Source organism: Nannospalax galili, unplaced genomic scaffold (assembly GCF_000622305.1).
Source record: "Nannospalax galili isolate Female #2095 unplaced genomic scaffold, S.galili_v1.0 scaffold667, whole genome shotgun sequence".
Classification (NCBI taxonomy): Eukaryota; Metazoa; Chordata; class Mammalia; order Rodentia; family Spalacidae; genus Nannospalax; species Nannospalax galili.
Window position 1 is genome coordinate 1,252,236 of NW_008358387.1, and position 70,277 is coordinate 1,322,512.

The 70,277-nt window shown below is 41.1% G+C and overlaps 1 protein-coding gene and 1 non-coding gene across 3 annotated transcripts; both read left to right on the top strand.

Moving 5' to 3' along the window:
• The first annotated feature begins 35,634 nt into the window (after positions 1-35,634).
• Ublcp1 (ubiquitin like domain containing CTD phosphatase 1) lies at positions 35,635-54,422 on the top strand. Of its 2 annotated transcripts, XM_017795232.2 has the most exons (12): positions 35,717-35,776; positions 36,637-36,717; positions 38,031-38,228; positions 39,212-39,303; positions 39,641-39,726; positions 39,804-39,919; positions 40,962-41,060; positions 43,442-43,479; positions 43,960-44,058; positions 46,684-46,800; positions 50,322-50,449; positions 53,193-54,422. In XM_017795232.2, exons 3-12 carry the CDS (start codon positions 38,075-38,077, stop codon positions 53,218-53,220), a joined length of 957 nt encoding a protein of 318 aa, XP_017650721.1. In that variant the 5' UTR covers positions 35,717-35,776; positions 36,637-36,717; positions 38,031-38,074; the 3' UTR covers positions 53,221-54,422. The 2 variants fall into 2 exon arrangements, with proteins under 2 accessions (XP_008819878.1, XP_017650721.1); XM_008821656.2 differs by lacking the exon at positions 36,637-36,717 and having other exon boundaries at positions 35,635-35,776.
• On the top strand, positions 46,946-47,069 carry LOC115068184. The gene has a single exon (XR_003847564.1). It is a non-coding gene; the product is annotated as a small nucleolar RNA SNORA63 (small nucleolar RNA).
• Positions 54,423-70,277: the final 15,855 nt, after the last annotated feature.

Sequence of the window (70,277 nt, forward strand, 5' to 3'; positions counted from 1 at the left end):
TCTCCCACAGTCCTCACCTACCCCGCCTTGCTGTGGAGCCTCTCATTCACAAATGTACCTTTTCAAATCTTTTTCTCTTAGAACACACACTGATATTTTGCTTTCTAATTTTTTTCATCTTTTTATCCTATCTCCTTTAAAGATCAGATTAATTTTCCTTTCTTCCTCTCATGCCCTCTTTCCTCCTACTTCCCAAGATAGGGAAACATCGTGAACCTAATTAGGCAATATTCCTGAGGGGGGCAAAGAGAGGGAGAAAGCAAAGGAACACTCCATAGGTTAATTTGTTTTGTTTTGTTTTGGTCTTTTTGAGACAGGGTCTCCCTGTAGCCCCAGCTGTCCTGGAACTCACTGTGTAGACCAGGCTGGCCTTGAACTCACAGAGATTCGCCTGCCTCTGCCTCCCAAGTGCTGGGATTAAAGGCGTGCGCCACCACGCCCGGCTATAGGTTAATTTTTATTACAATTCTTGATAAAATATGGGGGCCTAGAGAGATGGCTCAGAGGTTCAGAGTGCTTGCTGCCCTTCCAGAGGACCTGAGATTAGCTCCCAGCTAATGCTTGGCAGCTCACAACTCTAAGTAGCTCCAAGGGATGTGATGGCCTCTGACACAAACACACATGCCATACATTTGTACAGACATACAGATAAATAAAAATAATTTAGAAATAAATCTTTAAGAAAATATGGATAAGCAAAAAAGGATAAAAGGTAAATTACCTGAAATTCTACCATTGAATATTGATATACTTTCAGATTTTTCCTATACATTTAAGATACACCAAAACATGAATTTCAAAAATGGCCTGTTGGGGCTGGAGAGATGGCTTAGCAGTTAAGAGCTCACATTGCTCTTTCAGGGGACCTGCATTTAGTTTCCAGCACCCATATTGGGTGGCACACAACTGTCTGTTAATTCCACCTCCGGGGGATCTGATGCCTCTGGCCTCTTAGAGTACCTTCAGTCACACACACACACACACACACACACACACACACACACACACACCACACACACACGCACGCATACACAGTTAACGTCAAATCTTAAAAATGGCTTGCTAATATATATTCTTTTGTAGTTCCCGTTAAATAATTTTTTAGCATTGTTAAGTTTTTAGGATGTATTTTTAAGAGAGAGAGTCCTTTCCGTTGAAAGGACTTTTGTGATTATAATTGGGAAGGCTTAGAAGTAAAATAATCCTGGTCATGGGTAACTAGGTAGACTAACTTCTGGGAGGAAGAGCTGTAAAGTGATGAGTTAAGTGTTCTACATGCTGAGTCTAAAGCACTGTGGATCACACTGTCAGAAATATCTGATCAGGAGCTATGTATGTGAACCTGGAGTTAGGGAAACACACAGATTGGTGAGTCATCACCACTTACGCAAAAGTTGAGAATCATGGGGATAGATGAAATCACCCTGTAACATGAGATACAAAGGACAGCAGGGATGGGAGCCTAGGAATCCCAATACTTACAGGGAGCCAGAGGGCATGAGCACACAAATGGGCCATGACTGGGCTGGGATTCAGGAAGACAGCTCTGGCAGCAATGTTACTGAACACCTGGAGCTAGAAAGGAGTGACATGTACCACCTCCCCCTGAAGAAAGAGATCATCACTCTGACATGGTTGAGGTCTGTCCTCATGCCTCCCTTATTCCCGATGGTGGTCGCTTCTCAGAACTTCCTCTTTTAAAGTAGAGGGTGATCCCCAGATGCCCATCAGCTGGTGAAAGAATAATGAAAATGTGGTACACATACAGAATGGAATTGTATTCTGCTATCAGGAAAAATGAAATCATGAAATTTGCAGGTAAATGGATGGAACTAGAAAGCATTATGCTGAGTGACATAACCCAAACCCAGAAAGAACAATGCTGCATGTTTGCTATTTGTGATGTAGTTTTTTTTTAAAAAAATAGATAAATGCAAATGATATGTAGTTTGAAGCTACCTACATGTGTGGTGGGTACCATAGAAAATAGGGCAGCCTTAACACTGAGTTTGGGATAATGGTTACCTCTGGGTGAAGACAAGCTGTGATTACTGACTCTAATGAGTCTTTGAAAGAAAGAACTAGGCTTCCCTGTGGGTCATAATTAAAGACCGGACCTGAGATGCTTCAAGGAAGGGGCACTTTGTCTGATGTCTGAAACATGAGACAGGATGAATCAGGACCATGCTTTTCAAAGTTTAGCATAGATATAGATGCCCCAGCAAATATTGTGGACACAATGGTATGTTCCAGCATACTGAGGCATCTGCTGATCCAAAAACACAGAAGACTGGCTCTTGAAGTTTCTGCCTTCCTTGAAGGAAAAAAAAAAATCTTTTTTTTCTTTTTTTACAAACTTAGCCTCATCCAAATAAAATTTGAAAGATTTCAGTCTTTCAAATGGTGTGTGTATGTGTGTGTGTGCGTGTGTGTGTGTGTGTGTGTGTGTGTGTGTGTGTGTGTGTATAGGTCAGAGAAGGGTATTGGGTGTTCTAGTCAGCTTTCTACTGCTGTGACAAAACACTGACCTAAACAACTGGGGTGGGGAGGGAAAGGTGTATTTGGCTTACATGCTGTGATCACAGTTCATCATTGAGGGAAGCCAGGGCAGGAACTCAAGCAAGGAACCTGGAGGCAGAAACTGTTTACCGGCTTGTTCCCCTGACCCATTTTCTTATACAACCACCTGCCAGGGGTGGTACCACCCACTGGGTCCTCCCATATCACTCAATAATCAAGAAAATGCCTCACAGACATGGCCACAAGCCAGTCCAACAGAAGAAATCACCCAGTTGAGGCTCCCTCATCCCAGGTGCGTCCAGTTGACAACTGAGGCTGTCTAGCACTGGTGTCCCGCTCTATCACGCTCTGTCTTGTTCCCTTGAGACGAGGTCTCCCATTGAACCTGGAGCGACTTGCTTTTTGGCTACGCGGTTCCCCCCAGTGATCTTCCAGGTATGCCTGGCCACACTCGGCTTTTACATGGGTGCTAGGCATCCAAACTCAAGTCCTCAGGCTTCTACAGCAAGCACTTGTACCAATGATCTGTCTCCCAACCCTGATTTTAGTTTTTCAGGTTTTTTTTTTTGGTCTTTTTGAGACAGGTTCTTCCTGTAACCCCAGCTGGCCTGGAAGTCACTCTGTAGACCACAGAGATCCACCTGTCTCTGACTCTCAAGTGCTGGGATTAAAGGCATGTGCCACCATGCCCAGCATGATTTTAGTCTTCTTTAATGGAAGCCAGCCTAAGATCAAATGGTCATAAATTAAAAACCAGTGATTATAACAATAGTTAGGAAATATCCTATTCTTTACCAAGAGTTAAAAGATTTTTAAAAGTAATCTAAGCATTTGGAACAAGTTGATCTGATAATTGACAGAACAAGAGAAAAATCCAAGTGCAAAGAATTGCGACTAAAATAGCCTTAAAATAGATAAATGAAACAAACCTTAAGATGGTAACAAAAGATGGTTTGGTGAAAGCTTATGTTCATGGAAGTCCAAGTCTGCCTTCACAAGGCTAAAGGGAAGAAAGAGGAGGTAAACTAAACAAGCAGTTAAAAACTTCCAGGAAATTCAACATTAGCCTGCTGTTCTTGGCTAACAGAACGCGAATAGGATCTGGAAATTGGATATGATGTACACATTAGACAGGGGAGATTGTGCAGCAAACTAATAAAACTGAGGTGAAATTCAAGTAACACAAAATGCATCCTTTTAACCATCTTGAAATGTATGAACCAATGCCTTTAAGTACATTCACAATGTCACACAACTATCATGACTCTGATTTGGGAACATTTTTATCAACTCAAACACCATTCCTGGAGAACTCCATTATTGTCTCTCTGTTCCAGACCACCAAACAGTCACCTGCCAGATAAGTTCTTCCAGAGTGCCAAAGGTATCTGCATGGGGGTTCGCTAAACCAAGGAAAGACATTGACCTGACCTCCTGCTTCCTATTCCCTCAGTTCTGGTCTCCCGGGGTCCTTCCCCTTTGTTTCCCAAACAGCGGGAAGAGCATGAGTGTGGTAAGACCCCCAAGGGGCTGGCAGGTTCTTAGACAAGTGACCCCTGGGGCTTCCTGTGCATGCAGCCTATAAAGTAGAGGAAGGAGATGATCCTGACATTTTCTTGAACCATGTTGACTTCGGTAGAAGTTGTTAGGAGTTGAGGCAGGGTGAGGGACTCTCTCAAGGGGTGCAGCTACTGAAGGCCCAGTTGTCACTTTGGTCCTGGAGTTTGGGGGCCAGTGTGGTGGCACTGGGCACCAAGGTTTTGGTCAAGACTGAGCAGAGGCCAAGAAATGGCCTTGGGGTGGCGGCTCCTGCCCTGTGAGAGTGTGCACTGTGAAAGAAAGTTCCCAGAAAAAATCCTGCACTGTTCTTTGTTCCGTTACTATAAAACTTAATGAAATAGTTATCACATTCGAACATGGAATTTGGGGTAACCTGAATCTGTGTTCCCAGGCCATAGTCACTCATATTTGGCTCCAGAATAAACTCTCTTATCCCCTTTGAGGTGAGAGTTATGGTTTTGCATCAACAACACAATGTTCCAACTCTGACTGGACTTCCTTAGCAACCAACCACTGCTCTCTCAGCACCTGGAGGAAGTGGGGTGTAGGTACAACAGAAAACGTGAATGCAACGTATAGAATTGTTGCCTTCCTACTCTACAGTGTATTAAACAAGAAAGGTGTCTGTGTACCGTTGGCAAAGGAATTAACAAGAAGAAAAAGTGAACAGGAAAGATCGGCATCTCCTTGTTTGGGCCAATTTCCCTACCTGTTCTTGCCTTCTGTTCCCCTCTCCTACTTCATCAGTGCTGTCCCCAGGGGTTGGTGTTGGTGGCAGCACTCCACGGAGTGCTGGACCACTGAAAGTGAAGTAAATTTTCAAGTTTTTATCAGTATCCACAGGATTTATATTTTTTGAATTGAAAACACTGTTTTCTGGGTTTGGGGAGGCTTGGCTGAACTTCCTGCATTACTGCCTGGAAACATGCAGTGAAGGTCACTGACCAAGACTACTCCATGGGACAGAAGTTTATTGGGAGACAAACTGCTGAACTGCCTCCCGGGATCAGAGACAGCAGCCGTTAGCATAGGAAGTCACATATATTTTATAGGCAGTTAGGTGCTTAGGTAACTTTCCATGACATAGGCTGGGCAGTTTAGCCCAGGATTGGTTTGCCTCTCATTAAGCAGAGAGACTTTCCCAGGCTAAGTTCAGACCCGCCATTTTAGACTACTGGGAGCTGTGCTGCCATTTTAGGAGTCTGCTGGCAACCTAACAATTACCTTTTGGAGAACTGGAGTTTTACCACGTTCTTAAGCAGATTTGAAATAAATTCTTTTGACATCTCAACATAAAATCACAACTCTCACCTCAATGGGGAAAAGAGTTTATTCTGAGAGATGGCTCAGAGGTTAAGAGCACTGACTGTTCTTGCAGAAGACCAGGGTTCAAATCCCAGCACCCACATGGAGGCCAACAACAATCTGTAACTCTAGATCTAGGGGATCTTCTGCCCTCTTCTGACCTCTGTGGGTATTGTATGACATGGGTGTATTGTATAGCACTCCTATACATAAAATAAAAAATAAATAAATAAAAGATATAGTTTATTCTGGAGCCAAAATGAGTGACCATGGTCCAGCAACAGAGATTCAGATTATTTCAAATTCCATTTTCATGAAGATTCTATAGTAATAGGAAAAAGAAACCATCGAGTGACACTTTTTGAATACACTGGTGGAGACATCAGAGAGGTAAATTCCAGCAAAGAGGGGAGATTGGCTGCAGGCCTTTGATGCTGTCTCACAGACTTTTTTGCCCTGGGGTTGGTGGAAGCTTGGTGGTCTGCTAAGTTAATGCATTCCAAAAGGTTTTCATCTGTTCATCACAGGATGTCAAGTCAAACAGAGATGGGCAAGGAATGGCTATTTAGGGGGCTAAAGATGGTCCAATACAAATTATAACTAGGCTCTGGACCTGAAACATTCCAAACTCTTCACAGTCACTGCAGTGCTAATCAGCTGATAAGTCTTGCAGGGAGTTCAGTCCAAGATGCAGTGTTTTTGTTTGTTTGTTTCTGGGAACTTTCATTCACAGACACAACCAAAAAAGGAAAGAAAAGAAAAATAACTCCACGCATAGTAAGCACCTGTCACATAGTCATTCGCTGTTTCTGCCCCCACCCCTTGCCCCATTTAACCACTGTGTTTTGTCTTTATGTATTTGTCTATTGTAAATGTAAATGGAGTGCACATGATGCTGAGGCAGGAGCTAGCTCCCTTCAGGTAGTATGGAAAGGGGTCCCATGGGGAAAGCTGCAAGTTGCTCACATAGGCTGCAGTGAAAATGAATTTTGGAGTTAAATAGAAGATTAAAGGTTAAAATGGCAGTCAGGAGCACTGAGGAAGGTGAATAAGAGGGTTTGTAGCTGGTTATATATGAGATAGCCAAGCTAGATAGAAAAGAGGAAGAACGGGGCTCTTGGCCAATGACAACAGGATAGCTCCCCCACCCCTGGAAGCCCTTGAGGATCATATGTAAGGCATCATCGTCCTTTCCTATGTCCTTGCTTCTATTGTAGCTAGTTGTAACAAACTTCATTGTAGGTAAGGTTGACTTCTAAAGAAACTTCCTCCTAGGAGACCCTCTAGGAGACAAGGACCTAAGCATGAGGTAATCAGTAAAGACTATAGCTAATCTTGGTGGCTGTGATAGAATTAATTCAATGTCATGGTAAAGCTACAAGCTTGACCCTGTAAATGTGAAAAACACTGAGAGCTTAGTATAAACAACAGTACGGTAACCAAAGTCTAGGTGGCAGTCATGATCAAGACTAGCAAAGGTAGAGTCAGATGAGTAAAGAGGGCTTCAACCATCCCTAACTTGGTGGGCAGCACATACAGCACAGGATTATCCCCCTGGTTGGGCCAGGGGACAGGCACATAGTGTGCAGGTGCTCTACAGGCTCTGACAACAATAGCGCAAAGAACTAACCTGTCTCAACAAGATGATCTCAGTCTTTGTCTAGTTATATAGCCATTGCTGTATAAAAACTCTAGACAAAGGAAATTCGACAGCTTTTTCCTCCCTTGAAATGAAACGGCAAAACGCACTCCATGTTTGTCTAGCTGACTTTTGCTTTGCCCTGTGTTTTTGCCAAGCCATTCCCACTGCAGTCAGCCAGGTAGAACATCTCATGAAAGTGGTTTCAGGGAGTACATTGTTTCTACAGTACTGGGAAACTTACACATAGCCAGGCAGCATATCCAGATAGCGCGTCCCCCCTCCCAGCTATGCCTGCATCTCCATGGAGTCCATTGTTTCTACAATTCTGAGAAACTTGTGCTTTTTTTTTTTTAACTGAAAATTTTGGTTAATTGAAAATCTCTTTGTTAACTGACCTAGCCCTGCTCTGGCATAACCATGGTGATCTGCTGTAACTACAGTGATTGACTTTACCCATCATGATCTAATTGTGATTTTAAGTTTTATAGACCCTGCACTGCATCTTCTCAGGGTTGAGAGAGTTCTCTTGGGCATGAGCCCCCTCTCTAAACACCAACTTGCTAGAAAGCTAATAAAGGACTCCTAATTCAACTATCACTCTGTGGTATTCCTCTGTGCATCTCACTCAGTATTACAGAAAACTCTTAGAAGTTTCTCTTACTTTTCCTTAATTTTTCACTTTTCTTTGAGTTCTTTGTAAAATAATATTTTTTATTTATTTATTTTTATGTGTATGTGTTTTTTCTTCATGTAAGTGCACCTGTGTCATGCAATGCCAGTGGAGGCCTGAAGAGGGCATTGGATCCCCTGGAACTGGAGTTACAGACGTTGTTAGCTGCCACATGGGTGCTGGGTATCCAATCTGGGTCCTCTGCAAGTTCAGCCAGTGCCTTTAACCACTGAGCCTTCTCTCCAGTTCCATTTTTCCTCAATTTCTCATTGTTCTGTAAAAATTCTTAATAAAGCCTGCTCCCACTTTGCATACTCCCATGAGAGTCTGTGGCATTAATCTCTTTGGTTGACAAGGGACTTATAGTCACTGTCTTTGGGCAATCTTTGATGACCATGAGTGACCTGCATCTTGGGTCCTTAGGTCATGCATACCTGGTCTATGAAAGGTCCTGCTACACTCAGAAACCCCGCCCATCAATGTGGTCTTTGTGTTTTAAGGTTCACCCATATTGTAGCAGGTATCGGTATTCCTTTGTTTTATGGCTAAATAACATTGCATTGTGCAACATCTACCACATTTTTTTTCTTCCACGGTCCTCCATTCATACATATTTGTCTTGTTTCCACGTTTTACCAATTATAAGCAACGCCATTATTAACCTTCGTGTGTACGTTTTTCTCAAATACGTTTTCAGTTTTCTTGGGTATAACCCTGAGTGTAATTGCTGAGTCATATGGTAACTCTGTCCTCAACATTTTGAGGAACCCATTTTCAATGATGACTGCACTATTTAACATTCCTACCAGTAGGCTCTGAAGGCTCTGTTTCTCCACATCCTTGTCAGTATTTATACATTCTGTTGTTTAAAATACTGATTGTGTAGTCATCACTGTGGATATGAGACAGTCTTATTGTGTTTTTAAAAAGATTTATTTAGGGGCTGGAGAGATAGCTCAGTGGTTAAGAGCACCGATTGCACTTACAGAAGACCTGGGTTTGAATCCTAGCACCCACATGGAAGCTAACAACTATCCGTAGCTCCAGTTCCAGGGAATCTGATGCCCTCTTCTGACCTCTACAGGCATTATATGATAAGGGTGCACTGACATATACACAGGCAATACACTCATACACATAAAATAAAAATAAATTTTAAAAAAAGATTTATTATTTATATGCACCTGTATATGTCTTTGTGTGTGTGTATGTGTATGTGCTTGCATATGCCTATAGAGGCTAGAAGGGCATATCAAATTCCCTGGAGCTGAGGCCAGGTGTGTTAGTACACACCTTTAATCCCAGTATTTGGAGTCAGAGGCAGGCAGATCTCTATGAGACTGAGGCCAGCCTGACATGCATGTTGTTACCTCAAAGCCCAAAAGAGGGGATCAGAGTCCCCTGAAGTTGGAATTACAGTTGGTTGTGAGCCACCAACATGAGTGCTGAAATGGAACTCCAATCCTCTACAAGAGCAGCAAGTGCTCTTAACCACCAATCCATCTCTCCAGCCCCTTCTTGTGGTTTTGGTTTGCATTTCTGTAATAACTTTTGATGTTGAGACTCTTTTTACATCTTAATTTGCATACTTTATTTGGAGAAATGTATAATTATCGTCTTTGTTCACTGCTTTAGTTTCAATCCATTGCTGTGACAAATACCATAACCAAAAGTAATTTATGGCTGAAAGAGTTTATTTAGCTTACATTTCCAAGTCACAGTCCATCACTGAAGCAAGTGAGGGCAGGAAGCTGACAGGAACTTGAAGCAGAAACCATGGAGGAACACTGCTTGCTGGCTCCCTCCCTGGATCAGTCACAGGTTCATGCTTAGCTAGCTTTCTTATATAGCCCAGGACCACCTGCCCAGAGGGTTAGAACACCTGCATTAATTAAGACAATCAAAACAATCCTCACAGTCCTGTCCACAGACTAACCTGATAAAGACAATTATTCAACTGAGCTATTTTCCAAGTAATCCTAGGATGTTTCAAGTTGAGAGCTGATGCTCATGAGTATATTCATCTTGACGGGTCATCTTTGCTCTGTGAAGCTATAACAGTTCTTTACATTCTTTACAGGCTTTGGCAAACAGACCATCATTAGATTTATGGTGATTTGCAAGTGTTTTCTCCCATTTGGTAGGGGAGGTTATCTTTTCATTTTACTGACGGTATCCTTCAAAGTACAAAAGTTTTTACTTTTAATGGAAACCAATTTACCATTTTTTTCTTTTTTTGCTTATGACCCCTCTAGTGTCACACGTAAGAAAGTAGCCCCAAATCCAAGGCCATGAAGATTTACATCTATGTTATTAGAATGGAATTCAAATAAAACTGAATTAATGACTGAGATAACTGTGTCTTCAAAAAACCTCTTGAAGGAAAAGGCAATAAAATACACACTAAATTATTGAAGAACTCATGGATAAGTGAACTTATGGATAACACTAAAAGCCTCAAGAATATACTAGCTTCATTGTAGTCAGGAAATCCCAGTTGGAAATATTCTTCTCTTTCCATTGTAAATCATTTAAGTACGATCACCATTTGTTTAAAGGTTTTATTTATTTATTTTAGTTTTTAAATTTATTTATTTTATGTGTATGAGTGTTTTGCCTGTGTGTAAGTGCATCCATACAAGCAATGCCTACATCAGATCTCCTGGATCTGGAGTTATGGGCAGTTGTTAGCTGCCATACAGGTGCTGGGAACTGAACTGGAGTTCTCTGCAAGAACAGTCAGCATGCTTAACCACTGAGCCATCCAACCCAAGTATGATCACTGTCTTATTGATGTAGTTAACCCTGTAATGGCAGTTTTAGATAATACAAGTCATTAAAAGAACTAATTGATTTTCGGGGGGGGAGTCTAGTTTTATCCAGTTTTACCCCACATTTGCTTGGTGGGGGGGGTCTAGCTTGCTCCAGTTTCTTATGAGGCAAGTCAGTGAGGAACCTGCTTCTGTCCCCATTTGTGAAACAAAACAGAAATTCTGTGAGATCTGTGGAGGGTACGTAATCCTTTTATTGTCTTCCAGTCTAATATCTGGAGAGAGGGCTCCAGTTTCTGATGGTAGCAGTCATTGTGACCCAATTGCTCCATGGGGAGCATTCCTGAGACTGGAACTGAATCACTCTATCCATACCTGGGGGTGGAGGGGGTCCCAGTCTCTGACTGTTTCCCTTGTTTTTGTTGGCTCCATTTCTGAAAATACATTAATTCCTTTTTTAGAATGGCGTTATGTAAATTGACCTCCTCATGCAGAGAGGGGGACTCCAGAGCATCTCAAACAACATCCTAAATAGGTGATTAATTAACAAGAATGTATTGACCTCCCAGTCAGATAAGTGTTTAGAAAGTTCTCAGTTAGCCAAGGGAGATAGAGGAGATGTATGATGCCCAAGATGAAATTCCTTTAATTTTGAGCCACTCCGTTTTTTAGTTCATTTTTTAAACCTGCTAGTCCATATTGCCTGAATCAGAAAGCTGCATTATAATTTATCACATGTAATCCTGGATTAAGCACTTGCAATGCAGAGAATAAAGGACATAGAAAACAACGCACCTAAAAGAACTTGGAGAGAGAGGGGATCCAAATGCTGAAAGGAGTCCTGAGGAGGGAAAGGACCCTCTTTGCCTCTGGAGCTGCCGCTGTGCTGCCCATTTGGCAGCTGTTGGTGGCTCTCTAGCACCTGGAAATCTATCTGTTGGGTCAGGGCTGGGATACAGAAAGCAGAGGTTTTCCCAGATTTGACCCTGAGCTACTGCAAATTGACATGAGATTCCTAGATTTAGTCATCTCAAAGTGTTAGCTCCCTGTGCTAAGCTGGCTACTGTTAGAGGCACAGGGCTGGGAAAACTCTGAGCTTCCTTTAGTAAAATCCAAATCAAAATACCAGAGAGGACTCACATGACTTTCTTGGTCTGGCATAAAAAGGCATTGATCTTATAACATGGTAACAGAGCCCATGTTGGAGTTCCCTCTGAGTCTCTCATTTCTATGATCTCGATAAGAATCCGAGTGTAGAACCCTGAGACCCTCTTCATTCACCCGCTACCCCCCAATCCCTCCAGACCCCCACTAATTGCTCTTTTAGCTTCTGTAAAATGCTTGGCTGCTGCTTTAGACATGCCTAGACATACCCTGGCATGCCCTGACCCCCTCCTGCCATTCCCTACCCCCCTTCCAGGAAACTATAGATTAAGCAAGGCCGGGCATAAAAACTGCCCTATAAGGTAAATATGGAGACTCCTGGCCCCACAGGTAACAGTCAGCACATTCCACAGCCCTGAGAATAGCACCTACCAATAAGAAACTTCCAGGGCTGCATCTTATACATCCAATCGGTTTAAAATTATGTTGGCGCGCGCGGGCTCCTTGAACCAACCAAAGTGTATCTTCGGTATCCCCCCCTTCTTTGTCTAAAACCTATAAAAGGCTCCACTCTCCCTTACTCTGGGCTCTCAGCACAGATCCGTTGAGTTGGTGAGGTCTGAGAGCCCGAGCTTAAGCCCGAATAAACCATAAACCTTTGCTTTTGCATTTTGTATGTTGGGTCCTCGGTGGTCTTTTTGGGGTCCAGTGGATGGGGTACAACACGAGAAGGTGAAAACCAAAAAGGAAAATTTGGGAGAAGAGGATTGGGACATATGACTAAATGTCTATGGGGTAGGGAATTCCGGGGACCGTGATCCCCTGAAGGTTCAGTGGTAATGGGAGGTTTATATGTGTTACCATTTTGATGATGTCATTAACCAAAATGCCTACCAATTTACATGGCTTTTCCCATATTAATGATGTTATTAGCCAAGCCACATGATAAAATGAGTCTTTCGTCCATCAGGGCATAAGTCCCTATGTGATTCACGTATTTTACATATTAATGTGGAGAGCCACTCCTTTTTTAAAAAAAGCATCCAGTTAGAGTTAAACTAATCAAGCAGGAGAAAATACCCTCAGACCCAAAATAGCAAAGTAAAGAAACAGAGAGAGGGACTCTATGGTCTCAATCTAAGGAAGGAGAGTCCATGACTTATCACTAATTGAAATTGTGAATCATAGTTTGATTCCATCTGAAAACACATGTCCTATTTGGGAATGGTGTGTGACTGTCTATATTGGCTGGAGTTTAATTTCCTTTTAAAAAACACTTTTTGAAAATAGTTAATCCTGATTTAACACCTTAGCAGTCTTGTGTATGGTGTTATTTAGTTAGAACAACCGACCACTGTAATGCCCACCGCTATGTCTGGGGGGTCCTAGGCCCCTTCATCTGTTCTTTTCACTTCTCCCAAACCTAATCCAAAGACTCCCAAGGCTTCCTAAGGGAAGCCCAGTAAAGAGGGAAAAGAAGGGTAAATCTTGTGCCCAGAAAGAGAAAACAAAAGACTTTTTTTGTACGGTACAATTGAAGTTACTTTTGGGTATAGACTGTCTTTTAAACAATTGGACTCAAAAGCTTAGAAGCCAAGAAGCTCAGCAATGATGGGGCTTTTGATGTGCCAACCTTCCCCAAGGCCTTTTGGGTTGCTCTAGGCCAGAGTAGTAGGAAAGATAATGTATCTGCAGCAAGGTGAAAGTACTAGTTTGTCTGCTCTGGGTTATTTTTGTTCTTTTCCCAGTTTTTTCAAATTTAGTTTATAGAAGAGCTAGCTAATTTCTACTCACAAATCTAAAAAATTTCTCAAGTGTTTTTCACATTCCTATGTTTTTTGTTCTCTTTTGGTCTTTTTGAGACAGGGTCTCCCTGCAGCCCCAGCTGGCCTGGAACTCACTGTGTAGACCAGGCTGGCTTTGAACTCACAGAGATTCGCCTCTTCCTCCCGAGTGCTGGGATTAAAGATGTGCACCACCAGGCCTACCTCGTAGTTGTTTTTTTAATGGTCTCTTTTATTTTGAGAGAGAGAGAGAGAGAGAGAGAGAGAGAGAGAGAGAGCACTGAGATGACTGATTACAAAGAAAAATAGCAAAACTCATAAAATCTCCCCAGAGCCAGCAAAGAAGAGCGGTAAGGTCGGTAAGGTCACCAGCCAGCCATGGACTTTCTATCATGCCTAGTACGTGGGAGGGTGCAGTCCCTGTTCCAGGAGTCAGGGCCACCGTGGAATCGACAGTCAGGTCCCCCTATCCTTTCACAGTTGAGTTTGGTTTATGCTGACCTAATGAGTCAGTGGTCCTCAGAAGAGATCCCAGGCGAGATCCCCGTATGATGCAGTTGGTATCATTATCAGTCTAGGGGTAAGGTTGGGCTTATTTTCCCAGCCAATTAAAGAATTAAAAGGCAGGAAAAAAATCTCAGACCAGCAAAAAGCAACAACGAAACAAACTTTTATTGAAAGATGAAGAACCACATCCATACACATAAAGAATCATACATACATACACACATTCATACATACAAAGCTCCCACAAGTGGAGAGGGGACCCTGAAACTGAAATTCAATGTCCCCTGGGGAGAATCTGGTTTCAGTGCCTGCCCCCGCAATTTTGGATTGTCACCTTATAGAAGTGGATGCTAATAGGGCTTATGACTTCAAATGATGAGGTGTCCAGGTCTATGTGACTCTAAACAAGTCCATTGAAAGGGTCCTGTTGGAGTTAACAAATAAAGCCTTCCTTCCTGATGGAGAAAAAGGAAGTGTGCCGTCTTCATTACTTCTCAGCGATCCTGTTTACTTATTAGGGATTTAGTCTCTTATGAAACGATTAAAGAGAACTTAAACTTCAACTTAGAAATACCATCTTTATGTCTTTGATATTCCAAAAAGAAGTCTGGCAAAGTCCCCAGAGGTACCAGAATCCTAAGCAGGGAGAATGTGAAGTTGGGATGACTCAAGGATGCCGAACTGTGTTTGGTGTAGACCAGTTTCCTCCATCAGGACATCTCCATCCTGACCCATGAATGTCTCCATGATGGCAAGACAGGGCTTCTCTTGGTGTTCCTGGGGCTGACAGGTATCAGGGCCTTCTTTTGATAACATGAAAGGGCACTCTTCTTCAGGATGGAGGGCCATAGGAATGACATCACAGGGGATCTTGGTCATTGAATTATAACAGATTCAATCCTCCCACCACAAAAGTAGGCAGCTGCCCAGGCTCTGTTGCTCTTCTTCAGCCTCCTGTTAGAGATCAGATGTCATAAATCTGCTCCAGGAGAATGTTCCAGAGAGAGGATTTCTTTTCTTTTTTAATAATTTGTTTTTATTAAATTTTGTTGTGTTTCATACAGAATATCTCAAACAATCTGAATCATCTTTATAGCCCCATCCCCACCAGCACCCTCCCATGGCCCCCCCACTGGAACCCATATTCTCTGTCCTGGGTGTTAAGGCCCACTGTGTCAAGTCAGTGTCCCCAGATGTTTCCCAGTGCAAGTCCATCCACTTGCAGTGTAGTCAGATCCTGAGAGAGGATTTCTTGTCATGCAATAACAAGTCATTATAGACCACCGTCCAAATTCTTTGCACAGCACATCTTTGTAAGTACTGGATTTTTGTTGAGCCAGTCTTCTGGCAGCCCATCTCCAAAGACCGGAATCATGGACCATTTTTCTTTTCTTCTAAAGTAATTTTGACATTTTATCTTAGTTTCTTTGCTACTAAGAAATTGTTCTATCGTGTAAATAAAATATAGAGAGAATGAACATTGATAAGATACTGTTTTATAATGGCGGATTACCTAAATGTGAAATTCTCAAAGTAAATTGTTACCATTTCATTCTACTTTGAGGTAAAGAAACTACAATAGTTTTATTATTGTTGTTGAAAATAACAACTTGACAAGTTCACTGAAATAATCTAGAAACACAGCAAGAATTTTTCCTTCCTAAATAATTTGCAGTATTTTCTTTTGGCTTTATTGCTACTACTTAACTGAGCATGCAGTGCTCACACAGAAACACGATAGAATTGTGATTATACGTCTCATGGTACTGTTTCACAAATACACATAAGTGGAGAGTTTTATTAGTAAGTTGATTCTATTTTATTTAATTTTTACATAAAATATATTCTTTTTGATAGTGCTATTTAACAAGCCTCTTCTACTGTATTGATTCAGGAAAGTAGCAGCAATTTTGTCTCTTAAAGTGTTTTGCTATTTTTCATCTTTAGCTTTTTCACAGTTATTATTTGATTACACAATTGTTCAAATGGAAACTCAATAGAACTAAAACTTTGGAGATAGTGTTTATAAATTAAGCTAAAGCAAATTTTATTTTCTTTAATCTCTAAATATGAGGAAGATGGAGTTTCGACTGTTGGCATTTAAGAAGTCCTCAGCACCATGAATTGCAGTTCTAGTGGAAGTTTCAGATAAACACTCATAACATGCACAGGAATTTAAAGGTAAAACCATTTCTGTATACTAGGGATAGAAATTGCTTGAATTAAAGAACATGTCTCCATCTAAAGAGATTTTCATTTAAAAAAAATTTTTTTTGGTCTTTTTTAGACAGGATCTCCCTGTAGCCACTGCCAGTCTGGATTTGCTATGGAGACCAGGCTAGCCTTGAACTAACAGAGATCCATCTGCCTCTGCCTTCTGAATGCTGGGATTAAAGGCATGTGCCACTATGCCCAGCTGGAGTAGCCTAATTAAAAAAAATTCCTGTGGCCATGTTATGAATTATTTCAATTTCCAATATTGTTTAACTTGGAGAAATTAAAGAAGGACTATATAACCTAGAGGAAGACAATGGAAGAATGACGTATTTAAAGAGTATTGTGGAGCTACCCTGTGTGCATAGTAGCCACCAGCCACGTGAAACATGGTGTGTCTGAACTCAGACATGCGTTGAGCGTAAATTCCATATGACTTACTGTTCTAGTTTGGTTTCTGCTGCTGTGATAAAACACTGACCAAAAGCAACTTGAAGAGGAAAGAACTTCCACATCACAGTTCATCCTTGAGGGAAGTCAAGGCAGGAACTCAGGCAGGAACCTGGAGGCAGGAACTGAAGTTGAGACCACAGAGGAATGCTGCTTACGGCTTTCTTTCCCTGGCTTTCTCAGTTACCGTTTATTTGGCTTTCACTTCCACATCACAGTTCATCCTTGAGGAAAGTCAAGGCAGGAACTCAGGCAGGAACCACAGAGGAATGCTGCTTACGGCTTTCTTTCCCTGGCTTTCTCAGTTACCTTTCTTATAGAGCCCAGGCCCAGAGGGAGGGCACCATCCACAGTGGACTGGGTCTTTCCACATCAATTAGTAATCAAGAAAATGCCTGATAGTCATAGCCAGACCAATCTGATTAAGGAAATTCCTCAATTAAGGGCTCCTTTTCCCTTTTGTCAAGTTGACAAAAACTATCCAGCATCCTTACTGTGAAGAAAAGTATTTGACATCTCTGTCTTCCCATCAGAACCCTCTACTTCTGCAACCCCAGAGGCAGGGGATGCCTCTATGTGAACTGAAGAAACATAAGCACTGCATGGGGAGAATACTGAGCAAAATCTAAATAAGGAAGGTGATAAAAAATAGTGCTAATCTTTCTTTTTAACATTTTATTTATTCTTATTGTGTGTGTGTGAATATTTTGCCTGTGGGATTTAAATGCACCACATGCATGCAATACTTGTGGAGGCCAGAAGAGGGCATTGGATCTCCTGGAACTGGGACTACATGTTACGGACCCCAGGACTACTGAGGAAAGACCATGAGACTCAATTCAGATTGAGATAAAAGATTTTATTCAAGCTAGCTTGGACTGCAGTCTCCTATGGGATTAGAGTGCTGCAGTGGGGAAGGAGGGGAAAGGGGACCTTTTAAAGCTAAAAGCTGCAAAAAGGAATGCTGACAAGGTGGTTCCTGAATAACGGGGTAGAGGGTGATCTCAGGCTACATGTCAAGGGGCCCTAAAATAGTAAAACAAGCAAGTTACAGAAGCCAGAATCAGTAGTTAGTCATATCATAATAATTTTCTTTTCTATATGTCTAGAGAGCAAGTGACTGCGGCAGCGTTCTCCCGGGAGGAAAAGGGAGAAAGGGGTCAGGGTTTCTGAAGACAGTCTTTGAGCTAGAAATACACCATGGCTAAGCTTCTAAGATGGCCACTTTATCCAGTTTGGTCAGTACATACAGGCAGTTGTTAGCTGCCATGAGGGCGCTGGGAACCAAATTCCCATCCTCTGCAAGAGCAGCTGGTGCTCTTAGCCACTGGGGCATCTCTCTAGCCTCACTAATCTTTCCAAGAAGTAGGAAAGAAGAAAGAACTAGCAGGTGCTACAGCACGCTGCAGCTCTAATGACTCCAGTTCCACACAACTTTTCTGTGTCTGGTAAAGTTTTCCTGGATCAATGCAATATCATATAATTACTGCAAATTATTCCATTTGAAAGAATTTTCCCTCCAAAATGAATTATATTACATTTGAGCATACTTAATTCATTTTTCAGGCATCCATGTAAAATACAATAATCTATAGTATTTTATTCAGTTAGGAGTAGACATACAGGGCTGCTTCATAAATCAATGTGAAAGAGACACTGAAAGGATAGCGTTTATTGAGCAGTCACCACACACCAGGCAATTATTCCGTGAAATAATTTATGTCAATTTCACTGATGTGAGGACTGAAGCACAAAAAGCTGAAATAATTTGTCCAAAGGGCTACTCTTAGGAAGCAGGGGAGCTCTAGCTTGCAGGAACCAGTGATTCTTAAGTATTTATCTGTTCTTCAGTCTTTGAAAGATAGCTTCAGATATATGAATGTCTTGATTTTATTTTATGCCTGCCATGTAGAAACCCAGGACAGACTGGCCAGTTGGTATCATCTTGCAGGCTAACCTCCCCTCATCCACCGTTCAGTCCATTCATCTATTGGGAGACAGAGTCAGGGTTCAGTGACCTGAAAAAGACGATAACTGAAGCAGCACAGAGAGAAACCATCCTCACATGGTGACTGTGAGCACTAAACTCTCTCCATCGTAACCTATGTATATCTACCATTGCATTGGTAGAAGATGCATTGCAAGGCTAGGAGATACCTCTGTGGTGAACTGCTTGCTATGCAAGCATGCAGACCCCTGTAAAAAAGCTAAATGTGCTTGTAACATCAAAGCAGGAAGTGGGGGAGGGAGGTGGAGATGGGTATATTCCTGGGGCTAACTGGCCAACCAATCTAGCCTAATTAGCAGACCAATGAGAAACTGTCGTGGTTTGAATATGAATTGCTCCCTCATTGGCTCATACGTTTGAATTCTTGGTCTCCATCTGGTGGTGCTATTCAGAAGGTTCCAGAACATTTAGGAGGTGGAGTCTTGCTGGAGGAAGTATGTCACTGGGGGTGGGCTTTGAGCTTTTATAGCTGGGCCCCACTTGTTCTCTCTCTGCTTCCTGATTACAGGGCCAGCCTCTGCTCCTGCTATCATGCCTTCCCTGCCAGAATGAAATCCATGAATCTATGTATCTCTTCAGGATCTGTGAGCTAACACACGCCCTTTCTCTCCTAAGTTGCGTTTTGTCAGGGTATGATATCATAGTCACAGAAAACAAACTAATACAGAGCCCCAGCTCAAAAACAAACAAACAAACAAACAACAACCAAAGAACAAAAACAAAACAAAACAAAGGTCAAGAGCATCTGAAGGCTGACACTGAGGTTGACCTCTGGTCTTCACATGCACACACACACAGACACACACACCACAGACAGACACAGACACACACACACACACACACACACACACACAGAGAGCCACTACAGATACAGACACACTGCTAACTGAGTGAGTCAGGGTAGGATGCTGCAAAGTAGAGGAGGAATTTGATGTAAATTTGTGAGGCCACTATGGAAGTGTGGAATTTTCTCAAAAAAACTAAAACTAATATGCTGGGTGTTGTGGCATATGCCTTTAATCTCAGTATTCGGGAGACAGAGGCAGGTGGATCTCTGTGAGTTCAAGGCCAACCTGGTCTATATAAGGAGTTCTGGGCCAGCTGGAGCTACAAGGAGACCCTATCTCAAAAACAAAACAAAACAAAACAAAACCCCTACAACTAGAACCAGCATATCACCCAGCTAATAACTCTGGGGCAGATACACAAAGGACTCTGTATCCTACCATAGAGACAGTTGCACATCCATGTGCATTGCTGCTCTGTTCACAATAGCTGGGAAATGGAATCAGCCTAGATGTCCATCAACAGATGTACAGACAATGAAAGTGTGGTACACACACACACAATGGAATTTTATTTGGCCGTGAAAAAATGAAATTATGTATTATTCAGGAAAATGCACAGACCTGGAAAATGCTACATTAAGTGAGGTAACCAAAGACACAGACAAGTAATTACCACGTATTCTCTCTCATATGTGAATCCTAGCTTCAATTTTTTTTTGTCTTTTTGAGGCAGGGTCTCCCTGTAGCCCCAGCTGTCCTGGAACTCACTATGTAGACCAGGCTGGCCTTGAACTCACAGAGATCCACCTGCCTCTGCCTCCGAGTGCTGGGATTAAAGACGTGCACCACCACACCCGGCATGAATAAGATTCTTACAAAGCTATATGCATTCTTACTGTGTGATGTGGCAGTCTCATTAGTATTTGCCCAACAGAGTTGAAAACATACACACAAGAACTTGCACCGTGGATGTTTATAGTAGCTTTATCATACTTGCTAAAAGTTGAAAGCAATCAAAATGTTCTTCAGTAGGCAAATGGATGAATGACTGGTACATCCAGACAGTGAAATATAATTTAGTGCTTAAAAAAGAGGCTAGTAGGTCCTGACAAGACACCAGAAAAGCTTAAACACATAAAATGAAAGACACCAATGAGAATATGCTGTATGCTACAATTAATTGCAATTACAGAACGTCCTAGAGAAAGCAAACAACAGAGACAGAGAAAAGATCAGTGGGTGATCAGGCACAGTGGCTCACATCTTTAATCCCAGCACTAGGGAGACAGAGATAGTCAGATCTCCAGAGGCCAGCCTGGTCTACGTAGTGAGTTCTAAGCCAGCTGGGGCTACAGGAAAACCCTGACTTAAAAAGACCAAAAAACACCAAACCAAACAAAAACAAAAGCAAAAAAAAAACAAAACAAAGATAAGTGGTATGCGATCAGAGAGAGAGAAGCATGAATAGGCAGGGCACAGAGTGTTGAGGGACAGTGAAAATACTCTGTACTGTAATAGTGGACACATCTCAAACATTTGCCTAAACCCTATATTGGGCATTCAAAGTGAAGCCTAAGGTAAGCTACTGGCTTTGAATGATAATGATAGGTCCATGTAGTTTTATCTTGTAACAAATGCATCACTCTGGTGGGGAACCTTTATAGCAGGAGGCTCTATGTACATTTACCCAGTGTGGAAGGATGGAGTATATGGGTGTATTGATATTTCTGTTGCTGTGATAAAATACCATGACTATGGTAACTTCTAGAAGGAAGAGCTTATGTGTTTTATGGTTCCACAAGCATAAGAGTCCATTATGATGGTGTGGGAGGCATGGAGGCAGGAGGTGGCTGGGGCAGAAAGCTGAACACTCACATCTCCAAGCCCTCCCAGGAAGCAGAGAGAGAGACAAACTTGAAAATAGGGCAGAGCTAAGAACGCAACAAGCCTATTCCCAGGGATGTGTTTCCTCCAGCAAGGCTGCATCCCCTAAAACTGCACCAAACAGTGTCACCAACTGGGGCCAAGTACTGAAATACTAGGGGCCTAGAGGGGAACATTCTCATCCCGAGGATCACAATGGGGTATCTTTGTATCCGCCTTTCTGTGTTGCTGTAAACCTAGAAATGTTCTCAAGCAGTCTATAAAAATGCACTCTTAGCCTTTATTTCTAAACTGCTCATTAATTATTTCTAATGAACTTACAAAGTAGCAGCTTTCCTTCTGACATTTTCTTGGTTGGCCCTCCTCTCTTCTACCATCTTCCTGCCCTGAACTGCACTTAAACCCTCCAACCTCCCCCCACATTTCTCCTACTTTTGTATTGCATGTGTCTCTAAACCTCCCTCCTCATCCCTTTCCCTTTATGTCTCTTTTTCTCCCTTTAATAGCCCCTTCCTTGTTTCCCGGACTCTTCACACACTCCTACATAAGTATACATGTATGCAAATGTGAAGTTAGGAGAGCAGGAGGTGGTCACAGTGTATGGTACCAAGTATGATACTGTCAAAGAAGGACAAATTTAAAGACCAAAAATATATAAATTATAGTAAGAGCAAATAAGTTTTATTCTAAAAAAATTTGAGAGCCGGGCGTGGTACTTCATGCCTTTAATCCCAGCACTCGGGAGGCAGAGGCAGGCAGATCTGTGAGTTCAAGGCCAGCCTGGTCTACATAGTGAGTTCTAGGACAGCTGGAGAAGACCAGGGTTCAAATCCCAGCAAGACCAAAAAAAAGAAATCTTATTCATTTTACATTAACGAGATACAGAAATATTGTAGATACACTGGATTAAATAAAATAAATTATTGATCTCTCCTGTTATTATTTATTCAGGATATTCAGGGTGGGATACTTGAAAATTTGGAATTTCATTCTTACTCTGTGGGACAAATGCTGTTTTAAAATCAAACTAGTGGAGGGGCTGGAGAGATGGCTCAATGGTTAAGAACACTGGTTGTTCTTGCAGAAGACCAGGGTTCAAATCCCAGCACCCACATGGCAGCTAACAGCTGTCTGTAACTCTAGTCCCAGGGGATCCAACAGCCTCTTCTGTCCTCCAAGGGTGTTGCACGACACAGGTGCACTTATCTACATGCAGGCAATACACGCACATACATAAAATAAAAATAATAAAATAAAAAAAATAAAATCAAACTAACTTCGGGTGTGACCTGAAGCATTTAACAATACCACATTGTATCTTGGTTTCCTTATTTGCCCAGTGCTTGTACTGATAATGTTCAAGGTGAATGAAAAGCATTTCATAGACATATATTGATCTTGGCATGTGTTGGGGATTACTAACTTAACAGCAAGATAACCACTGGAATGATCAAAGAGTGAACCCATTCATAGAGAGCACAGAACTGGAAGGTGGATATACCTAAAAGACAGAAGGTGCTGGGGCACTTTATCTCCCCCCAACATCCCATTTCTTAGCAAAAATCAAGCAGGTTGCTAGTTCATGTTTGGCATTTTCTTCCTCATGATCACATCCATTGTTATACCACCAGATATCACAGGTGGTAACCTTTGGCTGCAAACTAAAATCAATGCATCTATGATCTTGGCTTGATTTGTTCAGTGTGGTGGTGTTGGGGTAGAAACAGTAGAGCCTAGTTGTGTGCTCTTGAAAGAGACTCGGAAACTGAAGTTCCTCCCTGACTTCCTGTTGATGACGTGACCACTTACCCCTGAACATACTGCCTCTGTTGCCATTTGTCATGATGTAATGCAGCTTAGAGGGCCCTCACTGGAACTAAGCCAGTGCAGGTACCAAGTCATTCAACATCCCAAGCCAAGGAAATTCCTTTCTTCCTAAGTTACCATGTCTTAGTAATTATGTTGTAGTAATGAAAATCTAACCCAGTTACAAAGGAAAAATGGTGAGACATTTGTGATAAGTGGTCTTAAGGATTTCTCAGTGTTGCTGAGGAAGCAGAAATGGAATTAAATCAATGTCAGAGGCAACAAATTCTGATTTTAAAGATACTGCTATCAGTGATGGTCTCAAACCATAAGCAAAAGACAAAATATGAAGTTTGCCCATTGTTTTTCTTTTTGGACAGATTTTTAAAAAAGTGATACTATAAGATTGTTCTAAGAATTGAATGAAATATTAATTTATGGTGTTAGTGGTCATAAATATTAATTAGTAATATTATTATGGGGAAGCGATAGAGAATTATAGATTTGATCATCATGTCAAAAAGCAAATAACTGTATCATGACAAAAGTGGAATTATTAAAATGTAATCAAATTTGGAGGAAGCAATCCTAAGAAGAAATTAATGTAGATAGCCATGTTAATTTAAAAGGTGATACACTTCAAGACTTGAGAATCATGAATAATTTGGAGCTGTTTCAGACTTATATATACTGTAATGATGATAGCTGAAAATAGATTTCCAAGAGGTAGAACTGAAAATTAATGTAAATCCAAAGAGCTGAGATATGGAGAGGAAGAAAATGAATGACTTACTTATGGATAAAATGTGACAATTTGTTATAGAATGGGTGAATGAATAGTGAATTAATTAGAAGACAAAGGACGGGGGAATAAAAGCAATGTTGTAACTAGGGACATGGCTCAGCAGTTAAGAGCATTGGCTGCTCTTCCAGAGGACCCAAGGTTGGTCCTCAGACCCACATAGTAACTAACAACTGTCTGTAACTCCAGTTCCAGGGAATCTTACACTCTCTTCTGGCCTCCCTGGGTATTGCATGCATGTGGTACACATACATACATGCTAGTAAAACACTCATACCATAAAAAGGGTTGGAGAGTGCTGACTGCTCTTGCAGAGGACATGGTTTCAGTTCTTAGCGCCCACATGACAACTAACAACTGTTCATAACTCCAGTTTCTGGGGATCCATGCCCTCTTCTGGCCTCCAAGCCCACCTGTACAACAGAGGTGCAATTATATACACAAGACAAAACACTCATACACATAAAATAAAAATAAGTCAAAAAATAGAAAATAATTTAAAAATATTTAAACATGGTAATTTTGGAACTTGTCAGGAAAATAATTAATACTTTAACTGGTAGTGTAGTCAGGAGTGACTACTTGCTCTGAAAAGAAGCACTCATCCTTGAGGACCCTCCACAGGACAAAGACAAACTCAGGCAGAAACTAATCCCCTCTATAGAGCTGATTGTTTCAGAAAAGGACATGTGACCTAAGTTAGACCAATATGAGTTCACCACAGGTTTTAGGCTTTGTAGCTAAGCAGCTCAGAGAGGTGGAGTCAGAGTCATACTCATAACAACATCCCAGGGTTAAGGTCTGTGGGTTTGTTGTTCAGGACCTGGAACTTGCCTGGTTCTTACACCAACAGCATTCCACTAATACCTCGTAGCAGGTTCTGAACTTCTCCAATACCATTCTACTTCCCTCACTCTCACCTTTGGGACTCAAGCTAGCCTGATTAAGCTTCTGTTATTTAAACAAGAAATAATCTTTCAAATTTGGGGATCCTGACCTCCTAGCTCTGCTGTGATGAGCACAGAATTGTGGGAACTCCTTTTCTTGCTCCTAGGCCATCGCTGTAACAGCTTATGGTCGAGGGCCCTCCTGAACGTAAAGCAGGAAGATGGTGACCACAAAGAAGATTTAAAAAGGTCATTGGATTTCATCAACTCTAGGCTCCAACTTGTTATGGAAAGTGGGAAAGAAAGCAGGACATGGCGACATATACCTGAAACTCCAGCGTTCAAGAGGCTGAGGCAGATGCAAACTCAAAAATGACAAAACCATGGGCATACACTCAAGGCACAAACATATTCCGAAGAGGGACGGGGTGAGGGGGTGAAATAAACCATCTTTCTGGGCAACTGTAGGGCTCTGAAAAAACGTGAAATATAGTATTTGACTACCATGTTAGTCAAAATGTGTCCATTTTGACTAACATTGACTCGGGAAGAGTGTGGACAACCCGTGGTGTGCTCTGGTATCACTGGAACCAGACTAGAGCAGACTGGTGAAGACATAATCATGCAAAACTTTTAAGAAAATTCGCCAGAGCTTGGGATTCTTTTCTTTTTTGGCATGGGGATGCTGTTCTGCTGTTTGAGATAGTGTCTCTTGTACTCCAGGATGGTCTCAACTGAACTCACTAAGCAGCTGAGATTGACCTTGAACTTTTGTTCTTCCTGCTTCTAAGTGCTGGGATTACAGGCTTGCATCATTGTACAGGACTCGGAACTGCTTTTTGTTTTTTTAATTAAAAAAAATCACTTGACCTGATATTTATACAGTATTAAGAAAAGAATTGTATCACTTTGATGCTATCAAGAAAATTCTAAATACTGAATTTAAATGCTCTGTCAAGTTTATTTCAATATAAATAAAATCCTGAATTTTCCAGCAAAGAGAAATTCAGACGTCAAGTGTAAAAACAGCTATTGGTAAAAAGGAAGAGTATGATTTCTCCATGTGGTTTTTGGAAAAACATGCTACATGATTCTTACTTTTTTTTCATTGGGTATGTGAAAATTTGGTGGAAACACTATCAAAAGCTAGTTCAGGGCCATAGACAATTGTTTAAAAACTACAAAATTAAACCACTGTGGCTCTAAAATTTATTTAAAAAATGTTTCTTACTCAGTAAGTATATTCTTACAAATAAGGGAGTTGGGGTCGGGGGAAATTGATTTTCTCAAGGTCAGGAGGATAAGCTTAGACAAGATTGCTTCTAGAACCCTGTCTGGTTGTCCTAGTTACTTTCAATTGCTATAATAAAAACACTGACCAAAACCAATTTGGGAGGAAAGGGTTTATTCAGCTTACAGTACCATTCATCATCAAGGGAAGCCAAGGCAGGAACTCGGGGCAGGAACCTGGAGCTCAGACCATGGAGGAACACTGCTTACCGACTTTCTCCCCGTGGCCCATACTCAGCCAGCTTTCTTATACAATACAGGACCATCTGCTTAGGGGTGGCACCACCCACAGTGGGCTGGGCCATCTCTTATCACTCAACAATCAAGAAAATTCTCCACAGACATGACCACCTGCCAATCCAATGGAGAAAATTCCTCAGTTAAAGTTTCTTCTAACCAGGTAAAGCTATTCAGCACACTAGTGCTCTTTGGAAAGGACATTGCTACAGAGCTGTGTCCTGCAGAGTGGACACATAACAAGTAAGCAGTGGTGCTCTATTCAATGCCTTGTGGACTGTGATCAAACTTGCTTGTCATGTTGTGAATGTTTGGACTGGAACTGTCTAGACATTTCATTAATATTTGTTGAAGCATGAGAGATACTAATGTATCCACTTATGAATCACTGCAGATATAAAAAAAAATAAATGAAATTGCTGTCATAAAGGGAAATAGTACAACACCATAAAATCTGGTGTTTAAGATCTTCACTTGCTTGTTGATTAGGCACCAATATATGATGCTGAAATTCCATCTCAGTTTCATCAGTCTAGAAATTATGGGCAGGGATATTTAAAATGATGACTCCCAAGATTAAAAAGACCTGATCTCTTGGGCACATGATTTGGGATGTCAACTAAAACACAGGTTCTTTTTCATGTTAACTGTTTCTATTAATACTATGCATGGGAAACAGCCTAGCAGCCCACTAATGGAGGGGCCCATTCTACATCTAAACTTCAACCACAGGAAAATTTCTGCTCTTCTCCTTCCCTCATATGACAATTTTGATTTGTATCAAATTACATAATACCCTAAGTAAGTATAAGGTTATGATTTGAATATCATAATATAATGCAAAATTTGACAAATTATTCAATTACTCAAAGTTCACCATATCTGAATGCACACTGAAGAGCTTATTTGGAATCATTTGGCATAATAAACATTTCTCTACCTTATCTGACCAGTTATCAGGTACATGCATGACTTACTTGTGTGTGTGTGTGTGTGTATCTGTGTGTGTTTGTAAACTTATACTTCTAAATTAAATATATTTATTTAAAAATCTAAGGATTGATATGTTAGTATCTGTCTTTCACTTTTTTTGGTTTTGTTTTTTGAGACAGAATCTCCCTCTAACCCTGGCTGGCCCAGAACTTACTATGTAGACCAGGATGGCCTCAAACTCACAGAGATTGGTGTGCGCTGCCTTTGCCTCCCAGCTGCTGAGATTAAAGGTGTAGACCACAATACCCCACAGTATTAATCTCTTTAAAAAGTCTATTATATCCCAGAACTCAGAAGGCAGAGGCAGAGGCAGGGGCAGGGGCAGGGGCAGGGGCAGGGGCAGGGGCAGGGGCAGAGGCTGGAGGATCTGTGAGTTAGAAGCAAGCTTGGTTTACATATCAAGTTCCAGGCCAGCCAGGGCTTTACAAGCGAGATCTGTCCCAGAAAACAAACAAATAAAGAACAATAATAATGAAGATATTAAATCACCCCTGCATTAAAGCACAAATGTAAAAAAAACCGATAAATTTTCAAAATACAGATGAATTTACAAAGGGATGGAAAATGAAATAAAAATTTCTGACATTTAAGAGGCACTAAAAAACTATGGAAATAAACACTTTTTTTTCCAGATTGCTGAGAGACTAAAGGGTCTAGGGACAGTACTGTAACATGTATATTAAGAATGAACATTATAACCAGGGGTGGTGGCTCATACCTTTAATCCCAGCACTTGGGAGGCAGAGCAAACAGATGAGATTGAAGCCAACCTGGTCTACATAGTGGGTTTCAGGCCAGCTGTGGCTACAGGGAGACCCTGTCTCAAACAAAAGCAACAACAACAACAATAAAAAACCAAACAAAAGAATGTCAGTATGAATGAAAAAAAAAAAAGCTGACCCAAATAATCAAAGATACTGTGGTAATTTGAATGAGAACTGTCCCCAACAGGGTCATGCATTTGAACACTTGGTCTGCAGTGGGTGGTGCTGCTTGAGGAGGTTATGAAACAACCAAAACGTTCGATAAGGGGCTGCTTACACTGTGGCAAATCCATACCAGGGACTCACAGTGAGGCAAAAGAGAAAGATGAAGGACGCACACTGGAGCAGATCTTTAGGGCCTTGTGCTGAGTGAAGAGGGTGTCTCAGGAGGCTTATGCTGTGTGCTTTCATTTACTTAACATTCAGGAAATCACATAATAGAAGTGGAACACAGATCAGCAGCCAGTGGTAGGGAAGGAATGGAGTACCTGTGAGTTACACAGGTTACACAGGTGATGTTTGTGGTGTTGGTTAGCTCTGTGTTAGGACTGTAGCTGTGGCTATGTAAGCCTACAAATGATTACAGACATAGAGCTTCATGCTCAAGCCTTGCGCTGTGTTTATGCAAGATGTGCTCATTGGACAAAAACGGTAAAGGGTGCATGTGACCTGTTTTTGTAACTTCCTCTGAATCTATAATTATCTGTTTTTAAACCCAGGCATGATAGCACATGCTCATAATTATAGCATTTGGGAGGGAGCAGGAGGTTTATAAGTTCCAGGCCAAGACCCAAGCAAAAGATCTTTGTTTTTTAAAAATCACATATGAAATATATATATATATATATATATATATGAAAGCTGATAAAAATGGGCTTTCACATGGCTTTTAAAACTTCTTGACACTCACTAATTTCTGATCCTCCCACTTCTCCATGGCAAAAGTTACCACTGCAAGTCTCTGGATGAGAGAGCTTAGATCCAAGAGACAAAGAAGTTTGTTCAGTCCATGGTGGAGCTGAGACACAGTACACGACACATACATACCCTGCTCCCACCACATGCTACAGGATCTGTTAGGCCATGGCTCTCAGCAGCAGTGACTCTAGTCGAATGCTTGGAGAAGAACTAGCATATCTCACATAGCAGTCCTTGAGTACCATCTGGGAGCCTGATTAAAATTCGGGATCTTGGCCTCCAACAGACATCCAAAATCAGAATCCATGTTTCAAGATTCCTGAGGTGAATCTTAAGTTTGAGAAGTGCTAGAATTCAATCTCACTGTCCTGCTTAGTTTGGTCTTTTGTTGAGGTAGAAAGTCTCTTGTGTTGCTACATATTTTGGACAGTCATCAGCAAAGCCCTATTTTGTGCTGACAGGGAAAAGGGGCAAGGGCTACTTGGAATGGCTGGGGCAAGGTTACAGGGAGTACACTGTGCTGGGGACCTACCATCCTGGCTTCCTTCATTCCTTCTGGCTGCCACTGCCTCATGTCCCCATTGGCTCTTCTCCTCTGTAGAGGACAAGAAAGGGTGGCTCCTGTCCCAGGAATGTCCTGATATGTCTTTGAATGGAACTGTCCCTCCAGCCATACACTGATGTTATTAATTTTTAAAACAAACTTCCTGATTGAGGTTCTGGCTGCCTCTAAATTGTCTCTACAAGGAGACTGTGTACTAATTAACCCATAGAAACAATCAATGATGTACCTTTTTCAAGTTTCAGGGTGATTAGAATATGAAAATGAAGAGCACAATGGTGCAGATGTTTTAACATCACAGCAGACAGCAATTAGTGACAGGGGAACCAGCTGCTTATCTCTCCAGATAAAGCCTCTTAATAGGAAATTACACTGGAGGAGTCATTACCCAGATGGATCACACATGATTTACGGAGGAGGCGGGGCAGCACTAACTGATTTGTGAGCCAGGTTCTTGTCAAGAAAGGTGAACTGGTGGCTACGGTGGAGGCAGTCTTCACCTTGTCACCTGTTAGCCCAGGTCAGAGCTGCTCCTCAGAATGGGGAAAGAAAAACCAAAAGGCTTGCAGAAGCCACAAGCACCTGTTTCCTTGAGTCAGGCTCTATTGTTTAGGGATCAACTCAGTCAGCTGCCCCTGTGCCTTGGGAGGAATTGAAGACTGGGGTTTGGGGGGGGCATGATGGTATAGTGAGTTTCTGGATAAAGTAGGAAGGCACTGAAAAGAAAAGTTTCTAGCTCCCTGTTAAATGGCTTGAGTGTGTGTGGTGGGTGTTCTTAGTAATTCTTATTTTATATGTATTTTGTAATCTTTGATTTGGGGTTATTAAAGTCAAATTTACATATACTGAAGTATGTGCATGAAAATAGATAGCTCCAGTGTTTTTACAAATACTCAGTACCATGTAACTCAGTATCGTGAGTGAATCCCAGATGTCCAGCCTTGAGCTACTTTGCTGGACTTTGGTTTTGCTTAAGTGTGCCCGATCCTTCCCTTTTGAAATAAAACAGTACTTGTTTTTTATTTTGCAGGAATTCACAGTTGAGAGATTTTTTAAAAAGAAATTTTGAACTTTTAAAGTGTTTGAAATTTTTAAAGGACTGTGGGACTTTTAAAGTTGTACTGTTTTATGTTGTGATATTAACATTATACCTTGGAGATATGAAATGGAAAGCTTGTTGTTTAATAGCAATGCGTTTATCAAGTTAACAAGGGGTCAGTTGTATTGAATAGCTTTAGTTGTCAACCTGACACATCTGGGTAGAGGGAGCCTCAATTGGGGAATTTCCTCCATTGGACTGGCCTGTGATGTCTGCAGGGTATTTTCTTAATTGTTGAGTGATATGGGAGGGCCTAGCCCAGTCCACTGTGGGTGGTGCCACCCCTGGGAAGGTGGTCCTGAATTGTATAAGAAAGCAAGCTGAGCACAGGCCAGGGGACCAAGCCTGTGCTTCAGCTCCTGCCTCCAGGTTCCTGCCCTGAGTTCCTACCTTGGGCTCCCTCATTAATGAACTCTGACCCGGGAGATGTAAGCCAAATAAACCTTTTCCTCCCCAAGTTGGTACTGGTAAGAATGTTTTGTCATGGCAATTGAAGGCAAACTAGAATACCCACCTACCATGCTACCATAGGCAGCAATGTGTACATTTTAGACTGCTCGGCCATGCTACCTGCGTTCAATGTCTACATTTTAAAACATTCCAAACACATTGACTCTCAATACAAATTCTAGTCATCTGTTGATATGCATTGTCACATACATGTTATTAGATAATACACTCATATTGAACATTTATTATTTATGTACTCAGAATCTATTGAGCACCAACTTTAACCAATATCATGCTAGACTCTGGGAGTAAAATGGCGGATAAATCTGACATGGCCCATTTCTTCACAAAACTTACAGTACTGAAGGTGATACTGTTACTTTAATAATCTCAAAGAAATGCACAATTATAGGTTACACTTAGTAATAAGCAATCAACCATAAACGAATTCTTTGAAATACTAATATGTCAAAAAAAGATTGGTAACTATGATTGCAAGATACCAAGACACACTTGTTACTGAAGGGAAATGACCAGTAGGAAGAAGTTAAATAGGAGGAGGAAGAAGGGATACTGGACTCATAAAAAGCTTCCTGAGAAGGAGGGAGCCAGAACACAAATAAGGGCTGGCTTCAGATGGAACTATCTCAATGCAATCAGAAGGAAAGGGTGTGAAGATAGGTGCTGAGAAAGGTTTGTTTCTAGACTTAGAAAGATCTAAAAAGGTACTGCAAAATATGGGACACTGCCAACCTCCTAGAATGGGAAATCATTGGAGGTCTGGAGTCTGAAGAGAGTGGAAGCTTTGAGCATCTGTCCTGGGAAAGCAAGCAGAGTACAGAACAGTAGTAATTTGCCAGCTTTAGTTAAGAGCCTGTAGAATGTCCTGTGGGGCAGATTTTAGCCATTTTTAGCTCTCTGATTGCAGGCATTTAAAAAGGCAAGGGAGTAGGTATTAGGAGAGAGAAATAAAATGGTAGAGTGGGCCAAATTAAAAACACCCAAATTAAAGAAGATTGTCTTCCAAAGTCTGATGAGAGAAATAGATTTGAGCTGGGTGGGAAAAGGCAGTTAGCAGAGAAAGAAAATTGGCTTGCAAGAGAGAAGGAAATAATTCTTTGGGAAGACAGAGATAAAACCATGGTAGTGCTGATACTGGGTTAGGAAGAGGACTGTCCTTTCTTTCAAAATAATCAGAGCCCAGTGATATCTGCAGTTATCACCTGATAGAAAAATGGCTATTTCTTTAAAGTCTCTGGGTCCTAGCAAACACCTATGTGCCTATCTTCTGTAGATCTTTTTTTTTTTTTTTTTTTGGTGTAAAAGGCACGAAGATAGGGAAAGTATATTAGAGGCTCTAGGGAGCAAAGTGAGACAGTTTATCTTTTTGGTCATTGTGAGCTGCTATGGGCCCTTTCCTACGTCAACTTTGCAGCTGTTCCTAGTTACCAAGAGCTCAGTTTCCTTATTAAAATAAAGGAATAATAAAACCTTCTGATGTACTACAAATGTTTTCTTTTCTTTTTTTTCCTCTCTCTCTCTCTTTTTCTTTTTTGGCCTTTTTTGAGACAGGGTCTCCTGTAGCCCCAGCTGGCCTGGAACTCACTATGTAGACCAGGCTGACCTTGAACTCACAAAGATCTGCCTGCCTCTGCCTCCCGAGTGCTGAGATTAAAGTCACCACGCCTGGCTCCAAATAGCTTTAAATTTTTTCACATTTTATTTATTTTGGTGTGTATGTGTGCAGGCACACATTTGGGCAACCCGTGGGGGTGGGTTCTTTCCTTCCACCATGTGGGTCCAAATGTTCAAACTCAGGTTGTCAGAATTGGTGGCAGGCATCTTTACCTGCTGCGTCATCTAGCCAGCTCTCCAAGCTTTTCTTGATTTTTGACTTCATAGGAAGGTTTAGTTCAATAGAAATATACTTGGAGGACCTGGCATATTGATTCAGGCCTATAATCCAAGAAGTCAGGAGGTCAAAGCAAGATAAAGAGTTCTATACCAGAAGGGCTACATAGCAAGTTCAAGACCAGCCTGGGTTACATAGAGAGACCCTGTATCATACAAAACCAAGGGCTGGGGTTGGAGCTCCATGGTAGAGCCCTTGCCTAGCATATGCAAGGTTCTGCGTTTGATCCCCAGCATCATTTAATAAAAGATACAGGAGGCAGGTGTGGGAGCACACACCTTTAATCTCACCATTAGGGAGCCAGAGACAGTTGGATCTCTGTGAGTTCAAGGCCAGCTTGATCTACATAATGAGTTCCAGGACAGCTGGGGATACAGGGAGACCCTGTCTCAAAAAGATTAAAAAAAAAATACAGAGAAAAAAAATAGAAATCTTCTTTTAGATGGTGTCCTAGTTTGCTTTTGGTTGCTGTAATGAACACCAGAACCAAAAGAAAACTCGGAAGGGTTTGCTTCCCCTTACAAGGTACACTTCATTATCATAGGACGTCAAGGCAGGAGCTTAAGGCAGGATGAGGATGCAGAAACTGAAGCAAAGACCATGGAGGAATGCTGCTTGCTGGCTTGTTCCCAAGGCTTCCTCAGATACCCTTCTTACACAGCCCAGGCCCATTTGTCTAAGGGTGGCAATATCCACAGTGGACTTGGCCCTCCAACATCAATTAACAGTTAAGAAAATGCCTCACAGACATGGCCAAGACCAATGCAATGGAGGAAATCCCTCAACTGAGGTCCCTCTTCTCAGGTGTCTGTGATTAGTGCCAAGTTGACAGAAACTAACCAGCACAGATGGGCAATTTACCAAAAATAAATAAAAATATAAATAAATGCTTTGCTACCCTACTTTTTGAGAAATACTATTGAACACCTGGCTATTATTTATTCTCTTGTACTAGCTCAGTTATCAGAACTCTCATAACATGGTTTTTCTACCATTAAAAACAAGAACGTCCTAATGAATAGTGTTGCTGACATTAGCTTTAAAGTATTTTAGTTGACTGTGGTGACTAACATATATCAACCCCTCTAATCACAAAGGTGAAAATATAGTGCGGCCAGGCCAAAAGGCTATTTGGCAGGTGAACAAAGCAAGGAAGAGCTACTGGGTTAAAAAACTTAAGCATTTGTTCTGGAGACAGTCCCTTGTCTTTTGATGGTCTTTGACTATGTTAAGCTAAACTACCAAACTGTAGTTTTCGTAGAAATTTTCTTTTTTGAAGAGGGCAAGATGTTTGTTTTGAATGAGCAGATATTCATATATTATTAGTGCAGGAAAAAAAATTACTAGAAGGGGAAAAATGCAAAACAGTATGTGGCTCTTAACTAAAGAACTGTCAAGACTCAAAATTTACTTTGCTTCCTAACAATCTCAAGATGGGGAAAAAAGTCAGTTACACTCCTGTCCATTAGAAAGAAAGACACAGGTAATCCAAGGACTGGAGCACACACGGGGCCAATATGATTTTCAGCTTTTTCCTTCTCTTTTAAAACCAAAGTTTCAAAAGAGATTATACACATGTATCAAGGGACCAATTTACTTCTTGTTTTTAAAGTTTATTTATTTAGAGATAAGGTCTCACTATGCAGCGCTGGCTAGTCTGGAAATCGCTATGTAGATCAGGCTGGCCTGGAACTGTGAGACACACCTGCTTCTGTTTCTATAGTCCTGGGATTAATGGCAGTCCTCCTGGTTTTAGGTGGGTCTTTCTTTCTTTTCTTTCTTTCTTTCTTTCTTTCTTTCTTTCTTTCTTTCTTTCTTTCTTTCTTTCTTTCTTTCTTTCTTTCTTTCTTCTTTCTCTTTCTTTCTTTCTTCCTTCCTTCCTTTCTCTCTCTCTCTTTCTTTCCCCCTCTCTCTTTCTTGCTTTCTTTCTCTCTCTTCTTCCTTCCTTCTCTCTCTCTCTCTCTCTCTCTCTCTCTCTCTCTCTCTCTCTCTCTTTTTCATGACAAGTTAATAAGTGATGTGGGATTTCCTCTTACGGACCAGATGGAATCCGTTAAGGCTTCCCTTTATTGTTTGTTCGAGGCAGAGTCTCACTCTGGTAGCCCAGATCGGGAACTGTCACTATGTAACTCCGGTTGGTTTGAACTTGCAGATGCTCCTCCGGCCTCAGCCGCCCACTGCTCTGAAACTCCCATTTCTTTTGAGAATTCCTTTCCTTCCATTTCGGAAGACGTAAAGCACCAAGGACGGGTGGGTGGGGATCTGATGCGATACAGTAACCTTTGCATTTGTGCCTTCAGAGCCTGGGTCCTGTCTCCTCTCTTCCCTGTCTGTCCTGTTTCCCCCTGGAGTGGGTACAAGCCTAAGGTCCTGAAATTATTATCGGCTGCCCACAGCGGCCATAGCAAGGTCTCATTTTCAGTAAGCCTCTTTCGGACTGTGACGCTGCCACACGAGCCACAGTCCGAGCCCCAGGGAGACCCCAGCAAGAGTGGAGTAGCCGGCAGGCTATACTAGGGTCCAACAACACGTCGCAAGGCCCAGGCGCTCACCCCGCTCGGAGCATGCGCAAAACTGCCCGCGACCACTCGGGCATCTTTCACAGCGGTCACTGTCGGGAAAAGGCGCTGTGGAAGTTTGTCGTGAGTGGTCCTCATCTTCAGCATGCGAAGAGAAACCTGGCAAGCCACCGCTGTGCCCCGCCCCCGACCATAGCGCATTTCCGGTTTCAAGTACCCACTTCCTGTCCGTTCACCGGTTCCGGTCTCGTTCCTGACTTCCGGTCTCCTTTGGTTCCGCAGCGGCGGGTGTCTTCTGTGTCCGCTGCGGCTGGTTCCTACGTGCTCCAGGTGAGAGGTTGCGGGTTTGCCCGCCTATGGCGGTCGCGCTGTGGCAGGGGGACGGCCGTGTGCTGCTTGCCGGCCCGGGCGGGCTGGAAACCGCGGCGAATGCCCAGGCCCTTCCCGGCGCGCGCGGCGGGGCCACTGCCTCCCACCGGCCTCCTTGCTTGTTCCCGGAGCTCCACGCATCCTAGAATGTTCTGGACGCATTGTCTCCCCTTCCGGGCCTGTCCCGCTTTCCCCTTACGCTCCTGGTTGAAGGCGTCCCAACCTGCTCGTTTTTGGAGTCTCTTCCCACCTTGGGATGCTATCCCAGGCTAGCCCTTGCGAGGCTGCTGCTGCCCTGGCCAGGAGCCCACCACCATCCCTTTTGCTAGGCTTGTCCAAAAGTTCTCCCAGCGGAGTGTTAGGTTTGAAATTGCCGCCTTTAATTGCTTTTAGTTGTGAGGTCCTGGGCAAGTTATTGTAACTTCTTTTTCAGGTTTCTGGTCAATATAATGACATGGTCAGTAGTTGTTCAGGATTGTGAAGGTTAATTGAGATAGTTAATTGATTAGCGTGCTTTTCTCTCACATTACCTTTCATATCGCTCTTTCCAGCGTGGAAAGTTCAGTCAGGGATGTTAGCTCCTGCCTTCACACTGTAAATATCAATTGTGTCATCTTACCGTTGGCACCCTGGATGCCAGAGGTAAGAACTGCCACAGCCAACACAGGATGTTAGGCAGAACTCCAGCTTAAATTGATGTCCTTTGGGTATCCCATTAACAATCATTCTTATTCCTGTCTCTTACAGAAAAATATTAATGTAAACTATTTCAGTTTAACCCCTATGCCTCTTTAACAATTGAAGGTCATAACGTTTCTTAGGGCAAATTCTCACCAAAGTGTCCCATGCTGCCCTCAGCACTCTTGCTGCAGATTTTCTGCGGAGCATTAAAAACATAAAGGGTAAGTATGAATAAGAATATAATGTGAGTCACTTAGGTAAGCTGTTGTGAATGTGAATTTGTTGCTCCTTAATAATGAGCATGCCAGCAGAGGATGACACTTGGTTTCCAAGTCAGTTTTTGCATATTGTGATTTAAATTTCGCCTTTTCTCTTGTAGTTGGTTTGTATATTAACATGGCTAGTGCAATCAAATGTGTCACCACAGAAATGATGGCGTTGAAAAATGCCACTACTTGCTGGGCGTGGTGGCACACACCTTTAATCCCAGCACTTGGGAGGCAGAGGCAGGTGGATTTTGGAGATGAGGAAACTCACTTCTCTGACCTGTGGGGAAACAAATGTATAAATGTAGACGGTTTTGGGGGACCTGCACCTGGCTTTTGGTTGTTGATGACTTCAGATGCCATAGAAAATTTATGTGGTTGGATCTGTAGTTACTGATTTTTTTTTTTCTCTTACTGAAATTTGAAGCCATAACCACTGTAGGTGCACTTTGAATTAGACAGTTGTGGTAGAATGGTTGTAGGGTACAGTGAGATTTAGTCAGAAAATCTATTACCAGCTACGTGCCTATGGGTACATTATATAGCTGTTACCTTAATGGGAATAGAGGGAATGTTCTTGTCTGACACCTTTATTAAATGAGGTGATCTTTGTAAATCTGGTCACTTCATAATATATGAAACAATAGTGGGAGATTACTTTTCTAGTACTGTGTCTCAGACATAGTAAGTATTCAGCTTTAACTTTAATCAGTACACATATAGTGCTTAGCATGTGCCAAACCCTATGTGAGTTATAAATATTAACTAATTTAATGGTCATGAAAACCCAAAGGTGTGTGTAGTATTTCCCAATTTCACAGGTGAGGAAACTTGGTACAAAGCCAGGAAACGTCTCAAATAGTAAGCAGGTGGGAAGTTCATGTAGTTTGCACTGGAATCTGTGCTTCTAACGACTACTTGGCAGTACCATGTTAGATGAATGTGGATGTTGTGGAAGAACTTGTCTGTAGCATAAACCCAGCCATGCAGAGCAGGAGGCTGGGTGTCTCACTATTGCTGTTTTCTAGTTGAACAAGAGAAGAATCAGGAAGAGGGTTAGGAAGTGCTAAGTCTGAGCCAAAAACAAGAGTTTTGACTTGAGTCTTAGTATACTTCAGGATTCAGGGAACACTACTGTGAAGAGAAACATGTTTCTCTACCATCAGACTGTTCAGTGGAGTTCAGACTATACACACGTCTAAAACTCCATGTTCCAGGTTTGTTTTGGCTGCGTCAGTATTGATTATATGTATATGCCTGCCTTCTAGGTGCTTTGTTCTGAAGGGAAGCTGCCACCGCATATGCTTGAAGAATGGCCCTCCCTATCATTGTAAAATGGGGTGGGCAGGAGTATTCAGTGACAACGCTCTCTGAAGATGACACTGTGCTAGATCTCAAACAGTTTCTCAAGACCCTCACAGGAGTGCTGCCCGAGCGCCAGAAATTGCTTGGACTCAAAGTTAAAGGTAATTCTCACTTCACGTTTTTTACATTGCTGTTTATGAATTTCTGTGGTTGCTATTTGTTATTTTGTTCAAAAAAACCTTCCTTTCTGAGTTTTCTTTGCTAGGGATACTCCTACACTTGTTTCATCGGTAAAAAGAAGAATATGGACGGTTACTTGAAAATACTACTGCTATTTAGATTACTTTTTATTTCCCTGGCAGTGGTGTTTGCTTGTTAAAATGTTGACCCAGAAGCCTCAGGATGAAGCTCAGTCATTTTCTGGCATCTGTGTTTTAGCTTTCATTATAACTTGGGCCTTGTACTCTCTCTAAATAGTCACTTCTGTTTCAGTATTTAAAGATAATACTGAAGATAATATTTAAAAATCTTTGGCAGTGTTCATATCTAGCTTCTTTGCATTGTTTGGTGTCTTGGAAAGATCAATGAGGAATAATAGCAAATCTATCGTTTTACCTTAGGCACTCAAGTTTCAAGACTTCCTAGAAAAGAATTATCTTGAACAATAAAGCAGGAATTTCTTTTGCATAGATAGTAAAGGTGTTAGATGAAATTCAGGGGAAAGCAGCCCTTAGTCTTGACTTTCCGTGTTAGTTATGACTGATTCAGTAGTAACAATTTAAAAAAATATATTTATTTTTATTTTATGTGTACGAGTGTATTGCCTGCATGTATGTGAGTGCACCCGTGTTGTGCAGTGCTGCGGAGATCAGAAGAGGGCTTCAGATTCCCCTGGAACTGGAGTTAAGGACGGTTCGTAGCCGCCATGTGGGTGTTGGAAATCGAACCTGGGTCCCCTGCAAGAGCAGTCAGTGCTCTTAACCGCTGAGCCATCTCTCCAGCTCCAGTAACAATTTTTTAATGTAGGAAACAAACCTGCTGTGGCCTCTTTCCCAAACCTTTTAGTGTTAGACTTTTATATAGTGGAATAGTGAAGCTTGCATCTGAACTTGAGTGAGAAAACAGTGATTTGCTTCTATTGTAGGCAGACCCGCCGAAAACGACGTTAAGCTTGGAACTCTCAAACTGAAACCAAATACTAAAATCATGATGATGGGAACTCGTGAGGAGAGCTTGGTAAGTATTTACTTTTGTTGCCATATGTCCCTTTAAAGGTGTCAAGATTGACACAACACTGCTGTATCATAGTTTTAATTGTGGCAAAGTTTTCAGTCTAATGAGTACAAGATAACTTCCTGGGAATGTGGTATTAACTCATCAGGAAATAGGTATTGGGGACCTTTTGAGTATATAGTTGTATGATAAAGCAATGTGGTCAAATTTAGCATGGAAGATCTGCCCAGGAGACATACGTAACAAGTAATTAATACTGAGAGTTGCAGTCATTGGGTTTTTATGTAGTGTGTGTTTATGGTAAGGTAGTATGGTAAACAAAGCTTTTCCGGTCTAATAGGAAGATGTCTTGGGTCCTCCCCCTGACAATGATGATGTTGTCAACGACTTTGATATCGAGGATGAAGTGGTTGAAGTTGAAAATAGGTAAGTGCTTTTGGCTTTAGAAGAGACTGTCATGTGAGACAGGAGGGGGCGCCTTCACCTGCTCTTTTTTCTATTAGGGAAGAAAACCTATTGAAGATTTCTCGCCGAGTGAAGGAGTATAAAGTGGAAATATTAAACCCTCCCAGGGAAGGGAAAAAGCTTTTGGTGCTAGATGTTGATTATACGTTATTTGGTAAGTCCATTGATAGAGCTTTCCCATTTTTCCCCAGCAGTTCAGTGTTCACATGAAACATTTGAAAGCTTTCCTTATTCCAATAGTAAACCGTGCATTCTGGGAGATACAGATAAGCCAAAGAAGGTGCCATCTATCATTCCAACACCACAGACGACCACTTATAATATTTTGATGTATCTTCTAGTGTCTTCGTATGTATCCCTTTTTTTTCTTCTATGTAAAGATAGGTTGAACCTCATCTCAATTATTAAGTGTTATTTGCTGCTAATCAAATACATTATAGACAGACAGAAGATAGATAGATAGATAGATAGATAGATAGATGGATGGATGGATGATAGGTAGATAGATGTGTAGATATGCACGCATACATAGATGTTTTGCAGGGGTCATAGGATGTGGATGTGTCATAGTTTAACCAAGTCAGTACTGATAAATACTTAAACTTTTATAAGGACTATTTTAAAAATTATTTTTTATGTTTTACCCCTTATTTTCTGTTAATATATTCAGACACTCTCTTAAATTTCAAATTAATCATGTTGATTGAAAAAGGCTTTAATTTCATCCTCTAACATTGACCCAAAATAATTCATTCCTGATAGAATATCTTTACTTCTAACTGTAAATGTTAAATATGCGTTGTAACTTAATGTCCACATAGTTTAAGAATTGGTAAGTTAACTGAACTGATGGTTTGGTGGAGCTGGTTATCTCAAGGTGGTGAGTAAATGAGGGTGGGGCCTTGTTCATTTCTTATTATTATGAAATAATCTACATAGCAGATAAGAACAAATTTTAGAGTGGATCACATCATCCAGAATTTTCGGTACTACTTTGCACATTGAGCAAACTTGAGCAGTTGAAGTTGGAACTCAAGGAAATTGTGTGTTTTGCAAAAACTGTTAAATAATGTAATTCAGCCTCAGGAAGTTCACAGTTAATATTTATATCATATTACTTTTATAATAATTTCATTCTACTCAGTACTTGTTCCTGATAATAAACTAATAATTGTTTGTGACCAATTTTCTTTTAGATCATAGGTCTTGTGCAGAGACTGGGGTAGAATTAATGAGACCATATCTTCATGAATTTCTAACATCTGCATATGAAGATTATGACATTGTTATTTGGTGTAAGCTCTATTTTTTTTGTTGTTGTTAGATTTCCATGGAAATAAGGTTGTTGCTTATTCTACTCTACAAAGAATAACTTAAAAAGACTGTTTAAATATGAATGTTTCTTTTTTAGCAGATTTATACAGTAAAGCACTCTTGCCTTTCTTACGTTGCCAGTATGAAGTCCTACATAGATTTGTTCAGCAGCAATGAGATAGTTGAATATAGGACAAGAGTACAGTATGACGTTAGAATAAAAATTGTCGCTCGCCTGCCCCCCTTCCCTCCCATCCTCCCTCCCTCTCTCCCTCCTTCCTTTCTTCCTTTATTTTTACAACACTATAAGGGATTGAATTCAGGGCCTTGTGCATGCTGAGTTATAGCTCCAGCCCTTAGAAATTTTTCTTTGACTTTACTGAAGAATCTTCAGTACATCTTCCTTTTTTCCTCACTCTTTCCTCAGTCTTAAAACATGAGTAGAAAGATTCTTTTAAAAACTAAAAGTGGGGAATAAAAAAAATAAAAAACAGACCGCGTCACAGTGATGTAATTATACAGAAATAAAGAGCGATGCCAATTACTTAAGGAAGACTTAGACTATAGGGGAAGCAGTGTTGCTGGCATTGCTGTGGTGACCATTGAAGAGCAGGCAGGTCTGTGACAAGGTTGTGAGTTTGTTTCAAAATAGAGCTTGGCTTGCTATATTACTAGGGTCACAGTTAGTTCAGGTGATGTTTATTTTCCCATAACTTTACTTTCTGGAAAAGTAAAGCATTGCAATGATTAACGTCCTACTTCCCAGGAGACATTTTAAGTTGCCTCTTGGCAATGTTATAGACAAAGAGTTATTGTGAATGATATAAATCTCATCAATTATAAAAGTATTACATGTAATTTTAATAGATTATTTGATAAGAAGCCATATAGTTGGTTGCAATCTGTAAATTTCCTTTGTATTTTTCTTTAAAATTAAGAATATTTCCATTGCTGAGTGATGCCGAGTTCACATCTGTAAAGATTAAGATTAAAAATATGGTTAAAATATGATAACTTCATGGCTTAATAATGTGGGGAAAAGAGAGCTCACTGAAGTTAGCTCCTCTGACATCTTTGGGGACAAAAAAATCCCTGAAACATTAAGCTGGAAATTTAGAGAACCTTTACAATCATATATTTAAAATAATTTTTTTGTTGAGATTTTTGAGACAGGGTCTCCCTGGAGCCCCATATGTCCTGGAACTGGCTTTGTAGACCAGGCGGACATAGAACTCACAGAGATCCACCTGCCTCTGCCTCCTAAGTGCTGGGATTAAAGGTGTGTTCCACCATGCCTGGCTCTAAAATGAATTATTTTTGTAAATTATGCTATTTGCTAGTAGGTTGAAATGGGTACTTGACTTTGGAGCTAAGTACGCTAGGATTTTAATTGTGGCTATCTTTACTGTGTGACCTGGGAAGGCCATTGAATGTCTGTGAACCCTGCTTTCCTTACCTAGAAATGATAGCTAGACCTGTATTTTAGGTTAATGGTAAGAAGAGAAATAACAGTAATACTAGTACTAAAGCTAATGTATAAAGGCTACTTCATAATGAACAATTATTTTACTCTCTGTGAGTCTCCTTGTTTTTTCATCTGGGAATTAGATATATAAAACAGGTACTAAATTATAAAAAAAATTCTTATGAATATTTTTATTATAAATATGACAGTCTCTGAACTTTTAGTTCAGCTGACCACTTCTACATGTAAGGTGACTGGATTGTTTGTATAATGAAGATTTTATTTTGAGAACTCAGATTACCTCTTTTGATACTTTAGTTAACTGCTTTTTCCTCTTAAACATTTTTCTTACTACTTCATTTGAGACAGTGGTGAGACCATAGCAACAGTAGCTAATGTCTAATGGGGAGTAGACATGTAACTTAGGGATATTTTGTAAATATGTCTCAGGTCCTTTAGTATAATCTGCTGAACTCAATGAGCATTGTTTGCTAAATCTGACAAAATGCAGCTAGTCATTGGCCTTAGTCGTCAGCATAAGCTTTTGACATAAAACATCAGTATGCTTATAATGACATTATATATGCCTACATATTGCCTGGAACCTTGACTGTGGGAGAAGGTTGAGATCTAGCATGCTAGACTTATGTTAGGAATGAACAGAGAATAGTGGCAGGATTGATTTTAAAGGGTTAGCATATTGTGGTTCTATCCTACAGATGAAAGTGGTTTAAGTTTCATTCTAGGTAGAGAACACTAAAGTAAGTTATTAGGAACTGCTATTTGTGATGTTCTTAAACTTGTAATCTTGCTTTAAAAGCTTATTTATTCAGAAGAAAGATCTTTTTAATGAAACTCAAACTTTTCATGTGTATTGTATTATTCCTCATGTTTTAGCTGCAACAAATATGAAGTGGATTGAAGCTAAAATGAAAGTAAGTGTTAGAAACCAGCCACTAACAATGTTTGAAATCACATTTCACTTATTAAAGGTTTTGGAACCAAATCAATTTCATTTGTCCTGGATGCCATTTAGTAGCTGAATAATGTAATATTGGGAGTAGAGTGTGGTAAAGGTCTGTTCAGTGTGGAGCATCTGAATCCCTAAGGAATTTTCAAGGAAAACTGAAGCCCCTCCCCGCCTTAAATCTCCCTCTTACTACAGTAATGTTCTCCTTCCCTTTGCTCTGGTGTAATGCTATGAGGTGATCCTTTTCTAATATGGTCATTTAGGAATTAATCTGCTTCTAGTTTACCTGCTGACATAGTTAAGCAAAACATATACTTTCTAGTTGTTTAGCAAAATGTTGCTGCCATTGCTGTAGAAAGTTGGCATTTTGAGAAATTGCAAGTGGGATATTCAGAAAGCCTGGAATTTTACACATTATTTTAATGTTATGAACGTTTGTCTACAGGAACTGGGAGTGAGCACAAATGCAAATTACAAGATCACCTTCATGCTGGACAGTGCTGCTATGATCACAGTGCATACTCCACGGAGAGGGCTGATAGATGTAAGCACTCCTTTGCCTTCCTTTGAAGATGCGTTTATTCTGTAGTATACTTTCTGTGTTTAAACTGACAGGGAAAAACTAGAAAGAATTAATCTAAGTGGAGAGTAAAGTGACAGTTAATTTTTTTTTTTTTTTTTGACAAAGCAAATGTATTGAACAGATTTGAGTTATAACATTGCAGTTAAGTCTACTGGAGGACTGTCAAGCAAAGAGCTGTTGAGGGTCACCATTCTGTGATGATGGCAGTGAGGTGTTTACTAGACAGGGCAGGTGATAAAAATAATGAAATCATTAAGAAAGGTGTTGGAAACAAACCAAAATATACTCTTCGCAAGATGAAACTGGTATATTGTGATATGTATAGGGTTATATATGTACCCTAGAGACTGTCAGGACAGCAGAGAAGACTGAAGAAAATGATGGAGTTTGATTTGCTTACTCGTCAAGCGACTACATCTACAAAGTCTTGCAGCAGGCGCAGTTAGTAATGAGATAAGGGAAGTGTAGTCCATGCCTTTTTAAGACACATAGCAGGAATTGGAGAGAATTTAGGATTCTGGAGAAGCTTAGGAGGCAGTATTAAAGTCCTAAATAGAGTGGTTTAAGTAAAGGAAATACTGTACATACCAGGAGAAAAAAAGCTGCCTGCTGAATACCTTTCTACAATGTAAATGTTAAAGAGAGGCTTAGAAAATGTTAAGCATAGCAATATTTATAGTAGTGGAACATGCAATAAAACAAACTCAAGTGTCCAGGAATAAAGGATTATAAATTGTTGTGCACATAATACAATGCAGTTAGTCATTTGATGTAGCAGAATGCTTAGTGGTTTCAATATTTTTATGACATTAAAATGAAAGAAATGTCTTCTTAACATTTGAAGCTGCTGGGAAGTGGTTATAATGTTTTCAGTCTCGGATTCCCCTCATTTAACAGTGGGAATTTTCAGGGGCTGCCGTTTCTTATTAAAACAAAAGCCTGGAAGTGGGACATCAGACTCTCCAGTTGCTGCTGCCTTTGATATTGACTAAATTACACACGATCTGAAGTTTTCATTTGTGCTTTTGTGTGTTTTCAGATTATTGTGTGTTCAGCAATAGAATATAGTACCTAAAAGCAAAGTAGTCCATGGCTTAGAACAAGGTGTGCTGGAGTTATCACCAGATGCCACCATTTTCTAAGAGGATATGTGGTTTCTAGTTCTGGGTATCAGGATTATCTTGTCACACCTCTTGAGACTTTTGACCTGAAGACCCCTCGAATCTGGCTCCCTGGGTCAGTTCTGTGTGCTTGTCTTCAAGAATGGAGCAGTTTTGTTTCAGGAGTAAACAAATAGTGGAAAATAATTTAGGTGAAAACATTTTAAATTACATTAAAATGATATTCCTTTGCAGTAGTTAGACACTAGGAATGAAAAGCACATTCCACTTTAAGTATAGAAGATAATTAAGTATAATATGTTGTTTCACATCACTGTAAATGAGATTCTTGCCATTAGGCAAACAGAATTTGCTTTAAAAAATGAATGTCTTAGCCAGGTGTGGTGGTGCATACCTATAATCCTAGCACTTGGGAGACAGAGGAAGGTGGATCTCTGTGAGTTCAAGGCCAGCCTGGTCTACATAGTAAGTTCCAGGCCAGCTGGGGCTACAGACAGACCCTGTTTCAAAAAGACCGAAAAAAAAAAAAAAGAAAAGAAAATGTCTTTAAGAAATTTTCTGAGAGGACTGGAGAGGAGAGCTGGCTTGGTAGTTAAAGACTGCTGGCTGCCCTTCCAGAAGACCCTGGTTTGATTCCCAGCACCAAATGGTGACTGATAGCCATCCATAACTCCAGTCCCAGGAGATCCAACACCTTCTTCTAACCTTTACAGGCCTTGTGTGCACATGGTGCACTTAAATACATGCCTGCAAAACACTCATATACATAAAAGTAAATCAAAAATTTAAAAACGTTTCTGAATGTGTCATACATTTATGTTTTTTCTCAGAACTGAAAGGTTCGTAATTCATGAAATCGTCCCCCTAACTAGACACTGCTCCACACCACTTATTCCTCCTGTAGAGAGGTATTGTCTTTCATATTTGTTGTGTGATCCTTCTAGAAACTGTGAGTGTCAACACTTATGTCTTATATAGAGTTTTATCGTTTTGTAGTCCTGGCTTAGGATTTCCGAAACAAAACCAGGAATTTACAAATTGTGATGTTTTGAAGTTTAGCAATCAAATCCCTAAAAATTAGGTACCTGTGCCACTGAATTAAAGACTGAGTCAGCTGGGCTCAGTGGTACATCTGTAGTCCCAATACAAGGGGGAGGCCAAGGCTGGAGGTGTATGAGTTCGAAGCTAACCTGGGCTATGTAGTGAGGCTGTCTCAACAAAACAAAACACCCCCCCCAAACAAAAACAAAAACCGACCACAAACAATCATGTAAAGTGTTGGAATAGGTTTATTTGAGTTAGGCATGAACAGACATTTCCAACGTTTGAACATTGCAGGGTAGCCTGGTCCTCTGGTGGTCAGGCAGTGCAGTCCTACAGATGGAAGTAGTTTGGAGTAGCTCTGCTTTTAAGAAAGGATGCGCTGTTGATAAGTGCTGAGTTAAATATAAACTTTCATTTTAAGGTAAAGCCTCTTGGTGTTATATGGGGAAAGTTTTCCGAGTTTTACAGCAAAAAAAACACCATTATGTTTGATGACATAGGAAGAAATTTCCTCATGAACCCACAAAACGGGCTGAAGGTAAGACATGGTTTTACGTGCTTTATGCTCACGTAACCTGAGCTGCGTAAATTTTTGGAAGTGCTGTTAAGTGCTATGTGATGCTGTTTTAGTTAGTGGTGACCAACATGTATAATGGTGGGTCCTGTAAGGTAACAGAGCTGAAAAGCAGGATTTAAGTACAGTATAGCTGTTAAGTGCTATGTTGTTGTTCCCCCTGCTAAAAACAGTGTTGTTTCTTAACTATGCCTGGATACCTGTAGCGGCCAGGGATGCTTGGTCTCACGTATATTTAAAAAAAGATAACAAAGCTGAAAATTCCTGCTGCCTAATATTTTTTACTGTATCAGATCTTCATGTAGAGACTTAACCGTTGTGTCGCAGTCGCCATAGTCTTCAGTAATGTGCTGTACAGGTTTGTGGCCTGGGAGTGGTACCGTAGAACTTAGGCCTACAGTAAAGGGATATTGTCTGGGTTTGTAAGTATACTATGATGTTCAAGCAATGTGAAATCACCTATGTGTACATTTCTCAGGAAGGGACGTGTTCAGTGGTGCGTGACTGTACTTACATATCTTTATGATCTAAGAAAAGTGGAGCTATTCAGGGAGGTTCGTATGAAAATGAGTGCTGTCTTTTGCATTGTGATCCCCTCAGTTAACCAGTCCATCTAAATGGTCAGCTTCAGCTAGTGCTGTGGGAGCAACCTGGGCTTTCTGATGTTAACTTGTAGCATCCAGAGTGAACTCGGGTGACGCATCTTAGAATTTCGGATGCTCTGGTAGGTAGCTCAGTAGCTGGCACTACTAGTGGCACATTTAAAAAAAATGAAGCTAAAGATTTTTGAAATTCATATAGGTCAAGTTTAGATCTTAGAATTATCAAGCATCAGAGCTAGACGTCTAGCTATAGTCACACTCACCTTGCCCACTTTCCCAACTTCTTAGAAAGAGTCCTAGGATGAAAAGTCATAACTTGCCTCAAATCGTATATATACCTGGTTTTTGACAGAATTTGGACAGACTCTGAGCTTGGCTTCAGGATCAGCGGTAACCTTAGCATGAGTCACATGAAATCCTGTATACACGCTGTTGAGGACATTTAATCCTGATTGTGGCTTAGAACTGGAATAGAGAGATTTGAACCTTCCACACTTCTGGTGCACATAGTTGCTTATGTGTTTGTGCAGTATGAAAATAGAAGAGGTCTCTGTTACTCTAGGAGTGCAGTGGGTCTCCATTTAAAGTGGAGATCCTCTTATTGAGGGATTCTTCATTCTCAATCCTGAATTTGACACCCAGCTGGGTTCTTGGTAGTCTTACAGAACAGGAGACAAAAACGTGTAGAAAGTTGAGTTTTGAAACCTATAGACCATTGATTTGGTTTTAGTGTGTAATGACTATAATTTAAGTGTCAGAATGCTGGTTTAAATCTCGAATTTGCCATAAATGTAAACTGTTGATTTGGAAGAAAAGTGGTTATATTTTCCTTAGAAAAGATTTTTGTTTGAGACTTTGGATGAAGTGTTCTTCCTAAACATGTAATAGTCCACCAGATATAGGGTACAAAATGTATGCTTAAGTCTTGACTAGAGATTTGACTGAAGACCCTACTGGCTATTGGTGTTCTTGCAAACGTCGAGGTCACCATGATTAAGAAATGTTTTTTGAGGAGAACTTCAGGTTTTTTTTTAAAATTTTTAGTTTATTATTTTTACTTTATGTGTATGAGTGTATTGCCTATAAGTGCACCTGTGTCGTGCAGTGTTATGGAGGTCAGAGAGGGCTTTGGAGTCCCCTGGAACTGGAGTTAAGGACAGTTTGTAGCCACCATGTGGGTGCTGGGAATCGAACACAGACCCTCTGAAAAAGCAGGTGGTGCTCTTCACCACTGAGCCATCTCTGTAGTCTCTGCCTTTGAATTTTTTCAAGCAAATCCCAAATTTATATTTTATTTAAACTTAAATATTTTGAAAGTCTGTCTTGAGTTGTCTAAAGGTATTTGAATTGATATCTTTAAGAAAAGACAAAGCTATCAGGGCAGTAATACAAACGTGTATAAAATTAATAGCTGAACAAATTGTTATAAAAATAACTCATATAATTACTGCTTAAGTCAAGATATATACCGTTCCTAACTTGTGATTACCGCACTCTTCCTGACGTAACTTGAAGTAATGCTTTTTAAATGAATGACTTAAACACATCAACCTTAAAAATTTGGAAAACATGACTGTCTTTTTTATAGAAACTTGTATTATTAGAAGTGATTTTTAGGGCTGGAGAGATGGCTCAGTGGTTAAGAGTATTAGCTGCTCTTGTAGAGGACTCGGGTTCGATTCCTAGTATCCACATGGTGGCTAGCATCTGTAATTTCAGTTCCAGAGGAATGCAATGCCCCCTTCTTACCTCCACGGGCATTGCACAACATGGTCGCACTTACATACATGCAGGCAATGCACTCATACACAAAAAAGAAAAAAAAAATTTTTTTAAGTGATTTTTATAGAAAATTTAATGATAAAGAAAAATGGTATAAATGTGTGATTGAGCTATATAAAATGTTCAGAGAAAAATACTGGAATAAAGATAGTTACTGCTGGGGCTAGAGAGATGACTCAGTGCTTAAGAAGACTTGCTGTTCTTCCAGAGGACCTGGGTTTGATTCCCAACACCTATATGTTGGCTAACAACCGTTCATAACTCCAGTTCCAGGGGATCCGACACCTTCTGGCCTCTGTGGGCATTGCATGCACGTGGTGTACTTACATACATGGAGGCAAAACATTTATACACATAAAATAAAAAATTATACATATTTTTTTTAAATTATTGCTAAAATTTATTTAGCCCTGCCAGGTGTGGTGGTACAACTCTTTAATCCCAGCACTCAGGAGGCAGAGACAGATGGACCTCTGTGAGTTTGAGGCCATCCTGGTCTGTGTGGAGAGTTCTGAGCTAGCCAAGGCTGCGTAGTGAGACCCTGTTTCAAAAAAGTTCTAGCTCTACTTCTGCAGCTGGAGAGAGGGCTCAGCAGTTAGGAGCGTTTCTTGCCCTGGCAGTTTCAGTTCCCAGCACCCACGTGGTGGCTTACAACTGTCTTGACTCCACCCAGGGCACCCAGCACAGGGTGGTTTCCATGGGCTCTGCATGCAAAAGGTGCACGTACAGACATGCAGACACTGGTTAGATCAAGCTTATATTTGGGTTGACTTTTTATAAATTAGGTAATGTAAATGAAATTAATTAGAGGCAGCTCATGACAGGAAAAGTTCATTTGCAAAATGGAGTAGCCATGTAGGGTTCAAGTGTGGGAGGAAGCTGCTGCTGTCAGGGTTAGACTGGAGGGATGCAGGGTAACAGCAGTGGAAGGAAGAGCTTTGAATTTGTTCTGTAAATAGTGCAGATGACTTCTTGCTTTAAAACTTAGGCAGGATAAAAGTAACTGGTCCTTGTCCAGTAACTCTGATTTAAATGATAGAATACTGCAAGGTTTTGTTAGTTTTCCTTACCAAATGTGAAATCTTCCTTGCTTTTCTTTAGATAAGGCCATTTATGAAAGCACATCTAAATCGAGAGAAAGACAAAGAACTTTTAAAATTAACTCAGTACCTCAAGGAAATTGCAAAATTAGATGACTTTTTGGAGCTAAATCACAAATATTGGGAAAGGTAAGTGTTTATTCATTTTTCTCTTGACATCAATGAGTGAAAAAATATTGGTGGTGCAAATTGTACTCTGAAATTTTTATTTAAAATGGGCAAATTCTACAAGAGTATTTTCTAATCTAGTGTCATAGCCTCAAAAGTATTTTCCTTTTTTTCTTTTAACGTCTAACTTTTTCATAAACCTACATCTCATAAGCACTTTAGTGCTTCTAGTAGACAGGACATGAGGAGCTGCTAAATTATTTTGTGACATAAAGGAGGCCTCTCTGAATTCTCCACCTCTCCCTGCCATGGTCCTTTGAAGCAAGGTCTTTGTATCTAGCCTAGGTTAACCCAAACTCTTATTCCTCCAGCCTCTTAACTGCTGGATTGCAAACATGTCCTACCATGCTAGGCTCATGCAGGATGTAATTATTATTCCCTTACTATAAAATGTCAGGGTAAAATTTGTTCAAAATTACAAGGAATTTCTGTTTCTAGAGCAGAGTTAGAAAACCAATCCACTTTAAAAAAACAGAAGCTTGGGGCTGGAGAGATGACTCAGCAGTTAAGAGCATTGACTGCTCCTGCAGAGGACCCAGGTTCAGTTCCCAGTACCCACATGGTGCCTAACAACCATCCTTAACTCCAGCTTCCGGGGATCTGATGCCCTCTTTTGGCCTCCTTAGGCATTGCATGCACATGGTGCACTTAGGTATAGGCAGGCAAAACACTCATACACATAAAAAACCAAGAACCCCTGTAGTTACTCATGCTTTTCTTTGTAAATATTGCCATATATACCATGGTATATACAGTTTTCTGGTTTGTTTTTTAAAGCACAGACATGCAAAAATGCAATATAAATTATAATAAACATCAAGATTATAAGAAAATTCTCTGGAGAAATGGAGCTACATACTATAAGTAATACTTTCTAAAAATTAAGGTGATGCATACCTTTAATCCTAGCACTTGGGAGGCAGAGGCAGGCAGACCTCTATGAGTTCTAGGCCAGCCTGGTCTACATAAGTGAGTTCCAGGACAGCTGGAGGTACAGGGAGACCCTGTCTCAAAAAAGATGAAACAAAACAAAAAAACATTAAATCTTTGAAGATCTGGTTCCAATAATATAACAACTAATAAAAAGAAGCTATCCATAAAAATTCTTTGCTTTTTCAAATTCCATTTTTGGCTTTTTATATCACTTTAACACAGCTTCTTGTTAGAGCCTCATGGTCCTATAGGGAGATGGAGCAAGCATTTTATTTTGTTCCGGTCTTCAGTTGCAGGGATGTGACTAAGTCATGTGGGTTAGTGGCTACTCAGCACCTGCCCACTTTATGTCATCAGACCCATCTGTGACCTCAGTCCATCCCCACACTGCTAGAAGGGTAGCTCGTACATGTGAGAACGAGGTCAAAATGGATATTGAGCTATAGATTTCTACCAAATCATGGAGACAGAGTTGCCCACTTGGTAACGAAGCACCTTTGCATCCTTTACATTTCTTTTTTCTTTTGGCAGTGCTGGGGATTGAGTCTAGGACCTCATGCATGCCAGGCAGGCACTGAACCTCTGACTACGAACTCAGCCCTCTCTTTGTCCTGTTGATTAGTTTTTAGTATTTCTTTTAAAAAAGAATTTTATTTACTAATTTTTTTTGCTGTGTGTTTGCTCCTATGCCATGGTGCACATGTGTAGGTCAGAGGCAACTTGCAGGAAGGAGTTGGTTCTCTCCTTCTACAATGTGGGCCCTACAGATTGAATCCAGTTGTCAGGCTTGATGGCAAGCCCTTTTACTCACTGAACCATCTTGCCAGCCATCCCCCTGCCCCCCAGCACCTGTTTATCCCACTGTTTTAATGCAGGAAAAAAAGATCTTTAAATAAAATTTCATAAGAAGGTAGCATACTACTTAAATAGGAAAGTAGGCAGTAAGTGCTATAATGATGCGGGCAGCCTCTGGAGCATCATTGTGAATCTGACCTCTGCCATGGCAGGTTGATTAACCTTCATGTGCCCGAGAACCAGGAGTGTGATACTGAGCAAGATGCACAGATGAACACTACATGGTGATGGTCGAATTAGGAGTCCTTTATTTATAGCCAGTGGTCAGTGAGGGGGATAATGCTCCAGAGAACTGCGAGGAGAAGCAGGGCAGGGTTGATAAAGCCTAAAACCACAATTACATTATGCCAAGGGCAAAGCCAATAACCATAGTTAGATCAGATCACCGTAGTTATACCAGACCAGGGACAGGTTTTCAGTTAACAGAAAGCTTCAGTAAGGAAAAAGCAAGTTTCTCAGAATGCAGAAACAATGGGCTTCATGGAGATGCAGGCATAGCTGGGAGGGAGGACGTGCTATCCTGACCTGCTGCCTGGCTACGTGTGAGTTTCCCAGCATTGTAGAGACAATGTACTCCCTGAAACCTCCTGCATGACACGTTCTGCCTGGCTGACTGTAGTGGGAATGGCTGGGCAAAAACACAGGGTAAAGCAGCAATCACCTAGAGCAAAATGAAGTTAGTTTTGCCATTTCAGTAAGTTCTAGTAGAAATTTGTTCTGGCATTGTTGTGAGGGTTAAAAACAACTCATGTTCTTACAACAGTGCTTGGTACATAAACAGTCACCAGGTTTTAGTAATTAACAGTGTTTCTCTTAAAAGGTTAACCATTGAAATAAACTCCTTTGGTAGGAGAGTTGGATTACTTCCTAAATTCAGCATAATATAGCTGTGATGTGATCATCCAATTTCTTTCAGGTATCTGTCAAAGAAGCAAGGGCAGTAGTGACAAGTGCAGTTTCTGAAGAGACTTGAGATCCATGGACTTCTGCTTTTTTTGCTAGACATCACCATGATAGTGCTGGACACTAAAGCGGACGCCAGAGTGCTTATCCTTGGTCTTCCAGTGCTTCGTCAATTTAATTCTGTAGTTTTTGAAGATCACGACGATACGTTTAAAAAATTGTTCTATGTTAATAGACTTACTCTTGAAAAAAACCCGTTGCTTATTGAGGTGTTTTCCAACCCCTCTGAAAAAATGGAAAAAATGAAAATGAAAGGTGGAGAAAAAGGCACCCAGCAGTGCCATCTTGTTACTCTGGAAACAAGTCTGTGTTCTGTTTGTCTCATGTTACGTATCAGCTGCCCAAGTCTAAAACCAAACCTATCTTAAAGCTAGTGCTTTTCCCCTTAAAACCAAAACAAAACAGAAAAACCAAAACCAGCTTTTGAACAAATAACTAGTTTGTTATGGTTAAAGCCACCAAAAGTTTTTATTCTTTAGCATAGCCTTTCTCCTGTACTCTGCTAGGTGTGTCTCTAAACTCCGAGTCCTGTCTTGTGTCAGGGTTCTCTAAGGATGGAGAACATCTGTGTGACACAGCTGTGCTGTAGGATGAGACAGAGACAAACGGACTGAAGCATCAAACTAAAGGACAGGAGTGTCTCTTTTCGGTGGCTGAGTAGAAGCACTTCTGTCTAACATCATAGTCATAAACGCAGCTCAAAGCAATAGTAAAAAGGCTCATGTCACCGATTCAACCTAAGAAGCATGAACAAAATTTTTTGTTCTATTCTAGCTGTATCTTATCTCTAAGTGCTAACACTTTCAGTGAAAATATGTAGCCATAAGATTAAAAAATGCCTATAATTTCAATGCATAAGCCTGCAGATATGTAATGTGACCACTGTTTTGTGTTGACAGTATTGCTTTATACAGTTCTTGTATTTGAAAGGACTTGTTCCTTTTAAATGAACATGGTGTATATTGTTCTTACGGAACTATTTCAGTGGTGTAAATAATAAATATCTTTTCTTAATACATGGGTTATTGGTTCTGTAGTGCCACAAATACTTCATCAAACCAAGCAAGGACTCATTAGAAGATTTAATGTGAGCCTGGCTTGGTGGCACACACAGGTGGTCCATTCAGGAGGCAGAAGCAGGAAGGTTCAGAATTGGAAGCCCACTGTAGCTGCAATCTCTAAACAAACAAACAAACAAAAAATACAGATGGTGTTGTGTGTAGATCACTATATATTCAGAATTGACTTTGGTAGCTAGATGAGAACTCTTAAGACAGTTCATTAAAATGTTTCTTAAATGTTTAAGAATAAACTTAAATATTTAAGTCCTGATAGAATTTTTTTTTTTTAATTGCGTGTGCGCGTTTATACCAGCATGTGTGCCTGCGGAAGCCAGTGGACATCCGGTGCCTTGCTGGCTTGCTCTCTATCTTACCTATTGAGACAGATTTTCACTGAACCTGGATCTTACTGGTGTGGATCTGCCTGAGTGCTGCCCAGCGCTGGGGTTCTAGGCACATATGGCCTTGCCTTGCTTGGCCTTTGGCCTCTTATTTTATTCCCTCCCTCCCTCCTCACTCTCCCTCTCTCTTTTCTCTCTGGGTGTGGGTGTGGAGGCCAGAGGTTGACATTGGACATTTTCCTTGATGGCCCTCCACTTTATTTTCTTGAGGCAGGCTCTCTTGTTGAACCAGATTCAGCAAAGTCTAGCTAGCCAGTTTGCCTGGAAGATCCCCTGTGTTGAATGCTGGGATTACAGGCTATGCTCACCTGGCTCTGTTGTAGGTTGTAGGTACCTGAACTGCAATCATGACTGCATGGCAGGCACTTTATCCATTGAACTATCTCCCCAGCCCCCTTGCCTGAATTTACATGGGTGTTGGGATCTGAACTTGGGTCTTCAAGCTTGCATGGCAGGAACTTTTACCTACAGTGCCATCTCCCCAGCCCTACACTAGAATTTTTTAGAGTGTTATTTCAGTAGCACATTTTCCTAATGGAAATAATAGTTTATTCCAAATAGAACGGAATGGACTTAATCTTTTTCAGTGAGCCAAACGTGAAAAATAAAAAATGTTTTCCTAATTAGTATAAGCTATACAAAGATTTAGTAAAGTGGTATTTTAAAATACATTTCCTACCATTAGGTGGTGCCCAAACCAAAGTTTATTAGATCAGCCACTGAAGCTATTGTCATATGTTTATTGGGATCATGTGCTATGTGTAATACTTTCATACAGTGTAGGAATTTACATATCTTCTGCCCCTGAAGCCTTTTTTTTTCCTTTGGTCTTTTTGAGACAGAGTCTCCCTGTAGCCCCAGCTGGCCTGGAACTCACTATGTAGACCAGGCTGGCCTTAAACTCACAGAGATCACCTGCCTCTGCCTCGTGAATGCTGGGACTAAAGGCGTGTGCCGCCACGCCTGTCTTATCAATTCTTTTTAAAAATTTATATTTTATGTGTATGAGTGTTATGCCTGCATGTATGTAAGTGCACCTCTGCCATGCAGTGCCCAAGGAGGCCAGAAGAAGGCACTGAATCCCCTGGAACTGGAATTAGCACAGTGGGGGTGTTGGGAATTGAACCTAGGTCTTGTGCAAGAATAGTCAGTGCTCTTAATTGCTAAGCCATCTCTCCTGCCCCAATGCTTATTTAAAGGACGCATCTGTGTGACACACAACTGAGCCAGGAGGTGTCAATTCAGTTGTGTATCTGGTGAAGTAGCATGCCTCTTTTACCAGGCATAATCCAAAGCTTTAGAATAATTGGCACCTAATGTATATTTAGCCTAATAACATCATGAATCCTTATATTTAAAGGACAGTTGAGACCTAGGAGCCCCTCAGATTTCTGTTCTCACAGTGGGCTATTGAATTAATGATACCAGAGCAGCTGTTCAGTGTAACAGGTCAAGAATCAGCAAGCAAGTACAGCAAACAGTGGAAGCATGTTCATTTATGGAAGTGAAGTAGTTGTCTGTGCGGGTAGTGCTGTGCAGAGATAGAGACTGGGGATGGCTATGCAAAACAAATAAGGTGATTGCCTAGTTTTTAGTTATTAGGAATAGTAATAAAATATTGTTATAGTTTGGCTCTCAAGTCTCCAAAAGCTCATGGTTGAAGACTTTGTCCCCAGTGCTCTGAGGTAGGGCTTGGGCAAGTGATTGGACCTCGAATGATTGGACTCTGATCTCATGAATAGATGGATCTGTAGGTTAATGGACACTGGGAACTAGGTTTGCTGTAGAAGCAAGCTCTGCTTCCTGGCCATCCAGATGAGCAGCTTTGCCCCACCTTGCCTTCTGTCATTGTGATGTTCTGCCTTTGCCAAAGGCCTGAAAACAGTGGAGGCTGCTTACCATTCATTGAAACCTCTGAAACCATGAGCCAAAACAAGCTGTTCCTCATAAATTCTTTCTCAGGTGTTTTGTCACAGTGACAAAGCTGACATACATAACCATGAATAGTGGATAGACCCATAAGGGATTTTTCTCCTGCCAAGTAATCAACAGAACTCTCACGGGGCAGATTGTTGTAATACAACTTTCCACTGAGGTATTTATATTTCAAAACCTCAAGAGGAGTCTGAATTTTAAAAGCTTAGCTATTTATGTAAGGATCTAATTTTCAGAAATTAGAAATTGGGGAAGCTTTGTGGGTCTTGGTGAGAGTGCCACGTATTTAGAGTGTAAGAGAACTCCTTGGAGAGTCTTAGATTTACTGAAGACTTCTGACAAATGAGTGTCCTCGGAGAACTGGGACAAATAACCATTAGAAATTCTGTGAGTTGGGAGAGTGTCACCTAATGATGCCAGTGAGTTCCAAGTAGAAAATAAATCCTAGTAGTGAGACTCTCTCAAAAAAAGAAAAGAAATCTTAAAAGCCTTTCACACTGGTAGTGCAGAAGTTGATGTCAAGTGTCTCCCTTGATTGAACTCCATCTTAAACGTTAAAGCAGGCACTCTTGCTTGAACCCAAAGCTTGCCAGGTCAGACAGTCTAGCTAGCCAGCTTGCTCTGGGGGTCCCGTGTCTGCTTCCTGAGCACTGGGATTATAAGTAGGCTGCCATGTTTGCCTGGCATTTACATGAGTGATGGGGATGCAAACATGTTTTTATGCTTGTGAAACAAATGCTTTACCCACAGAGCCATCTTTCTACCTGTTTTTTAAACTCTGAAAGAAAGCAAGTACTTTATAAATGCTAAGTTTAAAGAGATTTTCTAATACCAACTGTTAACTTACTACAAAATTTATTCCTTGTGAAAAGCATTAAAAATTGAGCCTATGAAGCCGGGTGTGGTTAATCCTAGAACTCGGAAGGCAGAGGCAGGTGGATCTCTGTAAAATTGAAGCCAGCCTGGTCTACATAGCAAGTTCCAGGCCAGCTGGGGGCTACAGGGAGAACCTGTCTCAAAAAGACAAAAAAAAAAAAAAAAAAAAAAAAAAAAAAAAAAAAAAAAAAAATTGGAGCTTTTACCTGTTGTTTTGAGTTAGGGTATTGCTGTCTAGCCCAGGCTGGCCTCAAATTTGAGTTCTTCCTACTTCAGCCTTGTGAGTGCTGGGATTATAGGTATGTACCACCACGCCAAAGCTTTAAAAAAGTTTTTTGATTTATTTTTATTTTATGTGTATGAGTGTTTTGCCTGTATTATGTAAATGCACCCATGTCATCAATGCCCATGGGGGTCAGAAGAGGGTGTCTGATTCCCTGGAACTGGAGTTATGGATGGGTGTTAACCTCCATGTGGGTGCTGGGATTTGAACCTGGGTCTTCTGCAAGAGCAACCAGTGCTCTTAACCACTGAGTCATCTCTCCAGCCTCATACAACTTTTTTTGTTTTAAGGTTTATTTACTTTATATGTATATATGTGTGTCTACTTATCTGTATGTGTATCATGTACATGCAGTGCCCACAGAGTTCAGAAGAAGCCATTGGATCTGCTGGGACTGCAGTTAAAATTTTGAGCTGCCAAATGGGTTGTTGGGAACCAAACCCAGGTCCTCTGCAAGAGCAACAAGAGTGCTCTTAACCATTGAGCCGTCTCTCCAGTCCACCTATGGCTTTTAAACACTGTTTATAAACAGAATGCAAACCTTACAAATACCAAAACCAAAAATGACTATCAGTGATGCTTCTATGGGTCAGTGAGCCAGCAACGAACAGCAGTCAAATGAATTTGTATATAACTTGGATTCTAAGGACCAAACTAATGGCTTTTCAGGAATATATAGACTAGGAGGGTGAGGTGAGCAATTTTCTTTTGTATTTTATGTGTGATGTGCATGTGTGTGTGCCTGTTCACATGTGTGTGGGTGAACTTGTGTATGGGTGTACACGTATGCATATGGAGGCCAGAAATTGATGTCAGGTGTTTTCCTTGATTGCTCTCCAACTTATTTATTCAGGCAGGACCTCTCAGATGGACCCAGAATCCCAGATACAGGCTGGTCTGCCCTCCCACCACTGGAAGTAAGGCAGGCTGCCACACAACACCCAGCATTTACGTGGGTTCTGGAGATAAGAACTCTGGTCCTCATGCTTGCTTCACAAGCACTTTGTCCCCTGTGCCATCTCCCAGCTGAGGTAACCAATTTTGAACTGAATTCAAGTCTCTCCTGTTTCCCACACTTCTGATTGCTGTCAGGTCTTAAATAATCTGTAGAGAACTGCTATGGTTTCCCAGATACAGATACAGCTTTAAGAAGAAAGTGGTTTGTCAGGAAGACACTAGGTTGGAATTCCTCTTTACCAGCAGGAGGTCCTGGGGCAAGTGGCCTCAGCTCTGAACTTCTCCTTAAAAAAGTACTAAAAGAAAAACAGTATTTGCCCTACCTCTCCCACTGGCTGTTGCAAAGGTCAAATGGTGCACACGTGAAAGTATTTTGAAACAAAGAAGGCTCATGCAAATGTCAGATGTTATTAGAAGTAGCTTTCATCATGTGTCAGTCACTGCTGTGCAATTCTTTATTTTGAATTTTCAGTGTTAGGGATGGAACCTAGGGACTGACGTAGGCACAGTCTACCACTGACCTAATCGCTAGCCAAACTTTGTCACTCTTGAAATGGAAATTACCAAGAGTGTAGTTTTAAAAGGAAAGAAATTTATTATGTATATACTTTAAAATATTACCTTGGTTTTCTAAGAGTTTTAAAATGTATTACATTTATTTATTTATTTATTTATTTATTTATTTATTTGAGAGAGAGAGAGAGAGAGAGAGAGAGAGAGAGAGAGAGAGAGAGAGAATATATGGAAGCCAGCAAACAATATAGAGGAGTGTTCTCTCTCACGTGTGTTTTAAGCCAGAGAACAATCTATGGAAGTCTGTTCTCCATCATGTGTGTTGCAAGGATTGAATTCAGGTTATGAGGTTTGGTGGCAGGATCTTTACTGCTGAAAAAATAATGACATTATTCAATGATCAAAACTTCAGCACTATTATATACCACACCTTGTACAGTGGAATATTAACATTATTTTAATCTTCCAGTTCTGGAAAAGAGCTCTTGCTACTGTTACCATGCCATGTAAAAATGCAAAAATTGTCCCCAAACAACAAGGCTTAACAGGTTTTTTTTTCTTGTGAAGATATGCTAAAATAAATGTTAGCTTTGTACCCAGTACAGGACTTGAGCCCATGGAATGGTGCCGTCTTCTTACCTCAACCCAATCTGTTCAGGTAATCTTTCACAGACATGCCCAGAAGCTTGTTTCCATCCTTTCAAGTTGAAAATATTAACCACACATTCTCTGCTTGAATTAGCCCCCCGAGTCAGACCCTGTACGTCTATTTCTTTGTAATCTTCCCAGATATACAGTAAAGTTCTGAACTTGGTAGGTGTTGGCAAATGTGAGTTGAATTAGCATGTGACTGTTGTTTAAAGCTGTTATTTTGTGTGAGTGTGCATGGTGCATGTCCTCGGAGGTCAGAGGACAACTTTCTGGAGCTGGTTCTCTCCACCTCTATGTGGCTTCTGGGTCGCCAGGGTCAGAGCAACAAGTGCCTTGACCTGCCGAGCAATCTCACCAGTATCTAACACATGACTGTTTAAACAAACCATAATTAATGTCTCGTCTGTTCCACTTACGATCTTCAGGTGCTTCCGGCTGTGACGGGCTCAGTGACAAACACAACATGCATTAGTCCCTTTTGGCCTTCCTGCTTCTTGTCTTTTTGATTCACGTTTATAGGAGGATGTGTTGAATATTTTCAGGGTAGTTTATTATAAAAGAGGAAATTTGCACATTCTGCGTATTGATGCAAAGATGTTAGATGGATATACTGTTGTGTCTCTGTGATGCATGAGAGGCATTTTCATCATTTCTTAAATACATTCTGTTTTTAGTGTTATAGTAAATTGATTCATGTAGTTTACAAATGCCTTCATAAAAACTGCAGAAGTGCATAGCACCATATCTAAATGCCATAATTATTTCTCTTACGTGGGCACTCTCAGAGAATTCTGGGAGCTTGAGACTTAGATGAGTGTCCCTTCTGATTACTAGGACAATGGGAGGTATTATACAGATGCCACAGAGCAGCAAATTGAAAGGGAAATACAGTTGGCTTGCTGCCACCTGTGCAGCACCTGTGTGTGTGTGTGTGTTTGCATAGTGAATATGGGTGGGAACCCCATGTCTCCTAGGCATCTCTTCCGGGTCACTAGTCACTGAAACACCTCAGATGTAGTCCAAGATGAACCCAAATGGTTGTTGCTGTCTTGGCTTGATATATATGAAAAGACTGTGTGGTCTGCTATGTGACCCAGGTCAGGGGAAGTCCTTTGGTGTGACTGATCTGGGGGAATCCAGCTCAGTTGTGTATTAGGGTGCAGCTGAGACCTAAAGTAACCACAAAAGTACCATCCATGAACAGGACGACAGGGTATAACTGGTAAACATGGACTTCGGAGTGAAGAGACTGGACTGGCTATCTTAACACACAGACGTTAGAAACGTATCCTTATACACTTCTGTTGCTGCATAGTAACCTACCACACACATAGTGGCTTTAAAACACTGGTGTTTACTACCTCATGGTTTCCATGGTCAGGAGTCCAAGCCTAGCTTAGTTGGATCTTCTGGTCAGGTAGTCCTGAGACTGCAGTCACAGTTTCAGGCCAGGCTGGGTTTCATCTGAAAGCTTGACTGGGCAAGACTGTTTCCACATGCACTGGGTTGCTGTGGCCTTCATGCTCCTGAGGTGGTGTACTCTATGGTCTGGAGAATGAACAATAGCTGTGCTTTCAGTTTTGAATGAATGAGTTTATTAAGCACATAGCAAGCCAAAATAAAAAGAATAAATAGCCAGAGAGAGATAGCAAAACATCATCAAATCAGGTGCTCAAAGCATCCAACAGAAATTGAGGGGGAATTCCTTTTAAAGTAGACAGCTGAAGTTCCCAGTAAAGATAAGGGTCCTAAGCAGAGCAGAGTATCCCCTTGGGTGAAGCTTCTAAGTAAAAGAACAAATAGCAACACACAGAGAGATGACATCATCAAATGTGATGATCACAACGTGCAGCAGAAACTGACGGGAAATTGAGGCAGTCAGCTGGAGTCCCCAGTTGAGCCTTCTCTCCATGGCCAAGCATACCATATTGAACTTCCGCTTTCTCTTTCCCCATAACAGGCACTTTTCCATCATGGAGTAAACAATAGTGACATCTATTGGGAATAGTTTTGTTCTCTCCCCTGTCACAGATTAATGGGGCCAACCCAGCCCCAGACAAGGGGCCTTGGAAGAAACTTTGAGACACACATGCTTGGGTCTGAAATGGAAGGGAACCCCAGTTCCAGAGCCAGCTTCTCAATGAGTTCAAACAGTACATGACCATTTACCAATATAATGTACATTATAGATGCTGTGACTGAATATATATGTGAAGCCCTTCAACTTTTGTTAACTGACAGCCACGTGTGGGCTTCCTACAGTTCTTTGTCACTTGAGCATTTTACACATGAGTGCTTACTAAACCAACCCCTCCAGAGAGTCTCTGGCTCCAGTAGAGACTTGTCTCACTTGATATATATGGCAAGAAATTACATATAATTTTTGTATGTGTAGGGCAGAGGTTGATGATGTTGGATGTTTTCTTCAATTGCTGTCTTATTTTTTAAATTAAACTTATTCTTGGGGAGATCGGTGAGTAAGGGGTAAAAGCACTTGCCACCAAGCCTGATGTGTACCCACATGGTAGAAGGAGACAACTGACTTGTGCATTGTCCTCTGGCCTCTACATACATGCTATGACACACTTGTACACACACACTCTCTAAATATTAAAAATAAATTAGTTTATTCTTTGAGAATTTCTTGCATATGTATAATGCAGTCTGATCACACTCACCCCCCACCTTCTTCCCTCCCATCCCCACCAACCTCTCCTTCCTCCCAACACATTCCCCTCCTGCTTTTTGTCTTTTTGTTTTGCTTTGTAAACCACCGAGTTTAGGGAAGACCACCTGCCTGTGTAGGGGTGTGGGACCTGTGCACTGGAGTATGGGGGATTCAACAGTAGCCACTGCCATTGAAGACTGCCCCCTCCCCCGCAGCCACCTTCAACTGTCACTAGCTCCCCAGGGAGGGACAGCAGGCACACTCTTGAGCAGATTCAGTGAGGTCATGATTGTAATAGTCATGATGTATTTGGAAGACAGCGTTTCCACAGCCGCTTCCCATCATCCTTCTGCTTTTAGGCTCTTTCTGCCCCTCTTCCATGATGTCTGCTAATTCTAGGAGGGGGGTGATATAGCTGTTCCATTTAGGGCTGAGCACTCAACAATCACTTATTCTCAGCACCCTGAGCAGCCAGTCTCTGCTTTAACCAACATTCGCTGTAAAAAGAAGATTCTTTGATAGAGGCTGGGAATAGTGCTTGTCCCTCGTCTGTGCCTACTCCACCTTATTTTTGAGACAGAGACTCTCACTGACCCTGGACCACATCAGTTTGGCTCAGTGGATTGGCCAATGAGTTCCAGGGACCCATTTGTCTCCATTCCCCCAGCACTGGGGTTATAGACATGTGCCATTGTGACTTGTTTTTGACGAGTTCTGGGAATCAGAACACAGATTCATGTGTGTACAGCAGGCACTTTATCCACTGAGTTATCTCTCCTGCCTCATTTGCCATATTCTGATAGAGGCTTGCTGCAGTTTGGATCTGGACTATCCCCTAAGACCCAGCGTTAAGGTTTTATTCTCCATACTGGCACCAAAACCAGAACGTTTTGCTAACTTAACTGAAAACCTCTTTGTTAAAGGTCCTGCCCCTTGTCTGGTGTAACTATGGTGATCTGACGTAACTATGGTTATTGGCTTTGCCCCTGGCATGATGTAATTGTGGCTTTAAGCTTTATAAACCCTGCCCTGCTTCTCCTCAGGGTTGAGAGTTCTTTGGGGCATTATCTCCCTCTCTGACCACTGGCTATTAATAAAGGACTCCTAATTTGATCATCACTATGTGGCATTCCTCTGTGCATCTTGCTCAGTATTACAAAATCTCCAAAAACTATGGTCCAGATAAATATTTTCTTCTTAAAATTATTGCTAGCATTTTTCACAGTAGCAGTAAGCGCACCATCTTAGATACTTTCTTGTTGCTGTGATAAAATAACCCTGACATAAACAACCTAATGGAGAAAGGGTTTCTTTTGACTTACAGTTCCACAAGGTAGAATTTATCATGGTGGGGAGGACATGACAGCAGGCAGGGAGGGCATGGTGACAGGAGCAGGAGGCTGGCTGGTCATATTGCATTTGCACTCAGGAAGTAAAGAGTGAACAGGAAGCGAGGCTGGGCTATAAAACCTCAAGGTCCACTTCCTCTTATGAGGCTCCACCTCTTAAAGATTCCACAATCTTCCCAAACAATGCCACCAGCAGGGGGCTGGGTGTTCAAACACAAGACCCTGTGGAAGACAGTTTACAGTCAAATCACAACACTCACAACAGTTCCCTCCTGGGCTCATTTTCCTCCAGCACTCCCCATCCCCTAATCCTAGAAGAATTTAATTTAGTTGGTGGAGGAGGGGTTGGATACTTTGTTCTAATCATCACATGCTCAAATCCACTGTCTGGTCTTTGAGACTCAAAAGTCAAAAGCCAGTTAGTCTGTTCTCTGCTGTACCCTGAGTTATCTACACCTTTAGGCAACGAATGAATGGGGGTGAGACTGTGGAAGGGGACTGTGAGGTGAAAAAAAGAATAAAAAACCCAGGAGAAAAATTGACACTTAAAAATTATTGCCCATCACAATACTTTGTATTTATTAGCAATGGAATCGAGGGCATAGTACCCCCAAATATGATTGTAGGAGACCAGAATGTATACAATATATAATGTATGTATACCCCTACAATATGCCTCTTTGGCATAAGAATTAGAAGAGCTTTTCTTTTTTCTTTTGGAGACAGGGTCTCATGTATCCCAAGCTGCCTTCAAACTTACTGTGTAGCTGAGGATAGTCTTGAACTCCTGATACTTCTGCCTCCGCATCAAGAATGTTGGGGTTACTGGTATGCTCTACCACATCTAGTTTATGAGCTGACTATATTAAGAAGCAACAGATACAGAAGTTCTCAAAACAGAATAGAAACACCCCATTTGCATAAAGGAAGTATCCATTTGCAAGGTGTCTCCCTCTCTGCACGGAGCAGAAGGATGCCTGAGACACTGGGAGAGCGAGGGACAGCTCAGTGGTAGACAGAGCACTGGCCTAGTATATGAGAGGAGCTTAGTTCAATCTTTGGTACCACCAAATGAATCAAAGAAAATAAATCACGTTTATCAATGGAGAAGGCACTGACATGAGTTCTGCAGTAGACCTTAACCTTGTTTAAAGATACTTTTCCTGTCAAAATCCTGTCGCAGTCAAACTTCCCATACACCCTCAGCAGCTGATGCTACTTGAACCATATTGCTATGGTTCAAATAGGTCCACCAATGTCTCTCTTGCAAACTTCATGCTGAGTCTTACAGTGCTGAGAGGTAGGGCCATGAAGGGTGATTATGTCACAAAGCCTTTGCCTTCCTGGAATAATGCTGTTATTGAGGGACTGGGTTTATTATAAAAGCTAGTTCAACTTGTTCTTGCTTTTCAACCATGCGATGCCTTCCTCCAGGTTATGACCTGACAAGGAGGCCTCATCAGATTTGGCCCCTTGATCTTGTACTTTCTGCTCTCCATAGTGATCAGACAAGTGCTGTTCATTGTAATCTATCCAGTCTGTGCTATTCTGTGACAGAAGCCTGACACAAAGAGATTTTTCTTCTTGAGAATTACTGGTTGTTTGGGTTCCTCCCATGTAGGCATGTTAATTAATTTCTCTGTTGTTATTCATTTTCTGTTATAAAGATCTATACTAAGAACCCATAGATGATAGGAAAAAAATTATCCTCCCACTGCAATAGACATGCAATAAATATGTATATTTGAACCTGTTAAAGAATAAAACAGCATGAGATTAAAGATCTCTTAATAGTTCTTTAAAATTTTTTATGTATTTATTTTTATTTCATGCATTATGAGTATTTTGACTGTATCTATGCAAATGCACCACATCCGTGCAATGCCCATGGAGGTCAGAAGAGGGCACTGAATTACCTGGAACTGAAGTTACAAAGGACTATGAGCCACCTGTCAATGATGGGAAATGAACTTGGGCTTTCTGCAAGAGCAGCCAGTGTTCTTAACTGCTGAGTCATCTCTCTAGCCCCTCTTAATATTTCTAAGTTAGTCTATTAGGTAATGTCTTCTATTGGAAAATATAAGAGTGGCAATCACCGATAAAGGGAAGTTTGCTTTGCATAAGTTTGTGTCATACTAATGCTCCTTGGATGGATGCATCCTAAGCCTTAGTACCAGAATTGCTTCCATTTAAAATTACACAGTGTGGTGGTTTGAATGAAAATGTCCCCCATAGGCTCCAAGTATTTGGACATTTTGTCCCCAGGTGATGGTGCTGTTTTGGGAGGTCTTAGAAGGTGTGGCCCTCCTAGAGGAAGCATGTCACTGGGAGGTGGGCTTAGGGAGTTCTTAAGCCTTGGCAGATCTCCAGTTGCTCTCGCTTCCTGTGCCTGCTTGAAGATGTAGAGCTTAGCTTCTGCTCCTGCTTCAGCCATCTCTGGCCACCATGCCTCCCCGCCATGATTGACTGTAATTCTGCAGGAACCGTAAGTTCAAATAAACTCTTCCTTCTATAAATTGCTTGGGCCAGTGTTTCTATCACAACAACAGAAAAGTGACGAGCACACTGAAATACACTAATATTGATGACATACTGACCAAAAAGTGGAAATGAGCAACTGACAAAAGATAAATTTAAAAATGTGGGACATCAATACAACAGAATATTCTTCACCAATAAAAACAAAATGAAGTATTGATACATGTTACAACATGAATGACCCTTGAAAACATGGTCAAGGAAACAAGGAACCCACTAACAAGCCTGTATATATTTAAGTGTGTATGGAATGTCTGGAAAAGAAAACTACAAAGTCTTAGATTAGCAGTTGCCTGGGGCTGTGGAGGAGAGGAAGGGAATCCTGCAGTTGGGGGTCCAGCTAAGGGGTGCTGATGATGAATGGAGAATTCTGAATACACAAAGTCATCAAACTGTGCACTTAATAAGTGCTGATTGTATAGTGTGGGGACTGTGTCTTATTACAGTTTTATTAAAGTATTGCTTTAAGGCTGGAAAGATGACTCGGTGGTTAAGAGCAGTTACTGTTCTTGCAGAGGACCATTATTCAGTTTCTAGCACCCACATTGGGTGACTCACAACTGCCTACAACTCTACTCCAAGGGATCTGATGCCCCCTTTTAGTCTTCATGGGCATCTACACTCATGTTGCATAGATCCACACAGACACATGCACATACATATACATAAAAAGAAAAAGAATCTTGTTGGGTGTGGTGGTGCATGCCTTTAATCCCAGCACTTGGGAGGCAGAGGCAGGCAGATCCTCTGTGAGTTCGAGGCCAGCCTGGTCTACAGAGTGAGTTCCAGGCAGCTGGAGCTACAGGGAGACCTATCTCAAAAAGACCAAAAAAAAAAAAAATCTTTAAAATGTATAGCTTTGTATTCAAATTGTAGTAGTTAACTATAGCTCCAATTTGTAGTTAGAAGAGTAAAGACAAATATAAAGTTTTTATATTTTGAATGACTTTCACTATTTAGAGGTAAAGTGTTTTCTTCCTGTGAATCTTGGGCTAAATATAAACACAGATTTATTTGTGTGTGCTTATGTTTGGAGAGTTAGTGGTCAGGATTTTTCTTACCTAATGAAATTACAGCTATTTAGGCTTAAATTTCCAAATATAATTATGTAAAGAAAATTATTTTAAAGCAGTGCATTTATATTTTTCAAGTGCTAAGACCGTTGTAGTTTTCAAGCATGTGTGTGTACGTGTGTGTGTGTGTGTGTGTGTGTGTGTGTATGTGTGCAGGCACATGTGCTATGGTGTGCATGTGGAGGTCAGAGACTAATCTTGAATGTTGGTCCTTGCCTTCCACCATGTTGGAGACGGGGTCTCTCTGCTATTCACCTCTGCTATGCAAGGCCAGCTGGACTACAAACCTCCAGGGAGTCTCCTGTCCCCACCTCCCATTCCGCTGTAGAAGCCCTGGGGTTACAGATGCTACAGATGCTTGCCACCATTCCCAGCTTGACAAGGCTGCTGGGAATCCAAACTCAGGTCCTCATGCTTGCAACAGCAAACATTTTACCCACTGAACATGCCCTCAGCCTCCTTTGCACTGTTTATATGATAATCCAGCTAAATCCACTTGATCCCTGCTCCCTCCTCACAATTTACAATGTGCCTTCTCTGCTGACTGTTCAGTGATTTTTTTTTTTTTTGGTTTCTGTTTTTGATAAAAATTGTTAACTGCCTAAATATCAGGGGTGGATTATTTTCCGCTCATCAGAGTCTGTAGTGATAAAACAGCTGCTGAATCAGCCATGCAAGTTCTGAAATTTAACTTCTTCAGTGCAATAACGTTTCTGCATGATTAAGCCTGTTGAGTTTGTTCCAAAGCATCACCTCGCAAAGCAGGCTAGTCCATCCCTCCCCAACAAGCTTGGTTCTTCTGGTTTATGGACAGGAATCTAGAAAACTGAGAGCTTATTCAATGAAGACCATGGATTGGATCAGGCCCAAGTAAGCCCTCCAGAGAACCAGTCAAGAAATTCAGATTGCACCATACACTGAGTTTCCCATCATGCATTGGGTTTCCTGTGATAGCAACCCTGAGATCTAGGGTGCTAGGGTCTACAGGCCAAGGCACGTCAATGCACTTGCAAATTCGTACAGTCAGCATTGAAGCCATTTCTTTCAAACCTTACAGAGAGCCTGTCTGTCCCTTAGGGTGTATGTGTGGTGTTAAACTTTAGACTAATTAAATTTGATAGCGGTTAATTGACCCTGAAGAACAACTTCGCTGGTCCAGCAGCCCACAGCATCTGCAGACTTTCAGAAATCATTCTGCAGCGCGGGCGGGAAGCAAACCGGGAAAGGAAAGGGAGGTCCTGAAGGCGCTTGGTTGTGCGGTCCTTACTTGGATGTGGTGTGATTAGCTTGGGTGCTGCTATTGGCTGAGAGTCAGCTGTTTGTTAGAGAAGTGTATTTCTAAAATAGGTTGTAATTTATTAGGTTGGGATTCGAGGGTGGAGACAGCCTCTGTTGGAGCAGTTTAATTAAACAGTCACCAGGAGGTGGGCATCGGTTTTAGAATCATGGCCAATTGGAAAATGTTTTCACTTTGTGGACTTTTTGACAGGTGACCCCTCTCCCTCCACTGACAACAGCTCCAGATTAGTTGGAGATTACAGAGAAGCCAAAAGAAGTTATTAAAAACAACTGATATAACCATCATTAATACTTTGACATATATTAATGCCATCTAACAGAAGTAAGTTAACATCAAATATTGACCATGTATATGACTTAAATTTTTCTTGTACCTACATTGAACAAGCATATGAGATAGTTTAATAAGACTGTCATTTAATATAAACAAGATAGATTTCCATATACCATTAATTCAAACATTATTAATGGGATATTTTATATTCTTTTATACTAATGCAGAGTATGTTTTACTAATACAACACATCTCACCCAAATTCAAGTGTTTGGTGGTTACATGTGGCTAGTGCCTGTCAGAATTGATCAGCACACCATTGGGCCCATGTGGTTGATCTTTTCCCAAGATTAGGCTCAGTGTTACAGGAAAGTGCTCTTAGCAGCTTGCCCAGATCTGAGTGTAGCGGCATAAGGGGAAGAGGATGGTGACGAGAGCTGATGGCAAACATAATATGAAAGGAAGAAGGCTGGTGAGATGGCTCAGCAGGTAAAGGTGCTTGTTGCCAAGCCTGACAGCCTGTGTTGTGACCGCCCCTCCAATAACATACATGGTTAGGAGAGAATTGACTCCCAGAAATTGTTCTCTAACTTCTGTGGGCATGTGTGTGCATGTATACGCACAAATAAATGCAATAAAATAAATAATATATGAACAATAATTATATTAACAATCCCTTCTGTCTACTTGTTTCTAGCTATGTAATATACACTTATTGACTTTCTAGATGAGGAAATATATTCAAAACTACACATAAAAAAAAAAATCAAGTGAGGGATTGGAGAGGTGGCTCAGGGCTTAAGAACACTTTCTGCTCTTGCAGAGGACCTGGGATCAGTTCCCAGAACCCACAAGGTGGTTTACAACCACTCCAGTTCCAGAGAATCTGATGCCCTCTTTTGACTTCTGTGGGCACCAGACATGCACATACATACATACAGGCAAAATATTCAGAAGTCTAAAATAAAAATAAATAAATCTTTAAAAAAGATCAAGCAAGGGGAGAGAGGTAGTTGAAGGCATGACAAATTTTTAGACAGCAGGAGAGGAGTGGGCCATCTGGGGACAAACACCTTCCCCATAGCTAGTACAGCCACTCGCTGCTGTACAGCAGAACCTCGCACAGACTCTCTTTTCCTGTAGTGCCCCCCCCCCCCCCA

What these genes read in the sequence shown, in the direction of transcription:
- Ublcp1 (XM_008821656.2), top strand. Translation starts at nt 38,075, where the DNA reads ATGGCCCTCCCTATCATTGTAAAATGGGGTGGGCAGGAGTATTCAGTG. An exon ending in GCTTGGACTCAAAGTTAAAG is followed by an intron (nt 38,229 to 39,211) that starts GTAATTCTCACT and finishes CTTCTATTGTAG; the next exon opens with GCAGACCCGCCGAAAACGAC. An exon ending in GGATTGAAGCTAAAATGAAA is followed by an intron (nt 43,480 to 43,959) that starts GTAAGTGTTAGA and finishes GTTTGTCTACAG; the next exon opens with GAACTGGGAGTGAGCACAAA.